Source organism: Periplaneta americana, chromosome 13 (assembly GCF_040183065.1).
Source record: "Periplaneta americana isolate PAMFEO1 chromosome 13, P.americana_PAMFEO1_priV1, whole genome shotgun sequence".
Classification (NCBI taxonomy): Eukaryota; Metazoa; Arthropoda; class Insecta; order Blattodea; family Blattidae; genus Periplaneta; species Periplaneta americana.
Genome location: NC_091129.1, coordinates 134819182 through 134872300, shown reverse-complemented (window position 1 = coordinate 134872300; position 53119 = coordinate 134819182). Strand labels below are relative to the sequence as shown.

The window sequence follows — 53119 nt, the reverse complement described above, 5'->3', positions numbered from 1 at the left end:
ATTGATTACAGCGTCAACATTCCTGAATGCGACTTTCAAACTGTTTCATCACTATGCATGATGGATATGCGCCAGTCTATATCTGTTTTCCGCAAACCGAACCAGTAGAAAACTAGATAATAATTCTGAATAAACGATCACGATGCAGTAGAGGTTTCCGTTAATATTGATTTACAAATTCCCCCACATACCGCACCAAAAATCTATTACCTTGCATATGTGGCAATACGCACTTCTCTGACATAGGTTAATATTTAAAACCACTCAGATACACAAAATGTTTGTATGTGGGTACACAGTAATAGAGGCGAGTACTTCACGTAATGCTAGAAAACCTCAACATACGAGCAATTTACGTTGGTTGGCCAAATAATTTAACTGCTTTAAATAGTACTAGTGGCTTGTGCAGCAAATGCTGCTGCAAACTAAGTTCGTTAGACGTTCAAATAAAAATTTTTCAGATTTATTTTCAATGAAGAATACTTGTCTTTTTGATAGTTATTTGCTTCCATATAATGAAACATACTCCCTCTGAATGGATTTTTTTTTAGGCCAAATACTTTTTCTTGAACCTATCCAACTTCAGTTTTTGAGTTTCAACGCGAAAACGCAAGTATCAATGTCAGGACGATAGCAGTAGCTATTTTAGGTCATTGTGAATTGTAGGCAAAAGTTAAAAAAATGTCAGGTTTGCTAAGCTTTCGAACAATAGCATTTTCGTATAGCTGCTGCATGTAGAACTTGAAATGTAGAGCGTAAAATCATTTTATCCTGCTAAGAGATCTTGTTGAAATGATCTGGAGACTACAAAATTTTCTAGGCCTCTTATTTTATCAGTAAGTAATGCCTTTTGATCTTTCCTTAGGAACTGTAATTTTTGCGCTCTCTCGAGCCAATACTGAAGACAATGACACATATAAATATCTACACTACACCGCCATTAAGTATATGAAAAAGATCCAACCCCACTGGGTTAATAAGTATAAAAATATTTGATTTTTAATAACAATATTATTATCTTACTTGCGTTTGGTAGTTATATATAGCAGCCACTCAGTAAATTATAGAAATGAAGATCTAAATTAAGATATTCTCTACATTTACTTACATAACCTCAAAACCTTTTACTTTCATGTCATCAATATAGCATCAATATTATGTACAATTAATGAAAAATAGATGATATTAACTATAATAATATTTAATTTCTAATGGTAATAATGTCATCAAACCACCTCAAGTTTCGTAGATTTGAATATCCAATACACAGCTGTACTCAGAAAATTATACACTGCAGAATCAGTTTTAATAACAAATTGAATTGAGCTCTAAATATGTCGGCAATCCTGCATGTCATGGCCTTCGTGTAATAGCCTATTGTTTATTGTAGTGTGTGTTTTGTTCTGAAATTGAATCAAGTCGGCCGTGATTGAATAAAATTAGTTCTCAAAACTGACAACAGATGGATTTTGGAAAATAGGAAAATTATGTAGGAAAATTGACATTTCTCTGAAAACTACTACTTTTCCGAAAAACTTTGTATGCCAGGCATGAAAATGAGGGGTCACTCATTAAAATCCGTTCAGCCGTTTTCCTGTAATTTCCGTTACCAGTTCAAATTATATATATATATATATATATATATATATATATATATATATATATACTCTGTGCCTCACTTCAGCCGCTTTGACTGATAGAGCGTTGACTTACGAACACCGAATGCAGGAGTTCAAATCTCAACTATGACGGGGTTGTATTTGCGGTGGACAGAGCCAAGGTTCTGACATTTCTTTCTCGAGATTCTGCTGTTTTAACTCCTCATTACAACAAAGCGACTCCACAATTCCCCTTTCGTTATAACTAGGTACCACAGTGCTGCATTGGAGTTAAATCGCTCGCTTGAACTCTGTCGAGTGTCGCACCCTCGAGTGAGATACGATCGGTCGTGATACGCTTGTAATAAATAGAAGCACAGTACAAGGTCATCTCACCGGCATGTCTTATCTTGTATGGAAGGCGACAGATAAGATACACATATGTTTTTCTCACACGGTAAAAATAAGGCTTTATTTTCTGCGTTTATGACAAACGTTTAATGGAACAGTCAATGGAACGTACCAAAACAGGAACATGAAGTTATAAATAAAATACACTATCTACCAAAAAGTAATTGGGCACCCAGGATTTTACGTGCTAGATGCCATGTTTCGGTGGCTACTATGCAGTGGTATGCAGACAATAATGCTCACCGGGTGCACTGGCCTGCACAGAGTCCTGGTCTCAATCCCATTGAACACCATTGAGACGAATTGGACCGGCGATTGAGGTTTCGAGAAATTCGGCCAACTTCCATTGTCCAACTGAATGCCATATTGCAAGAGGAATGGCGACGCATTCCAGTGGATATCCTACACAAACTAGTGGAGAACATGCCTGACAGGGTGGCTGCTGTTATAGCAACAAGGTGGTACCACGAGGTTCTAAAGGGGCAAAAACAGTGCCCAATTACTTTTTGGTAGATAGTGTAGTAAGAAAAACTTCGATATACAGTTATTATTGCTAATTAATAAGTATTCAATATTTGATTTACCACATATATAATATGATAGGTCCATACATAGTGTTCCACCTATATACTGTGACAATGTAGAAACGTTTTACAAAATATTATTGATATAGCAGTAGATTAATAACAATATTAGTACAGAGATAACGTCACAGAAAATATAATAAAACGAATAATCATGCTGCACAACTGTTACAGACGCAAAGATTGATACACTAATTATTAGAGATTATTATTATTATTATTATTATTATTATTATTATTATTATTATTATTATTATTATTACTATTACTAGAAAACTTGATACAGTTCTTGCATTATCGTGATTGTGTTCTCCGTTTATAATAATTACATTTACATCCAATAACATCTATCAGATGTGGCAAAAACAAAATCAGTCCTGTGTGGAAAAAAAAAATTATCTACAACATTTATATTACATTTTAAAGCAAGTTTTGTAGTTGTACTATGAAGAGGTTAGTTAAACACTGCAAAGTTTTGAAATGATAAACATCTGTGATGTTACTACACAGTTCATCACTGTAATAAGAACGGATGTCTAACGCTCGGCTTATACCGTTCGAGGATTTATCGCTCGTAACAATTTTACCCATCTTGCATGTGCGCTACCTATTGGATTATGCTATGAACTACTTGGCGCTCGAGCGAAAACGTCCGATGCAGACATCTGCTAGGTACAGTATTTTGTCCCAGGGTGTATGGAAATAAGATTAGTTATATATGCGTGACGTCATGTTTCGCGCGCGACAAAGGTACTATTAGGGAATATTTGCATCTTGTTTGTATGCAGTTTACGTATTCATTATTCAAAACTAGAATCCGCAGGCTGTTCATAATGCATGCTAGTGATAAAGAAAGACACTACGATGATCTTTCCTAGAATTTAAATTATTTATTTGATTGATTTATTTGTACTGGCAGAAGTTAAGACCTTAAGGCCTTCTCTTCCACTCAACTAGTACAGGGACATCATTTTATTTTTACTAACATTTTTAATATTAACCTGGCTATACCTCTGGATCAACGCCGTTTCCTACCCCCTTCCACGACTGGAGTTCGATGATACTGGCGTAATATACAAACAAATCATTCACTAGGTATAGGAGGGAAGAAAAGTAATTCATCCATTTACGTAAACTTGGAAATATCGCGATTTTGAGTTTGATAATTTTCATTAGGTTTTTGTTTAATCAAAATACAGTACAGTATTAACAATGAATGTTTTTACTCACGAACTGAGCTGTCCATGTGAACGTATTCATTATGCGGTGTATATTATACTGTCTACAACACATTAGCGTACAATATAGAGAATGAAGTTAAATTGAAAAATAATCATAATATGGATATTTAAACACGTTTTTGAAAATGGTGGCCATTCATTTCGATACAGGCTTCAGTTCTAATGTGCATATTATCGCATTATAGACTATTGTACCTAATTCCAATTACCAGTTTCGTCCTTCGTACTAGTAACTCATGTTGAAATAATTCCGTACCTACTCTATAAAAGAATACCTTACGTACTGTAAATTAAATCTTCACTTCTGCCCGATCCGAAAAGATAAAATTACTCACACATATTATCTACTGTTCGTCCCAGTGGTTATGTCGTAGGGTCGTAGAAAGGGAGGAAATCACGTGACAGTTAATTACTTAACGAGGCCCTTTTATTTAAGTTATTTTAAACATTTGTACAATATTACGTAGACGTCCAATTCCTAACAGAAATTAATGTTCTCAGAAAAGAGCTAAGACAGCCCAGCCACTAGCTGGCGAATAAAAGCTGGTGGGGGGGAAACCGGGATACGACGTAGGCAAATGGACGACAGTACCTGTGCGAAAATGATTCAGTATTGAAAGCTCTTTCGTCACTGGAAAACGCGAACATATTTTTGGAACATACTCTTTACTATGACCGTAAGGTTACTATGACTGTATATGCGGTCTTGGATCTGTGTGGAGGACGGTTGAACTTCATTATTAGAAGGGGTGGGAGTGAAGTACATTAAAAAAAGTCAGGTACAATAAAAATTGAAGTAAAAATAAAATGATGTCCCTGTATAAAAATACATAGCAAATATCATAAATAACAGCAATACAGAAAACGTTTACCTTCTTTATTTTTCTTCTGAAAACCATGGCCTTCGCCTTGTTTACATTTATCTTCATTCCATACTGCTCACACCTGTCATTGTGCTATTTCTGCAGGGATCACGTGCACTCGAATTGTCATTGCCAAATATTTCCTTTGTGCCAAATCCAAAATATGATCAGAAAAACATGTTATCTTACATAAATATTGTCGTACCATCGGATATGTGCCCCTTCAGCGCTGTCGTCGTTCTTGGAAAAGTTAACGCCTGTACTCACTCCATTCCACCCGCTTTCCTACCACCACGTTAAACAGCAGGCCACGAACCTTGCCGAATAGGGATGTTGCCAAACTTCCGTCAAACGGTGTCATAAATAACTGGTCCTCCATGCTACAGTATTATTTCTTTCAATCAAAATACATCTTGTATTTATACATTTTTTAAACCTAAATCCCACGTCTCGAATCACTTTCCGTAGTTTTTCTCTCCAACCTTGGAAATTATTGCTTCTCTTGCAAGCTTCAGTAATTTCTTCAATGTTGAAACTTCTTTCTGAACGATATAAAATTCTTGTATCTTTCTTCTTAAAATACATCGGTTCATATCATCTACAATAATTAAAAGTTCCCTTGGTCTGTTCTTCTCTGGTGATTCTAGCTTTTCATCTCCTGCACAGACTCCCTCTCTCCTGATTTTCTTTATTAGGAGTTCTGACCTGTCTATATAAATTAGATAAAATGTTGTATTATTAATATTAGTTAAGTAAGTAATTTTAATACATAATCAATTGAAATAAAATAAGCCTCACCTGTGATATCAGTTGCTCTTTTCGTTGCCTGATTTATAGGAAACAGATATTGACCTGTTTGTTTCTCTTCATCGCAAAATGCTATTGCGTACTTGCTTAATAATATTTCTTTCACCACTCCGTGCTACAGTATTCATGTTGAGTTGACAACACTGGACTGCAAGTGCAAATATTGTAAACTGTTCCGCAAGAAGGCCAAAATTGTGAGTAGTGGGGGACAGAAAGGGAGAGAAAAAAGAGAGAGATAGGAATGCAGGGAGAGAAATGAATTACTGAGGCTGAGAAAGAATTAGGGTCAGTTCGCATATCTTACGGGGGCACAGATCCGATGGTCCGACTATAGAACAGATAATTCCGCCTGCAAGCTCTTTCACTTGCCAGTAAATTTGTATAATTGAAATTTTGGCTATGATTTCTAAAATATTTTATATCTATACTTCGTTGCATAATGTCTGACAGGAGAAGTAAACATTGCCGGCAGAGGAGGAGAGAAGTATAATTGCTATTCAACCAATTGCAGAGGTCTCATTCCACACTTGCCTTGAAGTTGAGCGGTCTGAAGCGTTCTACCTCCGCCCAACTTCAAGTCAAACGTGGAATGAGACCTCTGCCATTGGTTGAATAGCAATTATACTTCTCTCCTCCTCTGCCGGCAATGTTTACTTCTCCTGTCAGACATTATGGAACGAAGTATAGTTCCAGGATGATTCTGTCTCGCGAAATCAAGATCTAACTTTGTTGAAATTAATACTGAAGAATTAGACGTTATGTATAGAAATATTAGTTTATTTTTATAAGTAAACATAACATTGTAGAAACTACATACAAATTAGACAAGGAGTAGAGATTTATAAAATCATATTTTCTTACAAAGTTCCAGTCGTAAACACAAAAGCTTCTTTCGGTGCAATTTCAAAATCAGTGGTAGAATGAGTATGCCTGCAAGAGAAACATAAAGATATCTTAAGTCGAACAAGGATGTAACGCAAATGATTTGAATAGTTTCAACACAAAATAATGATTTACAAGAAAAAATATTTGTTACCTACGAAGATGATTTGTACAGCTAGAATATTATGTTATTTCTTAACATGTGATTAGTGAAAAAATTGTACACTTTTGCATAATGGTATAAACTTTATTTAACTACAAAGACCCTTCGGAGATGAGATTATATCCGAATATTCTCAGGATGTTACTTTTGAGCTGATATAGGAATAATGAATTGCCAATCAGGAATTTCTTCCCATAAGAAGGTACTGTGTTTATAATTAGTTATTTAACGATGGTATAAGAACAATGCCGATATCTATCGCAGTGGAATTGATGATATGCAAATAGTTTTTGGCGAGATATTCACCTTCGTAAACTAAATCAGTCAGTATTCTAATGAAAGTCAAGAATTTTGTTTAGTTCTTCGTTTTGAAAAGGCCAGTTCGGGAGGTGGTACTCAGAAATGAGGATATAAAAAGAAATTTGTTTTGGAGGATCAGTAGGGATGGTCAGAAAATACCGCTATGAAATAGTTTTCCCCACCATGAAATTATTTGGTGCTTATGACTTTTCTCCGTCATGGAATGATTTGGTGTTGATGACTTTGCACCCCCATGCAATGGTTTGGTGCTAATTACTTTGTTCCGCCATGAAACGGTTAGGTGTTCATGACTTTACCCCGCTATGAAATGGTTTGGTTCTCATGGTTTTGCCTAATCTTCAAATGGTTCGGTGCTCACGACTTTGCTCCTCCATGAAATTGGTTTGGTTCTCATGGCTTTGCCTCGTCTTGAAATGGTTCGGTGCTCACGACTTTGCTCCTCCATGAAATTGGTTTGGTTCTCATGGTTTTGCCTCGTCTTCAAATGGTTCGGTACTCACGACTTTGCCCTTCCATGAAATGGTAGGTACTCATGACTTTGCCCCTCCACGGAAAGGTTAGGTGCTCATGACTTTGCCCTGCTATGAAATAGTTTGGTTCTCATGGCTTTGTCTCTTCTTCAAATGGTTTGGTGCTCATGACATTGCCCCTCCATGAAATGTTTGGTGCTCATGACTTTGCTCCATCTTGAATGGTTTGGTGCTCATGATTTTGTCCCGTTATGAAATGGTTTGGTGCTCATGACTTTCCCCAGTCACGAAATGGTTTGATATTCATGACTTTGCCCCGTCTTGAACGGTTTGGTGCTCATGACTTTCCCCAGTCACGAAATGGTTTGATGTTCATGACTTTGCCCCGTCTTGAACGGTTTGGTGCTCATGACTTTCCCCAGTCACGAAATGGTTTGAAGTTCATGACTTTGCCCCGTCTTGAATGGTTTGGTGCTCATGACTTTCCCCAGTCACGAAATGGTTTGATGTTCATGACTTTGCCCCGTCTTGAATGGTTTGGTGCTCATGACTTTCCCCAGTCACGAAATGGTTTGATGTTCATGACTTTGCCCCGTCTTGAATGGTTTGGTGCTCATGACTTTCCCCAGTCACGAAATGGTTTGATGTTCATGACTTTGCCCCGTCTTGAATGGTTTGATGCTCATGACTTTCCCCAGTCACGAAATGGTTTGATGTTCATGACTTTGCCCCGTCTTGAATGGTTTGGTGCTCATGACTTTCCCCAGTCACGAAATGGTTTGATGTTCATGACTTTGCCCCGTCTTGAATGGTTTGGTGCTCATGACTTTCCCCAGTCACGAAATGGTTTGATGTTCATGACTTTGCCCCGTCTTGAATGGTTTGGTGCTCATGACTTTCCCCAGTCACGAAATGGTTTGATGTTCATGACTTTGCCCCGTCTTGAATGGTTTGGTGCTCATGACTTTCCCCAGTCACGAAATGGTTTGATGTTCATTACTTTGCCCCGTCTTGAATGGTTTGGTGCTCATGAATGTCCCGTAATAACAATAGTAACTGCTACGGATAAATGCTGTGATAATGCTTCGAGATCTCAGGCTTGAATTACATAAATAGCCTGTAATTGAGGAGAACATTTCTAGTTTATATCAACTGTACTTACCCTGGCATGTGTTGTGATTGTATGTTAACAGCATAAATTGTAACCGTATCTCCCAGCCAATCGAAAGCATTTTTGAGGTTCACAGTTTCAGTTTGATCACCCAAATTCACTAAAACTATGTAAGAGTCTTCACCTTCAAGGAATCTGAAAAGAAAAATGTACTGACATATTTTTTGTCACTTCAAGTTATCTTTAATTAGTTTGGCTGAAATAAGAGTTATGCAAAATATAAATTTTAGTGAAGAGTATAATTAGATGGATATGGAATGAAACTATTTTCCAGACAGAATAGTTCAATATAGCTTGCAAGAATACTAAAACAAATAGGGCTATTAAATCAGTGTAGGCTATTCTTCGGATAAATGTCCTCAACGAAACAAGTGATAAATGGAATCAACATTAATGTAAATTCCGGATAAGAACTTCCTCTCTAAATCGCTATTTTATCCAGAAGTCTAGTGGGACACATCGTATTTCTGTATTTTAACCTATTATATTATACAGAATTCAGTATAAATAACTCTCTAAATATCCTAGGGCATACATAAATCGTTTCTGTAATCACAAATGATAGCCTACGCATTATAGCCTATTTTGGAATTCTACAAAGTACAAGGAAGCAACTATTCAAAATATACAGTATGAATCCTATGTCATTAATTTCAAAGAGTTATTCTTTCAGATATAGCAAACAAAATGTTTAATACAATTTTGCTCATTTTTGCTTCCTTTTCGAGAAAAAATGGTTTATATGAAATATTTCGTAACGTGATTTGTGAAATCTATAAATTTAATTGCCAATATTTTCAGTCAATTTAACAGAGCGGTGTATTATGATAATAAGTGATTGAAAGATTTTTAGTTTTGTCCTTTAAATATACATAAATTTGAACCGATCAAATAAAAATTTTCGTTTTTCAAAGGAATTTTACAATGTTGCATTTGTTCGGACCAATTTTCTGCACATGTATTGGACAAAACTAAAATTCTTTCAATCATTTATTATCATAATACACTGCTGTCTTAAAATGACTTTAACATATTGGGAATTAAATCAATGGCTTTCCCAAAACACGCAATGAAATATTTAATATAAAACAATAATTTTTTCTCGAAAAGGCAGCAAAAACGAACACAATTGTATCAAACTTTTTTGTTTGAAATATCTCAAAGAATAACACCCTGAAATTAATGATATTACTTACGGTTCATTCTGTAAAGTATTGTGACCATGTCGAATTACTACTGACTATAAACATTGAGTTAAAATATAAATATTCCATGCCAAATCCAATTTTTTTCACAAAGACAAGCTATGTTGGATGGCATTCTAAATCAGACATTAGGCCTATACAAAGCATATTTCTTATAGCACAGTATGTGATAATTCAAGTCGTGTTTCATGTTACTATTCGTTACAGATCTTATAGACACGTTAATAAATTTCTTTAATTAATTATTGTCTGCTGCTATCGCTTAATGGAAAGATTTTACGCTTCCCGTTCAAGCGGTCCGTAGTTCGATTCCCAACTTCGGTGGAGATTTTTCCTCATTCCACGGCACTGGGTGTTTGTCTCTTGTCTTGTTCTTGTCCTGTGATGTCTCCGCGGTGGACCTACTGCTGTCCACACGATAAGGGAGGGCCGAATTGTGAGAGTTTAATTTGGTCCAAGGACACTCTTCTCTACACCGTACTGTATTTTAATTCGGTATGAAGGAGGAGGTTAAATAGTAAGACAAAAAAGAAGAATTTTATTGATATATTATGAACTATATATTTTAATGAATACTTTCTACAAGAATTCATAGAAATTCTTAGAAGATGCAGCGACGATAGAAAATACTTGTAGATAAGCTAAGTTTAATTTTTATTATAAGTATGTAACATCAAATCATAATCAATAAATTGGAAAGCAGATATACTGAGGCTCCACACCGTAGCGTCGTGGTCCGACCAAGACATCGTGACTTGACTCGCGTTGCGGAATGAGCGCTGGTTCGAATCCTCATGGGGAAGGAATTTTCTCATGAAATTTGGGCCAGCGTATGGGTCCGGTGGCCATCCAGCATTATAATGAATTTGAGGAGCTGTGATAGGTATCGGTATCGATTTCGAGACCAGCTATAACTGCTGTGAAGGATCATCGTGCTAAACCACACGATACCCCCGTACTGATTGGACGATCGTTCACCTCTGTTGAGGAATGTGGACGTGAGGCCAGCAGTCGGCTAGTCGGTGTTAGCCCTTTATAGGCTGTCGCGCTATGGAATACTTAACACGCACTGGGAATGTTTTAAAATATCCATAAAGTTTTTAAATTAACAAACTAATTTGAATTACAGATAATTGAGACATTGGACAAGCTAACAGATGCCAACAAACATGTCAAATTTGTAAAACTATTACTATCTATGAAACCGGAACAGTTAAAGGTACCTGAGAGATAATACAGGTGATGTAGCCAATGCAATATTTTAGGAATGTAATATGATACATTTTTAAATATACCTGGCGAAAGCAAGCACCTTCTCAGACAAGGCATTGACTTGGGTGCCTCCCTGTCGAATAGTTGCAGTCGTGCGTAGTTCCGTCAGCTGTTTGTAAACTTTATAATGACTCTTCTCTGCAGCTTTCTGAGCTGCCAAATTCAACTCCTTGTAATTTTCATTAACTGGCAGCCATGTTGTGGAATTGGTTGAGAATCCTGTGTAAGAAATATATATATATACATATATATATAATGTATTTACAAGTAGAACAAAATTGGTATTACGATTTTGTACCTTGCTAGATTCAATATGAAGAGTCCACTGCAAGAATGATGGATGTCACTTTCTTGTTGAAAATGAACCAAGACTGTCAGTGTATAGCTTAAGACATATAGAATGTACATAGAGAGTTATAGGGCATTAACACTGATAGTCAATGTCCAGTAATGATCGGAAAATCACAGTTAAGCTTTGAGCGCTAAGCATTTCAAACTTTCAATTGCTTCTCCTGCAAAATGTATTCCAAATGACATCCATCATTCTTGCAGTAGACTCTTCATATGTAACCACAGTCTAGTATATACAGTCACGAAGCTTGAGTTGTTGACGGTACTAGGAACAATAGACTGTGCCGGTACTATTTCGCATTGTCTGTAATGAGGCGATAGCAGCGATCCTAGTGGTTAGCAACTATCTATGGATGCATATTTACTACGTATTGAGCTTCGTGACTGTATATACTAGACTGTGATGTAACTTTTATATTCAAAACAGAGACTCCTCCACTCTAGCTGATATTATTGAGTAATTTCTAACCAAAATCAAAGTTCCTGAAAGTGATAGCTTAAAATTTTTATTTCCCTCATTATTCTCTAACATTATAATCATTCAAAATTCTTACCTTATTCGTCTCAAAATTTAGTCATACTTCTCAATTTTAAGGGAAAAGAATGATGAAATTTATAATTTCTTTGTTATTTGTTCAACATTTTCAATTTACGAAATCTTAAGCACTTTCAACATTTTCTCACAAATAACTTGGAAGTGCACTTATACCCCTTTGCTTCTGACCCCATCATATGAGATTTTCCACAAATATAGGGCGAAGTCTCGATCTCACTAGTGCGAAATATAATCCTAACACCCACACCTGTGGAGTAAGGGTCAGCGCGTCTGGCCCCGAAACCAGGTGGCCCGGGTTCGAATCCCGGTCGGGGCAAGTTACCTGATTGAGGTTTTTTCCGGGGTTTTCCCTCAATCCAATACGAGCAAATGCTGGGTAACTTTCGGTGCTGGACCCCGGACTCATTTCACCGGCATTATCACCTTCATTTCATTCAGACGCTAAATAACCTTAGATGTTGATACAGCATCGTAAAATAACCCAATAAAAATAATCCTAACAATTTTTAACTAACGCTAGATAACTCCACAGTTGATAGAGCGTCGTTAAATAATGTACTGTAACAGCAAGAATTAAAAGGTTTACTGACGTAAAGATCAGCGGATTTTGCGCCATGTTTTCTAACCTAGTTCATGAGTCATTCATTGCGTGTTATGGCTACGATTTTATAAATACTCGTAGATTTTTTCCCCAGGGAAACTTATATGAAATCAAATGGGATCCCGCATACGCGTTGTGTGTATGTAGGCGAAGCGAAGAGTCGTCACTAGAGAAGTCTCGGAGCAACCAAGCGTCTCTCTTCGCTTCGCACTAATGACCGGTGGGTAGGAGGAAGTGACAAATGTTTATATTCGTCACCCTTCGGACACATTCGAGTATTTATCGGGTGGACTTCCACCACATCGTCGCTCGGTAGAAAATGTACCCTGGGGTACATGTTCACATTTTAGTTATTGTGGTGTGGTTATTGTGCGTGCCCACTGCCTGCCGTTCTTTTAAGTTTTTATAGCATTAACGCGTTAACAGAAAACTTTCCTTTTCATTTATTTCATGAAGTTAAACTTTCCATTTAGGCTTCTCCTCTTCCTACATACTGGCAATAAGAATAAGCACATACATATTTCATTTAATTTAGGATGCTCCCTGTTATTATTATTATTTTTATTATTATTATTATTATTATTATTATTATTATTATTATTACTATTATTAATTATTCACTGTGGGCTAAAGCAAGGAGATGTACTATCACCTTTACTTTTTAACTTTGCTCTAGAGTACGCCATTAGGAAAGTCCAGGATAACACAGAGGATTTTTGGAATTGAACGGGTTACATCAGCTGCTTGTCTATGCGGATGACGTGAATATGTTAGGAGAAAATCCACAAACGATTAGGGAAAGCGAGGGAATTTTACTTGAAGCAAGTAAAGAAATAGGTTTGGAAGTAAATCCCGAAATAACAAAGTATATGATTATGTCTCGTGACCAGAATATTGTACGAAATGGAAATATAAAAATAGGAAATTTATCCTTCGAAGAGGTGGAAAAATTCAAATACCTGGGAGTTACAGTAACAAATATAAATGATACTCGGGAGGAAATTAAACACAGAATAAATATGGGAAATGCCTGTTATTATTCGGTTGAGAAGCTTTTATCATCCAGTCTGCTGTCAAAAAATCTGAAAGTTAGAATTTATAAAACAGTTATATTACCGGTTGTTCTTTATGGTTGTGAAACTTGGACTCTCACTTTAAGAGAGGAACATAGGTTAAGGATATTTGAGAATAAGGTGCTTAGGAAAATATTTGGGGCTAAGAGAGATGAAGTTACAGGAGAATGGAGAAAGTTACACAACACAGAACTGCACGCATTGTATTCTTCACCTTACATAATTAAGAACATTAAATCCAGACGTTTGAGATGGGCAGGGCATGTAGCACGTATGGGCGAATCCAGTAATGCATAAAGAGTGTTAGTTGGGAGGCCGGAGGGAAAAAGATCTTTGGGGAGGCTGAGACGTAGATGGGAAGATAATATTTGAATGGATTTGAGGGAGGTGGGATATGATGATAGAGACTGGATTAATCTTGCTCAGGATAGGGACCAATGGCGGGCTTATGTGAGGGCGGCAATGAACCTCCGGGTTCCTTAAAAGCCAGTAAGTAAGTATTAATTTTTATTATTATTAATTGTGTTCATTATTAATAATTGTCATTATTGAGTGTAATTAGTTACCACTGCCACCGGGTATATACCCATTTGCTGTGAGAATACATACATACATACATACATACATACATACAGTTCCTCGTCTGATGAAATAGATCTGTCCCTCATTTTGGAAATTATTGCACTCACTACTGATTAAAGCAATTTACAATGACTATTACACTCTTATTACGTCATACTACTTTTGACCAATAAAACGGTACGAAAGGACGTATTTCAACCAATCATGGCTGCTTATCGCACAATTTTATCGCGTCCCTAGCATTTGTTTAATTTTATCGCGTCCCTAGCATTTGTTTCTTTGTTTGCCAACATTTGAAACTGCGCTGGTCTGGACGTCAAAAATATATATAAAATTACAAACCACTCCAGTCGATGCACAGCAGTTTCAAATATGACTCGCATTGGCATTCAAGAACAAGAATTAATAAAAATCACTGATCATACCTATGCATCTTCCGAAATCCGATTTACAAATAAATGAAGAGCACCATTCGGAAATCCTGAATAAGTTGAATACACCATGAAGGCCTAAATCAACGAGTTCCACTTCTATTATGCACACGTCCAATATAACATCAATTGAACCACCAACCACATTCAAATTTGAAAACTGTACATTCAATAATTATTCCTTTTAAAATTATTCATTCGGAAATTCTGAATAAGTTGAATACACCATGTAGGCCTAAATCAACGAGTTCCACTTCTATTACGCACACGTCCATCTATTGAACCACCAACCACATTCAAATTTGAAAATTGTACATTCAATAATTATTCCTTTTAAAATTATTCATGTTTATTTTTTATGTCATCGTCGTTAATTAAAACTTTTCTAACACTTGTGTATATTAGTTAGGTTATGTTATAGCTTCTGCTCTGAGAGGATAAAAAGAACTTCTGCTATATGATATTATGGATAGTCACGTATCAGAGATTGTTTAATATTAAGATTTATTGAATAGTAATCATTACAGCGTCTGTATAAAGACACTACTGCCATCTAGCATGCATCTAGCGTAATATTTGTAATGTTGAGATGGTACAATAATACATTTGAAGACAGTTGTATTTTCGTAAGTCAATTAATATTTTATTGTATTGGAGTACTTCGTTACTTCTAATCTTTATATACTTTCTTCTAATCGCGTAATAGTCAATTAAATCCCACTCGGGTTTTGATTTTCTCTAGATAAATCAAAACGTCTAGTGAGATTACTGTTGATAAACTCTGTATTGTGGTGACTAACATCCCAGATCACAAATGTAACCAGATAGATCATCGCTATGTTAAATTCGTTTGCACTTTGAAGAGAACAACCTCCAGGATCGCCACCCGTCTGCCGTAATCGAACACGAGATGGCAGTACAGTCGCTAATGCAATTCAAATGGGAATTATGACGTGACTCTTTATGTAACAACTAGATGGCAGCATAGTAAACCTGACAAAAGTTGACTTCAAAGCCTATAAGGCCGACCTATCTGAGGGGTTCACAACCAGAGTGGACCAAGTCCATCTGGAATAGTTCTGAGATATCGAGTCGTAAAGTTCCTGGCACACGCTTAGCAACCTTCACCTTCCATAGGAAATGCTGCCCTCTGTGGAGTAACAAGTGAGTTATGTACTTTGTTTGTTATGGCAATGAATAAATCTAAGTTTTCTTCATCCTAGATTGTATTAATCCACAAACTGATCACTGGTGGACTTGGTCCACTCCGGTTGTGAGCCCCTCATATGATCTAGGTTAATATGCAGTACAGAAAATCAATTGTATTTTTTATTCATTTTAGTAGATTATTTTACGACGCTTTATCAACAGCTTATGTTATTTAGCGTCTGAATGAGATGAAGGTGATAATGCCGGTGAAATGAGTCCAGGGTCCAACACCGAAAGTTACCCAGCATTTGCTCATATTGGGTTGAGGGAAAACCCCAGAAAAAACCTCAACCAGGTAACTTGCCCCGACCGGGAATCGAGCCCGGGCCACCTGGTTTTGCTGCCAGACGCGCTAACCGTTACTATACAGGTGTGGTAAAATCAATTGTATGGATGAACCTGCATCAAGGGGCTTCTCTTCACATCGCTGCCCTGTAGTGGACGGCCAGTCCTGAAATGACGTTTCTCTTCGCTGCACCTAAGTGGGGGAGCACTTTATATATGTTCATCCATATAGATGCTTTTAAATGTAGTTTCAGCCTAACACTATGGAAAGTTTCCTTGCTGGACGAGATTCAGTATTGACTGCAATGCTACACAGCATTAAATTTGTATGCCCTAACTACTGCACGGTTAATTCTTTAGTTTCTACCCAGTTTGAACTTGCGTATGAAATCTGACCTGCGCTCGTGGTGTCGTCCCATTGGAATGGGGTCCTCTCTAGGTCACGAGTTCGCTCCAGGTAGTGCTCGGGTCCAGCATTAATGCCCTGTGGATCCCTGCACTGGTCCCAGGTGATGTACGTATTCTCCATACCGATCTCCTCACCGTAGTACGTGACCCCGATGCCTGGCAGAAGCTGTGCCAAGAAGTTCATTCCATCGACGAGCTCCGGGCCGTAACGCGTGGCTACTCGGTGTTGGTCATGGTTTCCGAGCTGCAAAATAAACATCACACACCATTATACAGGGACATCATTTTATTTTTACTAACATTTTTAATATTAACCTGGCTATACCTTTAGAGAACCGGAAACACCGTTCGCGACCCCTTCCACGACTGGAGTTCGATGATACTGGCGTAAAACACAAACACATCACTTTACTAGGTATAGGAGGGAAGAAAAGTACTTCATCCATTTACGTAAACCAGGAAATATCGCAATTTTGAGTTCGACAATTTTCATTAGGTTTTTGTTTAAACAAAATGCGGTACTGTATTCACAATAAGTGTTTTTACTCACGAACTGAGTTATCCATGCGAACGTATTCATTATGCAGTGTATATTATACTGTCTACAGCACATTAGCGTACAATTTAGAGAATTAAGTTAAAATGAAAAATAATCATAATATGGATATTTAAACACATATTTGAAAATGATGGCCATTCATTTCGATACAGGCTTCAGTTCTTTTGTGCATATTATCGCACTATAGACTATTGCATCTAATTCCAATTGCCAGTTTCGTTCTTCGTACTAGTAACTCATGTTGAAATAATTCTGTACCTACTCTATAAAAGAGTACCTTACGTACTGTAAATTCAGTCTTCACTTCTGCCCGATCCGCACAGATAAAATTACTCAGACATGCTATCTACTGTCCGTCCAAGTGGTTATGCCGCAGGATCGTAGAAAGGGGGAAAATCACGTGACAGTTAATTACTTAACGAGGCCCTTTTATTTAAGTTATTTGAAACAGTTGTATAATATCACATAAACGTCCAATTCCTAACAGAAATTAATGTTTTCAGAAAAGAGCTAAGACAGCCCAGCTTTTACAGAGGGGCGTGCTGAAGCAGGTGGGGGAAATCGGGATGCGACGTAGGCAAACGGACAGTAGCTGTGCGAAAATATGATTCAATATTGAAACCTCTTTCGTCACTGGAAAACGCGAACATATTTCTGGAACGTACTATACTCACTAACTCAGTGCTCTTTACTATATGCGGTCTTGATTCTGTCTGGAGGACAGTTGGAACTTTATTAGTAGAAGAGGTGGGAGTGAAGTACATTAAAAAACTGAGGTACAATAAAAATTGAAGTAAAAATAAAATTATGTCCCTGTACTTACATTTAAAATCACTGCTAAATTACCTCCAAACGTCGGAAATTGTTGTGTAGTGGACAAAATTCCTTATTTACAGACTTTTCTCATTATTGAGATCCTTTGCTATTCTTAAAGATCCACTAAAAGTTAATGCTTCTTAGTAAGCTATATTTTAGTGACCAGCTTCCGAAAATAAAAGGTGAAAGTAAGTTCTTTTAGCCATCAAGAAATAGGCATTGGAGCATAAATGATATAAGAAATTACAGCGTATCATAGTCATGATGTGTGTATATAGGTTATATATGCTATTGATTCGGAAAATAATTGAGGTATTTATTTTGTTATTATAGCGTACCTTACTTTTTTTTTTATAAAGATGGGACATGACAGTTGAGGGGTTAGGTACAGTTCACAGCAATAAAATTTTGGATATATTCAACACTTTTTCCTCCGTTATTATATCTTATACAATAATGAAAATTAGTATGTGTAAAATACTGTCCTTCTGCTATATGAAAAAAAAAATATTTTTACGATTAAAAAAAATTATTTATATATATATTTTTTTCAAAATTCAAAATGTGCGGTTCACTGTGCAATGATGAAGCTTTTCCCTCATACATAACTCATAAACTTGTTAACTTTTTTATGTTCTCTCTTTCTTTTATTTTATTGCTGAAACTCATGTTTACAATATCATACTCTTTCAACTACATTCCTTAATAAATACTACTTTTTTATTTTGTGTTAGAAGAAAATGCTGATATTTGACCATTTTGTAAAATGAATTTATTCTTTATCAGACAATCTATCAACGGTAGAGAAGTGATCTTGCATCATGTTGTAGATATGACAAGCATAAATACACACAAAAATGTCATTACAGAATGTTGGATAATTTATGAATTATGTGGGAAACGCTTCATCACTGCACAGTAAATTGAATTTTGAAAAAAAATGTAAATAATTTTTAAAATCATAAAAATATTTTTTCTTATAGCAGAAGAGAGTGTTTTACTCATACTAATTTTCATTATTGTATAAGATACAGTAATGGAGGAAAAAATATTGGATATTTCCAAAATTTCACTGCTGTAAGTGTACCTAACCCCTTAAGCGCCCAACTTGGAACTACAGCGCTATCTTGTCAATATGGGCGACCAAACGATCAGATGATGTGAGCATCGTGAAACCCTCAAATTGAATTTGCTTGAAAAAATTCATACTGATATAATTTTCATATCGTATATTATACATTGTAATTTTCTTACAAATCATCGGTTCCGTTTTAGATATAGCCAAAGAAATGGACATTTACTTCCTTTATATGAGGACTGTGCTCTCTGGTTTGAGGTTCTTGCTGATATGTACAGTAGTGCAAAAAAACCGGACCGACCCTTGTAGCCGATTTCAGAGCCTTGTTTGCTCAGAGCACGATAGACTGGTAACTAATACTTTCGTGGTTCGAATCTTGCCTGGGAAGGAAACTTTTTTTTTGTTCCCTATTCAAATTTATTCCCAATACTTTTCGATTGCAGCGATATTTTATACTTAATTAACTTATTATTTCCAGAACATGAATTTTACTAACAATCGAACAGTATTGGGAATAAATTTGAATAAGGAACAAAAAAAGTTTCCTTCCCAGGCAGGATTCGAACCACGAAAGTCTTACTTACCAGTCTATCGTGCTCTGGAGTGAACAAGGTTCTGAAATCAGCTACAAGGGTTGGTCCGGTTTTTTTTGCCACTACTGTACATCTCACTTGACGACATACGTCAGAGAAAGAACAATTGTTTGTACACACATGAAGTCTGATTGATTATTGTAATACTGCACGTAGCTAATCGGCGATGTTGCAATGGAAGGGGACAGGAACTGGCCACTCTATCCCATTATCTCCCTGTTTAGTTACCTCATGAGGGATGCATTATTGGTGTGACACTAATAAGGTTCAAACCGGTCTTCGGACACTTAACTAAACATGAGAACTGGTTGTCTTTGTTCTTTTGTTTGTCCGGTGTTCTCTTTGGTGGCAATGAGCACGCCGAACACAAGATCAGTTATTTTCGCTATTTGTTAGTCTCACAAGATTGGGTAGGCCTACATATCGCGACTAAGAAGCCCAACCCTTGACGGTGCTTTATGATAAGTAAGATTCGGATAAAGTTCGGAGGGTAAATAGTACGGTAGGTCTTTGGCTATATCTAAAACGGAACCGATGATTTGTAAGAAAATTACAATGTATAATATACGATATGAAAATTATATCAGTATGAATTTCAGCAAGACTCTCACTTTGAGAGAGGAACATAGGTTAAGGGTGTTTGAGAATAAGGTGCTTAGGAAAATATTTGGGGCTAAGAGGGATGAAGTTACAGGAGAATGGAGAAAGTTACACAACACAGAATTGCACACATTGTATTCTTCACCTGACATAATTAGGAACATTAAATCCAGACGTTTGAGATGGACAGGGTATGTAGCACGTATGGGCGAATCCAGAAATGCATATATGAGTAGAGTGTTAGTTGGGAGGCCGGAGGGAAAAAGACCTTTGGGAAGGCCGAGACGTAGATGGGAGGATAATATTAAAATGGATTTAAGGGAGGTGGGATATGATGATAGAGAATGGATTAATCTTGCTCAGGATAGGGACCGATGGCGGGCTTATGTGAGGGCGGCAATGAACCTCCGGGTTCCTTAAAAGCCAGTAAGTAAGTAAGTAAGTAAGTAAGTAAGTAAGTAAGTAAGTAAGTAAGATTCGGATAAAGTAGCTATATCAGGATACGCAACCTTGGTCCTTGCGTTTTGTTTACATACGTTAACTAGTTGTCGCATGTACCCCAGTCGACAGTCGTGACGACATATATTCAGTTGTTCTCGGCTGTACTGTCCATTCACTGATGTTTTAGCTAGGGGGTGGGGAGTGCTATTCCCAGCAAGTAGAGTTTTAGCTAGTGGAAGGAGGTAGTGTTTACTTAGTCTGAAGCAAGTCAAGGTCCTATCCTATACAGTCATACAGCATATCCTGATACAGCTACTCTATCCGAACCTTAATTATAACCTTCATTATACAAACAGAATTCATAATTTTGGTTGCCCTCGGTAGCGTAGTTGGTATAGCGCTGGCCTTCTATGCTCGAGGTTGTGGGTTCGATCCCGGCCGAGATCGATGACATTTAAATGTGTTTAAATACGACAGGCTCATTTCAGTATATTTACTGACATGTAAAAGAACTCCTGCGGGACAAAATTTCGGCACACCGGCGACGCTGATATAACCTCTGCAGTTGCGAGCGTCTTTAGATAAACTATAATTAAAATTTTCATACTTTTGATTTTATTTCCGATGGGTCCTGGTATATTTTCTCTTACCACTATTTGCATTTTAGGATAAGTTTAACGACAAAAGATCTAACAGTTGAACTTACCACCCAGTTCGGTGTGCGGTTGTCGATCATGTTACTCAAGTAATCGTTAATTACGTTGCTGAAGTCATAAGCACTGGACCCGCCGTTCAGATCGGTTATAAATTTGAAGTTGAATGGGAAGTGTGCTCCTGGATTGTCCGGCGTACCATAATAAGCCATAAGTTCTTCTGTGTTTCCGTAAACTTCCAGCATAAATATTCTGTAAAATAAAACGATAATGTGTGAAAAATTTATAAAGTTGAACAGAATTACAAAAACTATTGACCAAGTTTACTTACATTTGTTTAACACGCTTATGAAGGACAGTGTATTGTAAATGTAATGTGAACCATAACAGCTGATTTTATTTTATTTTTCAGTTTATCTAGTTACGAAGTTTGGAATTAAATCAATAGATTTCCAAAAACACGCTATGAAATGCTTCATATAAAACATTTTATATCATCAAGTAAAATTTTATAAAATTTTAATGTTACAATAATACAAAATTATTGAACAGTAAAATAAAATAAAGTGAAAGATTCGAAAGAAAAGGTGCAAATATAGAGATTCAAACACAGAATCTCATGCAAATTAGTCTGCAATCTACACTTATAATCTACGTTTATTGGATCTACTTTTCAGATAAAATAGCTGGGTGGGAGTTTTAAATAACATTAACGTAGGCCTACCTAGGTTATGACTTCCAGATTTAGTATTAAAGAATACCTATGCTCTCAAAAATACGAATAATGCTTGAAATCAGATCACACGAGATTTTCAATATAATTACGAAATTATACGAGTCAAGTGCATTGAGATACAAAGTAGCAACACCGCCCATGAATATTTGAACTCTGCTCTTGAAGATGGAACACTTGCTGTCCAGAGTCAAATGGAAAATTAGATATGCACGATATTGTAGATTTAAACATAAAAACACATTTAGAAAGAACATGTGAGAGGGGAAACCGGTAGCTCAAGATGATAACAAAAAAGATTATAGATAATGCTTCGGCATCATTATACTCACTCTGTCGTCCCCAACTCGGCACTCTTCTCATCCAGAACCTTGCGCCACTTATACACCATATCGTAACTTTCTGGGAGGTTCTGGGGTGGCCCCGTCTCTGTATCAGGAACATCTATCGGGCCCTCAAACAGACATAGAATGACATCTACTCGAAATCCGTCGACACCCCTGTCCATCCAGAACCGAAGAACATCCTGCGAACAATACAGGTGAAACAACTTACAAAGAAAAATCACGGTGGAAATTTTAATATTTACTTACTTACTGCCTTTTAAGGAACCCGGAGGTTCATTGCCGCCCTCACATAAGCCCGCCATTGGTCCCTATCCTGAGTAAGATTAACCCATTCTCTATCATCATATCCCACCTCCCTCAAATCCATTTTAATATTATCTTCCCATCTACGTCTCGGCCTCCCTAAAGGTATTTTTCCCTCCGGCCTCCCAACTAACACTCTCTATGAATATCTGGATTCGCCCATACGTGCTATATGTCCTGCCCATCTCAAACGTCTGGATTTAATGTTCCTAATTATGTCAGGTGAAGAATACAATGCGTGCAGTTCTGTGTTGTGTAACTTTCTCCATTCTCCTATAACTTCATCCCTCTTAGCCCCAAACATTTTCCTAAGCACCTTATTCTCAACCATCCTTAATCTCTGTTCCTCTCTCATAGTGAGAGTCCAAGTTTCACAACCATACAGAACAACCGGTAATATAACTGTTTTATAAATTCTAACTTTCAGATTTTTCGACAGCAGACTGGATGATAAAAGTTTCTCAACCGAATAATAACAGGCATTTCCCATATTTATTCTGTGTTTAATTTCCTCCCGAGTATAATTTATATTTGTTACTGTTGCTCCAAGATATTTGAACTTCTCCACCTCTTCAAAAGATACATTTCCAATTTTTATATTTCCATTTCGTACAATATTCTCGTCACGAGGCATGATAATATACTTTGTCTTTTCGGGATTTACTTCCATACCCATCGCTTTACTTGCTTCCAGTAAAATTCCCGTGCTTTCCCTAATCGTTTGTGGATTTTCTCCTAACATATTCACGTCATCCGCATAGACAAGCAGCTGGTGTAACCCTTTCAATTGGAAATTTTAATAGATACGTAATTTAATATTTTTACTGCGTACGTTTTGTCGGGCTGTACTACGTGAACTCACGTTTGAGAATAAAACATAGAAGAAAAATGTCATTAAATTACATTTTCTCATGACATATGTTGGTTAGTAACTAAACTAAGGCCGTGTCTCAAAGCTCAAGTCCATGCTACACACTAGTGACTAGCAACTACGTGTCTTGCAAACTACACACTAGGGAGCTTCGGACATGTATGCTTGAAACATGGCCTTCTTCACAGACTATTTTTCTAAAAACCATGACATCACGGTGCAGCACTGAATTAAGAAGGCAGTGTCCTAATGCAGTTTCATTACGAGTTATGTGGAAAAGATAAGGCCTAATATATTACAATAATGTTTGTGCGAGATCGTGCGTATTTGCTTGTTTTCCGCACAGAACCAATACGCGGTAAGTGTGAAATACCACATTCAGTATTCCCAACGTAACACACATAACAATTTCCCTCTTCTTACCGCTTAAGCGCGACATTCATTTTACTGCTTTAGGCTTTCAACATATTATTGTTAGAGACGTTTAACATAGTAATGATTATAAATTGGAAACTTACCACTGCAATTTCACCTAAATTGCAATGTTAATTATTGTTTTTAAATATTTGCAAACATTAAGTAAAGTCTACTACTCCAGGAAACTTATTGCATTCCTGATACATGTAACATTAAGGAAGCCGTGAAAAAATCAACAAGATTCCAGATGCCGATGTTATTACTGCAATATGTTATATAAATAATATTGTTAAAATATTAAAATGAAAAATAAATCATTACATAACCTTACCGTTTGTTTTAAGTTCGCATTTATAGACTGGGGAAAAAAAAAAGACAGACGTATATCACGGCCTGCTGGAGTATAGTAAACACAGAAAACATTTTATAGCAACAATGTTAAAGAAAGATATTTTGGTTTTCCGAAGTTGCCGTCATTAAACAGAAACCAACATGGAGATTTCAATTGCAACTAATTAGAAATTCGTTTTTCAGGTATGTAATAAACGATCTTCGCACAAAATTATGTACGATACACAAGCGGTATGTTTGTTTTCATGTTCTCGGAAATTAAAAAAGCTCAACTACGTTTCGCTTTTTCAATCTCTTCCTCGAATATGAAAACGTGAACATACCGCTCTTGTAACGTATATTACTATTAAAGCATTGTAAAGAAGATTCTATAATGTCAATGTTCAAAGTTAACGTCATATTCTACATCATATTTACAGTAGTGGCAAAAAATCCGGACCGACCCTTGTAGCTGATTTCAGAGCCTTGTTCACTCCAGAGCACGATAGACTGGTAACTAAGACTTTTGTGGTTCGAATCCTGCCTGGAAAGGAAACGCTTTTTTTTTGTTCCTTGTTCAAATTTATTCCCAATACTTTTCGATTGCAGCGATATTTTACTACTTAATTAAGTTATTATTTCCAGAAAATAAATTTTACCAGTAATCTAAAAGTATTGGGAATAAATTTGAATAAGGAACAGGGAATAAATTTGAATAAGGAACAAAAAAAGTTTGCTTCCCAGGCAGGATTCGAACAACGAAAGTCTTACAAGCAAACGTTCTGATGGGGGCAGATGAAAAAGTTACTTTTTTTCTTCCACCATGTTAATAATGTCAAAAGAAATGCTTATACAGATTTTGGCCCCTCGACAGCAATTACCAGGACCGTAAAAAAATAAGTTCGCCAGAGGCCGTTAACAGAAAGAAAAACACAATTTCATTGGACAAATTTATTAGAACAGACACAGCAATTATTGAGCTATTTTTCAACGTAATTTCCACCGGAACTGAGACATTTCCCATTTCATGGAATCGATAGAGAGAGGTGCAGACGCAGTCAAACGCTGGTTCCGATCTGAGGCGGCTGACTTCTACGACACAAAAACTGGTCCCATAGTATGACAAATGTCTCAATTTCAATGGGGGTTATGTTCACAAATAGCGCAACAATTGCTGTATCTGTTTCAATAAATATTTCCATGCAATTGTGCTTTTTTGTATAAACGGCCCAGGGAAAATAACTTTCTGGACGGCCTCGTAATTGCGGTCGAGTGGCCAAAATTTGTATAAGCACTTCTTTTGACATTATTAACATGGTGGAAGAAAAAAAAATAACTTTTTTATCTGCCCCTATCAGAACATTTGCTTGTTAGTTACCAGTCTATTGTGCTCTGGAGTGAACAAGGCTCTGAAATCAGCTACAATGGTCGGTCCGGTTTTTTGCCACTACTGTACATTATTTCACTTCCAAAGCATATTCAGATGTCATAACCCCATTTGCTGATGAGGTATCCATGTTTGTTTAGTGTACAAGTCATCATTTTCGTTTACTAGCCACTACGGACTTGATTGCTATGCACTACGTAGCTTTGGATCATGACTTCTGACGTCACATCCGGCTTTTTAGACAACTATCTAGTTCACTTCAGCTGAAACTGTAGCTTTGAGACACTGCCTCAGTACGGTATGTCCGAGAATGGCGTGCAATGAAAGGAAAGTAAATATGAAGTTAAATATTTTATTGTCAGAAATTGAACTTACAGATAAATAATTAAGAAGAGGTTTTAAGCTTCTACCTCAATGGTGCCATCCACACCTGTGGAGTAACGGTCAGCGCGTCTGGCCGCGAAGCCAGGTGGCCCGGGTTCGAATCCCGGTCGGGGCAAGTTACCTGGTTGAGGTTTTTTCCGGGGTTTTCCCTCAACCCAATAAGAGCAAATGCTGGGTAACTTTCGGTGCTGGACCCCGGTCTCATTTCACCGGCATTATCATCTTTATTTCATTCAGACGCTAAATAACCTAGATGTTGATACAGCGTCGTAAAATAACCCAATAAAATAAATAAAATCAATGGTACCGCTGTTGAAGATAACTACATTCAGTTGTTAAATGAGGTTGTAATTAATGACAACGATTCAACAAAAAATTGATTGTGTTTCATGGGTTATAGGTTAGAATTAAAATCAGTTACATGCGTCCAAGGTAGGCTAACTTTAGATTAGTGCAGGGGTTCTCAGCCTTTTGAAGATTGTGAGTACTGCCCAGTAGTACTAAATGACCGATCACTATGGAATCTAATATTTTTAACAGTCCTACGTATATCAATACATAAATAAAATAATTAACATAAACACATTTTTTTAAATTCTCATCAGGGTAATGAAATCCTTGAACTCGGAATTTCAGTGATGTCCAAAGAGAAGTAGCTTGTAGCTATATGTAACAGTCTTGCAGATTTGAATCAGTTAATCATGATCTTGCTTTGTCCTTTTCTTTTTCTTCCGCAAATTTAAGTTGTCCCAAACATAGGCAGACATTTGAGAGAAACACTCCGCAATATTTGGGTTCTTTTTGTAAATTCTGCTTCACAAGAGCTATGAATTTCTGTTTTTAAAACAAATATTTCAGCCCATCCCTCTCCACCGCTGAACATGACTACTTATTTCCCTCGAAATTATTCAAATCAACTTTATAGGGAGTTATACCTGAAAGCTTGATTTGCATAATACACGTCACTGTACGTTAACAGAAAACCACAATAAGTCACACAGAGTTAGTGTGCACTCAATGTTGGTTGCTTGACGGTTGTTAGCCACTTTGAAGTCTGTGGATATAGAGGGAAAAATTGGATCGGTGTCTGATAGAGTTCCCGGGTAGCTCAGTTGGGAGAGCGTTGGTACGTTTAACCAAAGGTCCCGGATTCGATACCTGGCCCCGGAACAATTTTTCCCTCGAAATTATTCACTTATGCTCATGTGAACAAACCCGTATGTACAGTCAAGTAACAGCTAACCTGTTTCATCGGGCAACAAGTTTCGCTCCCTGGTTAGTTGTCTATGATATGCACTCATGTCTGCTTACCGTCATATCCTCTACAACTGCAGGGTTGCTGTAGTTTAGATCGGGTTGCTTGGGGTCAAACCGGTGTAAGTAGTACTGCTGTCGTTCATCACGCCACGTCCAGGCTGGGCCTCCAAACGCTGCTTGCTGCGAAATAAAGATATAATTAACTCTAAAATTATAGTCACACCAAGGTAGTGTAGGGAAGAGTGGTGATAATTAAATCTATTATTACTGCTTCTTTGCGAATCCCTTTTATTTCCTGATATGTATAATATAATATTTACTGTACATAACTAACACATATTTTGAGAGCCGGTTTTCAAAGCGTGATGCACAGTTTACATATTCTGTACTAAAACATTTTTACTAGAAAACTGGTGATTACAGGGGACAAAAAAGATAAAGTAATTTTGGAACTGGAAAGATTAAGCTTAAAAATACAAAAGCGTTACTATTGTAGTAGTAGCAAAAATTGCAAGATAGACAATGGATTTCTATCCTGATACACTAGTTTTTGTGGGCTGTCATGCCCTGACCTTCTCTTATGGCATTCATGTAAAGGGACTCGTCAGTGATTCCTATACGATAAAAACATTTCAGTACAAAAGTTTAGTTAAATATTTATAGGCTTTTAGTGTTCAGAGTATAATAAAATTTCCATGATTATATAATAAATCATTCTAAATTCAGTGGCATAAAAGACAACTAATTAGTTTCTATCCAGGTGAAAAAAAGGGTCACAACTGACGATCTGTTTCCTACTTAGCTAAATGTAGGCCTACCCTCAGTTTTTAAGTGCATATTATAGCTCGAACGGAACCTGGTGAAGCTTGACCTTGATGGCGAAATCAGTTCTACGGGCGGTTAGGAGTGGAGGGGGGTAACGCTTGTTCAGTCTCGCTTGCATCTCGTCACTGTAACATCGGCCGGTAGCCGACCCCACACCACATTATTGCTCTCTTCCTCCAAGCTTCACCAGGTTCCGCACGAGCTATACTTGCTACCATCCCCATTCATATTTCTTGTGTTTTTTTAAGTTATCAAGTAATGTAAATTGTAAATTCTAAAGTAATATTTAATTAATATTTCACCCCTAGAGAATCAGAAATAAAATTTAATTCAATTAACAATTTTTGACATTTTTTTCAACGCATATTGTATATATTATTTTCTTATGATATGTGTCTCATATTCATAAACCTTAGGTCTACTTTGTAGAACACAGACAGAAGATAACACTGCAAAAATTTCATGTAAATAGATTCAGTAGTTTCAGAGAAAAATACACTTAAGTTTGAAAAATATTAATTTACAAGAAACTGTAGGCCTATTTGATGGGAAAAAGGCTGTATGAATAACACGCACTGCCATATTTACAGATTCTGTTTAAAGGACTTATCCAGGGTGCTAATTAACGGGGAGGAGGGAGAAGTTATCCCTTTCCCATAAATTCATATTAACAACCCTGCCAGGGATAACTTCTTTCCCTCTCACAAAATATAATTTGTTTTAATACGATATACTTTATAAAGTATAAAGTAAGCAAAGAAAATAATATTGATGTATTATCATCACCGGCAAGCTGACAACAATCAATATGTTAGGAATTACACATCTTATCTTAATCCTGCTCATGGATATAATTATTATTATGATCAAGATGCAAGACAAGCAACTCAGTGTGACCAAGCGTTGAGCCGTAAAAGTGTGATCCATTCGTGATACAGAGGTTACTTTACTATTCTAACTGCCAATGTTTACATTTCATCACAGTAAGCTTAATGTCAACAGCAATAATAATAATAATAATAATAATAATAATAATAATAATAATAATTTTATATATGGTAATCTCTATCTAGGATTCTATCCACCCCTCATCAGAATGCTAAATTCGCACCCTGGACTTATCTGCAAAGATACCCCCCATAGCATATATATTCAGTCATATTATTATGCCCAAGGGCACGTCTTTTACTGCAAACCCAGCATTCTCCAGTCTTTCCTATTGTTTGCCTTCCTCTTTGTCACCTCATATGATCCATATTTCTTAATGTCGTCTATCATCTAATATATTCCTCTGCTCCGAACTCTTCTCCCGTTCACCATTCCTTCCAGTGCATCCTTCAGATATATATATATATATATATATATATATATATACATAGTTTTAAAGATCACGTTTTATACTTGTTTTAAACAAAAAAGGAGTTTTTTAATCACAAATCACTACCCACTTCCCTTAATATCCATTCTCTATATTACTAGACGCATTGTGGTCAAAACGTAGTTGAAACAAATATTGAATGATGTTCTTTCCGTGAGATACAGACAAAATCTGTTTTGGCGTTTTCTTTCCAGTGTTATATTCTGTAGTCCGTAATATGGACCAACCACCTGTGGTGCACTCTGGATAATCTCTGATGAACTAAGTGTTCTATGCTTCTCGGCACTAGCATCATCTGTGAGTCATGCTCATTGAGTTGGGGCGAATAGCGGACAGTTAAGGCTCCTACCACCGTACAAAATTAATTGTACTCCCGTCCAGCTCCGACCCTATATTCTTTTACAATAAGTATGAGAAAGACAGTAATCGAATCTGAATCAGCGGTAGTTGGGTTTATTTTTCGCGGAAAAATGTGCGCTCTACTTCTTTGTCGTAATATAAATATGTGCTTAACGTAACAGAGTTCGGCACATGAATCAGATAGGAATTAAATAATGTTGATATACCTAATCGTTCATATGCCATCTGGACTGTAAATAAACTATGCACAGTAGTGGCAAAAAAAAAACCCGGACCGACTTTTGTAGCTGATACAAAAGAATCCTGTGCTATGTATTGTGTCGAACTGTGGTAATTTCAATATGGATAGTGAAGCCAGAGGCATGTACTGTTATTTAATGTAAAAACACGCAGTTATCTTTGCCGAATAGAGGTAGAAATGTAATATTGATGCCAGATGAAAATAAAACACTCTTAAGTTTTTCGTCTGTAAGTTTGAGGCACTGAAGGAAACAAAATAAGGTAAGAATCGAACAAATGCAATAAATTTCATTGTTACAATTAATTATACAAGATGGATGTATTTTGTCATCATCATCATCATCCTTCATGCATTAGGAAATTGATTCCTGTAGCAGCTACTGAAATTGGTCCATCCATCTTTTGGCTGGTCTTCCAATATTTCTTCTTCCCCGAGGTTTATATTTCCAAAACTTATATGGTATCCTGTCCTCCTACATCCTTGAAATGTAAGACATCCATGTATTTCTATATTCTTCTATTTTGTTGTTTAATTCATATATCTCAAGTTCTTCTCTTATTTCTTCGTTTCTTTTATGTTCTATTTTCCTGTAACCTGCTACGTTTCTCAAAAATTTCATCTCATTTGTTTGTAATCTAGAGGCATCTCTCTTTTTCATAACCCATGTTTCCCTTCCATATAGTAAACTGGGCACTGACATCACCTTATAAAATTTTAACAATGTATCTTTTCTAGCTTTTGATTTCAGAGTTCTTCTTATTGTTACATTTATGTAATTAAATTTTTCTATTTTTTCTTTTTGATCATAGTCTCCTTTATAAGATAAGGTAACACGGATGTATTTTGTGACTAGCAAAATTTTAATCTGTGACTCTGAAATCAGCTACAAGAATCGGTCCGGTTTTTTTTTTGTCACTACTGTACTTACCCAGTTATTAGGAGGAATCCTGTTGCCAGAATCATCAAGTCTTCCATCATGCCACATGTAATAATCTGTATAAGGGTCTATCTTCTGCAGAGATTTCACAAACCATTCGTGTTCGTCACTGGAGTGATTGGGGACGAAGTCCAAAATCAACTTGATGCCTGGAAAAATTATGAAATGACAATATTTGCAGAAACAATAAATAGCAATTCGTTGAGATTGAGCTGTAGAGTTTGTCGTAAGAATTCATTTAAGAGTATTACAAATCAGAAGTCGACAATAAATATTATACTACAATGCGTTTCATACTACCTACGTTCGCTGACGCGGCAGATGTACGCGCCAGTACAAGGCCAGTAACTGGAATACAATGCTGTCCTATATTGGTAACATAAAATGGGTGTAGACCACATCTGTGGTGTAGGGGTCAGCATGCTGGTCTCTTACGCAGAGGGCCCGGGTTCGATTCCCGTTCGGGTTGAATTTCCTGGTTGAGGTTTTTCAGGGGTTTCCCTCAACCGTAAGGCAAATGTCAGGAAATTCGGGTCACAACCTCTCTGAATATCACAAGCCTCATTCATCACCGAAATCATATTCATAACAAATCAGTAATACATATACAGTCGTCATCTAGTTCACAACAATAGCATCAGTCTCAACAATAGTACACAGGCCTTCGGATTTCACCCAAAAAGATTAACTCGCGATATGACCAAAGATGTTAAAGCGAGTATAAATAACAGTGAGAAAAAAAGGGTGTCGTTTTTGCAGTACAATGTGGTACAATACAAATCTGTACATTCATTTGTTTTCAGTATTGTACTCACCAGAATCGGATACTTAAAATGCTATCCTCTGACTTTCATTCATTTTTATACCCCTTTTAGAAATTTTCCATTTCACACTTAAGTTCCTTTCGCGTAATTGAACGAATTTCCCAGGAAATATTTCCCTTAGTTACTCTAGGATATGGACATTATTTGTTGTGTACACTTGATATTAAAAAATATAGTGCGAGGTCGGGGGATTAAATTTTTATTCAGTCTCCGAGAACGTCCCTAATGCCATCTAAATGTTCATGTCTACGTGAACATTTGTAGAATTCTACTGAATGAATGTACAGAAGCGTTCTTTATGCGAAAAAAGATTGAAAAAGTCTGAATTATGTACCCCTTTGATTTGATTACCTGGTTGGATTTTTCCGAGGTTTTCCCCAACCAAAAGGCAAATGCCGGGTAATCTTTTGGCGAACCCTCGGACCTCACCTCATCATTATAGAAAATTACTACATTGTAAAACTGTAAAAATTGTAAAATATTGTAAAAATTGGTAAAAATGTAACTGTAATATTGTAAAATTTTGTCTTGTTCCACATCTTAAAGCTTCATTGCTCATGTAAGATCTATGGAAGATAATAAATGAATGAATGATATGAACTGATTGATAGTGTTACTATAAAAATAAATCTTCTAAGGGACACTTCTAAATAACGAACATTTTCAATTCCCTGGTAGAAATTTATGGCGTAAAATGATGATGTTGCTTCATGCTAACGGACATTCTCAATAACGGAAACCGATACTGAAAATTATATCCCCATCACCATCGCCAATTAAAACTTCCGAATAACAGACAGCTTGAAAAAAAAATACTTTCAAATTTCTGGAATTCAAATCAATAATAGCCAAATTTCGTATTATCACGCATTGTTGCGTGTTGGTAACCTGATGTATGCAACTGTATCTTTTCTTAAAATCGAATATTGTTTATGTTGATTTTTGTAAAGTTTGTGTCAATAATTATTATAATATGTCATAGAAACGCAAACAATTAACATTAACCAATTAACATAACCCTTGAATGCTATCATCATTGAGTAGTACTATATTGCTTTTGTAAAAATGACATAATAGGCGAAAAGAGTGTTTTTGTGCTTATATTCGTTTCGGAATATAATTTATATTTCTTTCTCTGTAGTATACTTCTTTAGGTCTCTTTTTTGTTCTTAATTGTTATTTTAATGAAAATAAACATACAAAAATATAATATCATATTGAATTAACTACAATAACATCTTTAGGGTAAAGAACTAAACTTTTTTATTTTCTCTTTCCATTGGTACTATTTTCTTGCACCCCGGATTCATAAAACGTAAATTACAAGCGTTTTTTGTAGGAGCCCTGTATCATTCTTTCACCTACAATAGCACAAAAGATTTTAGATTCATGAAGTGGAACATGATGGAGATTTGGTTTCTCTGAACTCCAGTAGGCTTATTTGTAATGAAGGTAAAATAGCTTTGTCCGAAAAATAAAATTAATACCTTATAGGTTAATTTCCTCATCGTGAACCTGATTTACGATCAAACTGCTACAAAAATTAATTCATTTTGAATCTTGCGTACACCACTTTTAACACTTGAATATAATTAATTGATGAACTAGTGGACTTACTCGTGTTAAATATGTAATATTTGTCCGGCTTACAGCTGTTTCAGTACTTCACGCACCATCATCAGAGCCTACTAGATCGCGGTGTCATCTCGAACTTCTCTGCCTGTTAGGAGGGTGTGTTTTATTGTTGGAAGGTGTTGAAGTGTGGAGTCGAATAGTGTGTGTGTACTGAAATTGATCTGTGTGTTGAGGATTTGATTGGGGTGTGTTTTAGTGTGTTTGTATATTTTTATATTGTTCTAGTGTGTTGAGTTTTTGGTTCTTGGGTATGTAGGATTTCCATGTCCGTATTTATGTTATTGTATGTATGGTTAGTATTGGTTATGTGATCAGCATATGTAGATGTATTGTGTCCTCTGGTTATAGCTTTAATGTGTTCTTCGTAGCGTGTTTGGAATGATCTGCCTGTCTGTCCTATGTAGAACTTGTCGCAACTATTACATTTGAGTTTGTATACACCTGTGTGGTCGTATTTATTTGTTTGTGTTTTTTGTGTGTTGAGATGTCTTTGTACACAAATCATCTACATACGCCGAGCACATAACCAATACTAACCATACATACAATAACATAAATACGGACATGGAAATCTTACATACCCAAGAACCAAAAACTCAACACACTAGAACAATACGAAATATACAAACACACTAAAACACACCCCGATCAAATCCTCAACACAGATCAATTTCAGTACACACACACTATTCGACTCCACACTTCAACACCTTCCAACAATAAAACACACCCTCCAACAGGCAGAGAAGTTCGAGATGACGCCGCGATCTAGTAGGCTCTGATGATGGTGCGTGAAGCACTGAAACAGCTGTAAGCCGGACAAATATTACATATTTAATACGAGCAAGTCCACTAGTTCATCAATTAAAAATTAATTGTTACGACAAGGTCAGTAGGATATTACTACGTTACACTTTTACAGTGTTTTAACTTTCCTGTGGCTCTAAATATAGACATTTTTGAAATGCCTACCGTTGCAGAAACATTAAGTGTGGTAACATAGATGCATATGTGCATGAGTCATTGCTTGAACTGGACTGGAAACGAAGAGGTTTTCAGTTTTACTTGAATTTTCCCGAGTCTTATGATGGACTTGAGCTTCTGATTTAAATAAATAAATTGAAAAATCTAAACTTGGTGATAGAGGCTAAGCCAGATTGCTTTCCCACGGAGCAAGTACAGATTTATTGCTATCACAGCGTAGCTGATTGGATTATATATATCGACGGTGTTCAGGTAAAAGGGTTTATCCAACAAAAAATGTTCTACAACCAGCTATAATTAAATTTTAACACATTATTATTAGCTACTTTATATGAAGGAACGTCCATCACGATTAGGCCGTGAATCGAATTCAACTAGCTGAGCACTAGATGTCGCTATTAGGCTTAACATTGTTAAAAACAAATCGCTGACAAATTAACAAGAGAAGATAAATATTATTCCATCATATGACTATTACCATTAATTTATTTAAATATAATACAAAACCTCTAATGGCAGAATCTCATTACATTAATATTCTCATTTACATTCATGTATAATACCTACTTAAATATTTCAAAGCGTGTTTGCCTTTATAAAGGTGATATAAAAGTTATAACCAAACTAATAATGCGTTTGCGTATACAAAAACACTCCCAAAAATAATATACACTTATGAAAAAAAATTATTTGATTAACAATATTTTCACCGTTACAATTACACATATATAAAAACTAAATATAAACATTTACATAGAGATAATAAATTTTACAGGAGAAAAAGTTCGTCCAAAGGGCTGGACTCGGGAAGAGTACCCAAAACGCTCATTGCATTTCCGCGTTGAATAGCAATACTTAAGCGTTGACGCAAATAAGTAGTGCAACGGCGATCACCAGTATTGGAGATCAAAATTTGGCCGATTTGAGATACCAAAACTTTAGCGTCATGACTCCAAGGACCGAAGGTCTCCACAGCAAATGGGACAAAGATATAATTGTCTAAAAGATGAGCATATTTATTGACTTTCTTCTTCACGGCTAATTCAGCAGCAGATGCAGCGTGTCTGGAGGTATTCGGTAAGTGAGATAGAGATAGAGTGGAGTCCCAAATTAAAGATTTTCCTCTAGACCCTGGAATTAAGGTGAGACCATCGGGCCGTTTACCATCCGCGCGACTAATACCTGGTGGTTCCAAAAGAGACGGGATGCCACAAGAAGTCAGAGATCTTTTAATGATATCATTGAGTGATGTATGTCTGGGAATGCGACCCTTGCTCCTCGCACAGCTGAGTACATGATGGCCGTAAATATCAGCAATTCCTCCGCAAATACATTGGTGTGGCTGGCAGAGTTTACAAGCAAGGCGTAAAGCCATTGCGATTTTAAAGGATGTACTATCTATTAGGGTGCCGATGTGAGGAGAAGGTAATGCGTGTAACATTACTCGTATATTAGTAACAATGTGAACGTTTTCACCGTACATTATGGCATTTTCAGACATGGGTTGACAGGTTTTTTGAACCATATCATTGTGATTTTCAGCCTATCATATATTTGTAAAATATAAATATTTAATAAGTCTATACATTCCAATATTATGTTATAATCACAAAATTATCACATTTTGGTTCAAGTCCATATTTTATTTTCTGAAACACGAGCATTTGATTTACAGCATCTACACACACACATACCTTCATATATTTGACATCGTTTATTTCAGTTAAATATGCATAATTATAAAAATTTGTGATTTTATATCTAAGATTAAGTGTTTTCACTGTTTTTAACTTTTTAACTTCGGCATTTCTTGTTCATTTTAATCTGCTTTCCCTTACTATGTATTGCGATATGTTGTTTTTTCATTAGATATCGTCAACCCATGTCTGAAGATGGTGAAAACGTTCACATTGTTACTAATATCATGTAAATTTATAACTATAAAATTTTACATTAAAAATGAGTCATATGATGGAATAATATTTATCTTCTCTTGTTAATTTGACATTTGACTTATTGAAATTCAGAAAAAATGAACTCAAAATCACCGACAACTGGAGTAAAATACCTCTATAAAAGTAAAATTTACACATATGGAAACTTAAATGTGTAACAAGTTAAGGCTGATTCACAATAAACCGGGAGCTGAAACGACAACGAGAAGAGAACGGAAATAATGTTAAAATAAGTGTATTTAAATGTAAGCGTTCACAATAGTTAATTGTGAATGTGAGCATTGAAATACATTTGTTTTAACATTATTTCCGTTCACGTTCTCGTTGTCGTTTCAGCTCCCGGTTTATTGTGAACCAGCCTTTAGTAAGATGTTCCAGAATGGACTTATTTAACGTGTTAGATTTATGGGAAAATAACATTTGTTCATAGAGTTATGGATTACTGCGTAAACAATCGAGATTATTCTCACTGTTTTATGAAATAGGACCCCGAAAGCCGAAAAACGTTGGTCGTCAAATAAAAAAAAATATTGAGATTGGGTAGACTATTAAAACGTTGCAAATTTGGTAATGGTAGTGATAATGGAGATGGTGTTGATATTAATGATTATGATGAAAGTTATACGTTTTGTTGGGACTTACCTAGTTCTTTTGCTTTAGCCAGGAGTTCGTCAAAATCTTCGAGTGTTCCAAATATGGGATCAACGTTTTTGAAATCTGAGATGTCGTAGCCAAAGTCCGCCATCGGTGACGGGTACATAGGTGAGAGCCATACGCCATCCACACCGATGTCCTTCAGGTGATCAAATTTCTCCGTAATGCCTAGAAAAGGAAGAAAATGACGTGTATGTTAATAATGAAACCTTTCCTCCGTATTTTAATAATCTATCGTGGGATTCAATGAGCTATGTTAGGGTGTAACCGAAGTTCAATACGACTTGATTCTAGGTGGCCATGATGATGAAAACAAGGACAATACTGCACGTGACTGGAATCTACAGCCCTAGCGGTTGGAGAAAGATAAGGAAGGAAATAACTACACTTCAGGATTAAATGTGACTTTTACGCTTCATCATTCATAACGTGTCCATAATTATTACAATTAATGCTTTCACCTATACACCTGTACAGTATGTCGTATATCCACTCGAGGTCTGGTACATGTAAAATAATAAAATTACGGATGAATTATACATATTGCAGGCAAACTGGGAATTCCAATGAAAAAGTTTTTTTTTTTTTTTCAAAAATATTTGTTTATTGTTAGTGTAAGGCACAGACAAGGCAGACTAAATTTAAATATTCTAATGTTTTATTTCCAAAAGGAAAATATTTCACAAGTTTTATGGGCATTAAGTGGTCTTGAATAGGTAATAGGTACTTTTTGGCTCCCAGAAGTTTGCAGCACTTACTCACAGAGGGGCCAGCTGCTAATGTTGTTGTTGTTTTCTAATGCCAGGTGTTTGACAATAAAGTAATTTGACCTCTTGCACTCCAATATTTTTCAAAGATATTGTCATGGTCAGCCACTGAAGCACAGGTTTTGAGGTGTTCCGAATCCATTTCTTGATTTGAATTGGACAATGGGCAGTTAGGGGACTGATATATTCCAATTCTATGCAGGTGTTTGGCCAAACAATCATGGCCTGTTGCCAATCTAAATGTAGCTACAGACGATTTGCGTGGTAAATCGGGAATTAACTGTGGATTTTGATGCAGAGAGTTCCATTTTTTCCCTTGAGATTGTGTTATCAAATTTTGTTTGTTGAAGTCTATGTATGTAGATTTCATAAATCTTTTCACAGAGTAATACGTAGATTTAGTAACAGGTCTGTAAGTAGCAGTGCTGCCCTTCTTTGCTAAAGCATCCGCATTCTCGTTTCCCAGGATTCCACAATGGGATGGTATCCATTGGAATACAATTCTTTTATTGAGTGATATTAATTGAGAGAGCATTTTAGTTATTTCTGCTGTTTGAGATGAAGGTGTGTGTTTAGAGACGATTGATAGAATAGCTGCTTTGGAGTCTGACAATATAACTGCATTTTAAAATTTATTGATGTGGTATAGAAGATTCCTGAGACCTTCACTTATTGCAATGATTTCTCCATCAAAACTTGTTGCTCCATATCCAAGAGATCTATAAAGTGAGAAGAGACAGCACGTAACACCTGCACCTGCACCTTGTTCCCTGGAGATCAAGGATCCGTCGGTGTATAAATGAAGCCAGTTTTGTGGAGGGTACCTAATATTAATTGTCTCTAAAGACAATTGTTTCAGTATTTCAGTGTTTACTTCTGATTTCAGTATTTCTTCTGTTAAATTTAGATTATATTCTATATTTAATAGGGTTAAAGGGTTTGGTTTAATTTGTAAGTTTTCTTTTAAATTCGGGATGTTGATTTTCTGTTTTAATTCTTGAACCATGGATATGAAACTTTTTTGAGTTTTTAATCCTCAGAGAGGACTGCATGAATGAATGCCAATTGTTTCCTGGTAATATGATAAGTTTTTCATGTTGAATCAGTGCTTTTTCTTCTATTGTCATTTTAATGCTGTTATATTAGTGAAGAATCTCATAGAATCTGTTTCAGCTGTTAATGTATTGGTATGTTTTTCAATGGGTTGTTCTTGAAGAAATATTTTGAGAGCCTACACTGTTAATTCCAGAGCTTCAGGATCAAGAAACTTTTTACTCTGTTCTATATTTTTTTCTGCCACTTATTTTAAGTAGTTTAGGTTAATAACAATTATTAATTTTACAGTTCAAGTGAATATTTTGACTTAGAAATGTCACAGTTGTTTTGAATCTGGAAAAATGAAAGAGATTAACTCATCTGTAACACCAGTTTCAAAATGTGTGTCACATTCGTGATCAGGGTTGGAATTAAGATTTCTGATGAGAGAGGGACAGAATCCAAAGATAGAGAATACCTCGTTAACATTGAACCTCGGACTCTTTTCGCCATCATTAATTCACATATCATCAATTCATCATCATGCATGCAATATCCTGGGTTAAATTCACGTACGACGTGCTGAACAGTACAATCGACGCATTGCATCACTCCTCTTATCTTAATACACACAAATTGATGACAACAGAGCGACAGAAGCAACCTCAACTTATTTCGATACGACTCAACGCTTGGTTGCACTGAGTTGCTTGTCTTCCATCTTGATCATAATAATAATAATATTATTATATCCATGAGCTGGCTTGAGATAAGATGTGTAATTCCTAAGTTATTGATTGTTGTCAGCTTGCCGGTGATGATAATACATCAATATTATTTTCTTTGCTTACTTTATACTTTATAAAATAGAGTCGTGTTAAAACAATTATATTTTGTGAGGGGGATAGAAGTTACAGGAAGTATTGATAATAGACTTCTTTGCGTTCACTAAACTCGAATTTCACCGCCTGTCAACAAAAGATCTAATATAGGCACGATAATGCAATCTTTTGTGTTTCACTTGTCAACGTGGCAAATCAGAATATTTTATTTTATTATGGTGACACGTCTAAGAAATTTCGACAGTGTGTTAAAAGTGAATTGTATTTTAGAACAGCTTACAAGGGAAGTATCACACCCCACATGCCGAAACTTACCTCGAAGCTTTGGTGACATAACCGATGTGCTACGAGAAGACCACGTGAAAAATATTAGTTGCCTGTTTCCACTGCAAGGCCCCGAAATAAACCCCGGAATTTTGCATGTAAGTAATAGGGAAGTGGATACTAGTCGCTACTAGTTGGAATGGACAGCCCTTCCCGTGTCCAAGCCAGTGGAACGGTGGGTGGCAATCAGCAGCGAACAGACGTACGTGAGTCAAGATCAGTAAAGTCGGAGGCACCGATTTTGGCAGATGACCTCGATGACATTTCCAGTAGGCGAGCCAATATTGTTTGTGTAAGCTGTGAGAATGACATGCGATAACATTCTGAGTCGTTCATATTTTCATAACAGCAGCTCATATCAATTATCCTTATTATGAAACACACCACGGTACAGTCCTACTCAAAGAATACCTTTAATAAATGTAAATGACTTCCGTTCGCAATGATTTTACAATACGTCTCCTACATTTTCTAAATTAAATTAATTCTTAATTAAAAGGAAAAACCATTCCATTGCGCATATATAATATATAATCCTACCCTTACCAGATCAATACACAAGATTTGTCCAGTAATAATCTAGGGATCGTCTACTGGTGGTGCGACAATTCAAGTTAATAAAATTACGATTCTTCTTAATAATCAAAATATAATTTGGTTAATTGGGTAAAATTACATACTGCGGAAGTTAGATTTATATAAGAGTATAATAAATATGATTATAACGGATATTACAAGGGCAATAATTTCTTCACACGCACATTTTGAATAGAACAGAGAAGAAAGCATTTTAAAATATTCGAAATCGTACAAAATATCGGACAAACCAATTTTCCCTGCACAAATTGCACCAATTGAAAAAGTAATTACCATTCACAATAAATACTGTAGTTTATGGATTCTAAAAAGTTGTTTATTAATCTAGAGGTATTGGCTGATGACTATACTAAATTCCAGCACAACATTCATTCAGAATATGTAGAAATTACACTTTGGATTTTACTAAATGTATAGGCCTACTATCAAAAGGTGTTACATACCCCCTTAAATACTGTACATATGTTACCTGTGCGATATCCGATGTTTAATTTTTTTAAATATAATTCATAGTACTGAAACTGCCATATTGAATTCGCACAAATTGTATTATTCGTAATTTTCGTCTCGAAAACCCCTAAGTTATCTAATTTAAATTTTCACCCATTTTTGCCCCACTCCACCACTTTAGGGACAAAGTCTGACTAAATAATACCTTATTCGTATTCTGTGATTGCAAAGACCCCCAGATATCGACTTTCATCGAGATCGGATGACATGAGATTTCTCACTCCCTTCTGCCTTTTCATCAGTACCATAGGATATGTTATTTTAAAAAATCTAAGAATGTTTAAGCAATGTTGTAGAGAGTAACCTTCATTTTAAATTTTACGTCTCTAGTTAAATATAGTTTAGTGAATTTTTAAAATCGTCGACTTCTTTCTCTCTCATCTCTGCTCGGGGGGGGGGGGGAGGACTGAAGTTATTTCAAGGGAGTAGCCTACATGAAATTGAATTTTTTTACTTTCCTTATACATTTTAGAAACAATTCTGAGAGATGAGATTAATAGTCTAATCCAATTTTATGAGTGAATCTTTGTATTAAATTTAAAGGCTGCACGTCTGCTGGTTAAAAAAAATAAATCGGTATAATTACTTTGGTCATTACTGCCTCCCATTTTCCATCCCTTAATGTTCGAATTTCGTAAAACCCAGTCTTATCTATTGACTAAGGATTAACATATTTCCATATACATATATATTTCCATATATATAGCAGATTATATTTCTATTTCGTACAATATTCTGGTCACGAGACATAATCATATACTTTGTCTTTTCGGGATTTACTACCAAACCTATCGCTTTATTTGCTTCAAGTAAAATTTCCGTGTTTTCCCTAATCGTTTGTGGAGTTTTTCCTAACATATTCACGTCATCCGCATAGACAAAAAAGCTGATGTAACCCGTTCAATTCCAAACCCTCTCTGTTATCCTGGACTTTCCTAATGGCATACTCTAGAGCAAAGTTAAAAAGTAAAGGTGATAGTGCATCTCCTTGCTTTAGCCCGCAGTGAATTGAAAAAGCATCAGATAGAAACTGACCTATACGGACTCTACTGTAAGTTTCATTGAGACAAATTTTAATTAATTGAACAAGTTTCTTGGGAATACCAAAGACACATATAGACTACTGTAATATTTGTTTAGTTTTTGGAGGTGACTGTTCAGAGTGCACAAATATTCGGGCGTGCATGTTTACTCTTATGTCCTACCCATTCCACTGCGACAAAGATAACAGCCGATCTTGCAGCGGTGAGGACTCGCTCTCCAGTTTACAATAAGAAAATCCATCTGCCAAAATCCCTGGCGCGACCTAAATAATACAAGCGGACGACTACAGGGTTATAGGTCTCGCAAGGACAGAATACCGACGGAAGGAATGCGAATCAAACAATACGATAAGGAAGAGCGGGCGACAGGAAAGGTCACGAGATAACTTTAATGATATTCAAGATCAGTGTGGCAATGAAGTGTTTATTCGTTGTGCATGGTGCCGAAAAGAATTGTGTTTTAAACATTCAATCGATGCCAGTCACTACTGTCTCTTGTTTATACTTCATTGAGAAGATGGGACGCGAGAGAGTTTACTCCATTTCACACACGCACTCCACTCCGCTCGCCAGTGAGGCAGGGATGTCCAGCTGCGCCGCGTTATCGTCTGGCCACAGAAGGATTCCAGCTTCGATTTCGGGGCCTTGCAGTGGAAACAGGCAGCTAATGTTTTGCACGTGATCTTCTCGTAGCACATCGGTTATGTCACCAAAGTTTCGAGGTAAGTTTCGGCATGTGGGGTGTGATACTTCCCTTGTTAGCAGCACGAAAATTATTAATTTTGAATTAGTTTTATCAACGATGCCTAACGAAAAATGTGCTAGAAGTGTACTGCATAAGCCGTGGGTTGAAGGACATGCAACTTTAACAACTGATGCTGTCTGAATATTCTTATGTGTATAACAGAAAAATCATCAGTAATAGTAAATTGCTTAAAATAAAGTACTATTTTTTATTTTAACAGTACATGTTTTGTTTTTTTTTTTAATGCGTATAGCCTGTAGGCATATTTGCCATTTTTAGTGCATATAAATCTGCCCCCTAGTTCTTATTAATGCTATGAAGGAATGCAACAAGCATGTACAATAACTAGATGTTATGTGTGAATGTTCTCACCTTTGAGGTCACCAACGCCGTCTCCATCGCTGTCTTTGAATGATCGTGGATATATCTGGTAGAACACGGCGGTTTGCCACCAATCTAGATCTGCTTTAGGTAAGGCAGTGGCAGCAACAATGGCTGATAGCGAAATCAGCGTCCACAACGCATTCATTGTGGCTGTTGTCGAAGTGTGACCAAGTGATGAGCTTATATAAGTTGCTGCTATCTTTAGCACTCCATCACAATGTCAATGTTGAGAGGTATCACGTGAACAAAGGAGATTTTGGTGTTCTTTTCACTTCTGTAAACCAATCACGCACTGTGGTAGTGCTTTATGACATTTAATAATGATAATAGTAGTGATAATAATAGAAATAATGATTATAACAATAAAATGAAAGTTAAATCCAGGCAATAGGATTGCAGTTACTTCTTATTGTATGCAATGATCAAGTGGAAGTCGTTACTCTTGCTTCACGTGGTCTGCTATCCTTGAAGTATGATCATGTTGAATAGAAAGGTCATTCAGTCATTCGTTATCTCGTGAAACTAAGTGCATGAGTCCTCCGTAACACTTAGTAAGATCGTTATGGTGGGGGTAAGTGAGCTAGCTAGCTGTAAGCGGAAAATTAGCGAGAGAAGCTTTCTGTCCACTTCGTTCTTCCCTCACACGCAAGTAGGTTTCACGAGATAATACTTGTATACTTGACGCGATAATCGCATAGAGTTATTGAGAACAATTTGTTTCTATACACAGGAAGTGTATAGGCATTGAACGTATTTTAATATTTTTAATCAGTTCAAAGGTTACACAGCTCCATCGATATTGGAGAAAACTAATGTCTACCACTTAGATATAACACGTGGAGCAAGTCCCCTGCAATAGGCAAGCATCATGTTTAGGTAGAGCATGAAAATTAAGGAATATTATGGACAGTAAAAAATCGATCACCCGGGAATGGGTATTTAAGAGTTGTTACTTACGTACGGCTTTTAAGGAACCCGGAGGTTCATTGCCCCCCTCACATAAGCCCGCCATCGGTCCCTATCCTGTGCAAGATCAATCCTGTCTTATCATCATATTCCACCTCCATCAAATCCATTTTAATATTATCCTTCCATCTACGTCTCGGCCTTCCCAAAGTCTTTTTTCCTCCGGCCTCCCACTATATGCATTTCTGGATTCGCCCATACGTGTTACATGCCCTGCCCATCGCAAACGTCCGGATTTAATGTTCTTAATTATGCCACGTGAACAATGCAATGTGTGCAGTTCTGCGTTATGTAACTTTCTTCATTCTCCTGTAACTTCATCCCTCTTAGCCCCAAATATTTTCCTAAGAAGTTTATTCTCAAACACCTTTAATATCTGTTTCTCTCTCAAAGTTAGATTCCAAGTTTCACAACCATACAGAACAACCGGTTTTATAGCCATTTTATAAATTCTAACTTTCAGATTTTTTTGAGAGCAGACATTTAAGATTTGTTAATTAACATAAATGCAAATAAGATGAAGACCATGATCATACAATAAAGAAGGTAAACTTGCGAACTCTAAAAGAGACAGTAAAGCAAGTAGACAGCTTCAAATACTTGGGCTGTACTATAAGCAGTAACATGAGCTGCCGCCAGGAAGTCAAAAGGAGAATAGCAATGGCAAAGGAAACTTTAATAGAAAGAGGAGCATCTTCTGCGGACCTCTGGGGGGGGGGGGGAAGCACTAAGGAAGAAACTAGTAAAGTGCTTTGCGTGGAGTGTAGCATTATACAGTACAAAAATATGGGTGTTAGGACGAAGTGAAGAGAAGCGACTAGAAGCATTTGAAATGTGGATATGGAGAAGAATGGAACGTGTGATGTGGACAGAGAGAATAAGAAATGAAGCTGTGTTGGAAAGAATGGGTGAAGAAAGAATGATGCTGAAACTGATGAGGAAGAGGAAAAAGAATTTGTTGGGTCATTGGCAGAGAAGAAACTGTCTAATAGAGGATGCACTGGAAGGTATGGTGAACGGGAGAAGAGTTCGGGGCAGAAAAAGATATCAGGTGATAGACGACATTAAGATATGGATCATATGAGGAGACAAAGAGGAAGACAGAAAATAGGAAAGATTGGAGAAAGCTGGATTTGCAGTGAAAGACCTGCTCTTGGGAAGAACAATGAATTCCAGTAGAAATAATTTTATTATTATGAAATTGGATGTTTCATTTTGGTTCAATATATAGAATTATGAAGCTTGCATAACAAATTCGTAAGTAATAGTATAATGTTATTAATGACATAATCACTATTAACGAAATAATAAAGTTTATTTCGTTAATAATTATATGTTGAATAATAATTCATTTTGGTAAAAATCCTAAGAATGGAGGAAGTCCTCCTAATGATAATAAAGTGGTAAATATTAAGAATTTTACTGTAGATATTTCACTTCCTATTAAAAATGTTTGATTAATAAATGAAATTTGATGTGATCTAACAATTGTAATGATTGTTAAAGTTAAAATTGAATAGATTAGGAAACAAATAATTCATATGTTTTCTCCAATGTTTATAGCACCCTATATGATTAATTGAAGAGTATGTTAAGATTTTCCGGATTGAAATTTGATTTAATCCACCAATAGATCCAATAATAACTGATGTTAAAATAATAGTTCACATGAATATATTTATGGTCAGTGAATATGAAATTAATATCAGGGGTGCAATTTTTTGAATAGTTATTAAGATGAAACAATTGTTTCATCTTAATCCTTCTATAATACTTGGGAACCATCAGTGAAATGGGGCTGCTCCACCTTTTAACAATAAAGGTGTATTAATAATTAATGACGTTAAATAATTATTAGAAAATGTGTATAATTCTTCAATTATTGATTTTCTAATAATTAGAAATAGTAGAGTTGATGATGCTAGAGCTTGTACAATAAAGTACTTTCTTGAGGCTTCTGTTGTGTATACATTTTTATTAGTTGATATTAGAGGAATAAATGATAATAAATTAATTTCTAATCCTATTCATGCCCCTAATCATGAATTTGATGAAATTGAAATTAATATACCTCTTATTAGAGTTGTTAACAAGAGGATTTTTGTTGAATTGTTGGTCATTAGAGAAGAGAGGATTTCCTCTATAAATGGGGTATGAACCCATTAGCTTACTTAGCTTACTTTTCTAATATAATGCATATTTTATTATACATTTTGGTGTATGGTGCACAAAAATTTTTGATGTTTTAGGTAATAGTTTAATTCTGTTAAATGTAATAAAGGTAATTTATATTACTTTATTTATCCTATCACGATAACCCTTTACTCAGGCACTTTATTTTCGTTATTTTTAAGATAATGTTTTCTTTGTTGGTCCTGTGTTTATAATATATAATGGATGTTCTATTAATTACTGGTAATTCGATTTTTTGTTAATATAAGGTTTTATATATATATATATATATATAAATTAATTATTTAAATAAAATAACCTATTTTACTAAAAAATAGGTTTATTTCTATTATAATAATTAATTTATATATAATACAGATTATCTATGAATATACAGCATTATTGTGGAAAAATAGAGGTATATATATATATATATATATATATATATATATATATATATATATATATGATTTATATTAATATAAATCTAAATTATTAGTATATATATTATTTGTATAAAAATATATTCTTGTTAAATCTATTTATCAATAATTGATTATTTAAAATAGGACCTTATATATATATATATATATATATATATATATATATTTATATGAAAAAAATAATTAATGGTATATAAATATTATTGATAATGATGTTAAACCTTTAATGTATAAACAATAGTAACAGTATAACTACAGATCTCATTTTAATAAATAAAAAAAAAATTCATTCATTCATTAAGTAAAGTGAATCTGATTAATACAAATTAATTTTATTTCCTAAAATATATTTATCTATAAAATACAATAATAATGAATAAATAAATAAATAAATAGATAATAAGTAAATAAATAAATAAAATAATAAATAAATAAATAAACAATTTAAGAAAAGAAATAAAAGAAGAACTGAAGAAATAAATGAAGCAAATAAATAAATAAATATTCCACCGTTATCGCTGTGGAGTAACAGCACGTCTAACCGTGAAACAAGCGGTTCAAATCGTCGTTGGGCAAGTTACCTGGTTCAGGTTCTTTCCGGGGTTTTCCCTCACCCATTAAGAGCAAATGCTGGGTAACTTTCGGCGCTGGATCCTGAACTCATTTCGCCGGCATTATCACCTTCATCTCATTCAGACACTAGATAACCATAGCAGTTGATAAAACGTCGTAAAATAAACCAAATAAAAATAAATAAATAATGGAAGGAAGAAAGAAAGAAAAAAATATTACCTTAAACTCTTCAGCAATATCCTTAATATCTGCGCCATTTTCAAGTCGTTGAATAATATCACTTTGTGAGAAATACTAAGACGTGAACGTGTTTGTAACAGGAAACGTCATCGGTATGCGGGGGATTTGATTCTCGTCACAACAGACCACGTTGTACTGTTTTGCTGCTTTCTATAAACTGAAACACATTCTACTTAATCGACGGAAAAGTCTAACCACATAAAGGCTCTAGATCGCTCAGCTTACAGCTGTTACCATGTGGCTTTTATTCTTCGAATCTTTAAAGAAAGCTCTAATGGGGCGTACACTCCGACCTGATGATGAAAGTGGAGGCTTAGAGTTGAAATAGTTCAAAGACCAGCCAATGTATTTTTTATCTATGACTCCCAGCCACCACACACAATGGGACGCCTATGTGAATTCTTACGGCGATTTCTTCGAAAGAAACTTAGTGTATTGGTGTATTCAGCTCACAGTATCCAACGTCTCTTTGCATACTGCAGGACGTCTGTGTGGAAGGCTATGGAGACTTATAGGGATATCTGTTGCATACATATGTCCTTAAACACTGATCTTTGTATGATACTTTTTTATTCGTTTATTTAATCTGGTGGAGTTAAGGTCATCAGGCCTTCTCTACCACACCACCAGAATACAAAAAGCAAATGTGGAGAGAAGAGGTAAATAATAAATGGAAATAAAATTACAAATAGGAATAATACAAAAACACAAATGAAAAAATGCATATCACAAGAAGCACTACTGCAATACATTGACTACCTAATATTTGTATTCTTTAATAAACAAATTTGTAAATTGGCTGAAACTGGTTTCATTTGATCACGCGTCATGGTTAAGTACAGTAGAACCTCTATTATCCGTGGTAATGAAGGGGATGGACTGAACGGTTGATCGAAAAAATCAGATAATCCGTACCGTGGAAGATTTTGTAATTTCCTCCGTGGTCTTGTATTTAACTCGCTAGGTAGTAGATCAGAAGTTCACTAATAACGTCTGGTTGTCAACGACGGGTTTTTAAGGGGCAAGGAAGCCCTTTGCGATGACTGTCTCAGGAAAGATAGAACTAAAGAAGGTCTCATGTTGTAGATTTACATACTTTTTACACTTTATCCTTGTTTCTTTTTATTAAATCGCGCAGTTTTAACTCCAATCTCGCATTCCGATGCGAGATGATCCACAATTAAATTATTTCCATTTTTTTCGATATTTAGCACAACACTCTTCTATTAAAACCCATGGACCACAAGACATCTTTATATTCTTCATCCTATACAGTTTCAGTTGCTAGAAATTGGAACTCGCTTCCGAGTGATATAAGGGGTTGTTGGACAATAGCTTCATTTAGGTCAAAATTACATAAATTCTTACTTAACAGATGAATTGCTGATTAATATTTGTTACTTATAATGAAACTAACATCTGTCCATTCTTATTATTATTATCTTTAATTTCTCTAAATAGATTTACAAAACCTCTAATGGCAATTACATTAATATTCTCATTATAGAAATAGAAATATATATATATTCTCCCTGTAACATAGTCCTAGTAAGCTTATATTAAATTAATTTTCATCATTTTAATAGCTATCTCAAATATTAAATTAATTATAATTCATTGAATTAAATTAGCTCATAAATTAAGTTACTACTTTACCTTATAGATTTATCTAAATTTAAATAAATGTGTAGTGAAGATTATTGCTGGAGAACCTTTTAAGTGTAGTGAAAATATTTGTAATTTAAATTTATGTATTGTATTGATTAAGGCTGGTTGAGTGGAAGAGAAGGCCTTATGGCCTTAACTCTGCCAGCGAAAATAAAACATTATTATTATTATGGAAGACATTTTATATACAAGTTACATTATAGAACGGCAATTCGAACAGTAGACAATGTTGTGTAACGATAAAGGCTTGTAATAACATTCTCTAACAAAACATATGTAGAACCTACTAATATGATGTACAAAACAGTACTTCATATAAGTTATTTATTTCTGAAGAAAAAAGAGCGAGAAATAGTCGGATAATCCGCCAATCGGTTGATAGGGTGACGGATAATCGGAGTTCTTCTGTAGTACTAATGTAATGACAAACGAAAAATTAAACATAATTAAAAACTGTAGAGTGAATTAGGCCTTCATTATTCTCAGAATATCTTGAACGATAACAACCGTTAGCTTGGACATGGGTGGTTCCTACGGAGCATTCGTTACACTAGTATCTACAGTCTAGCAACAAGACATCAGTTTTATTAAATGAAGTACGTGATCAGTGGGAAATGTTTGTCGTTGCGTCATTCAACCAATAGGAGTAGCGTGACGAAGATAGTTATTTTTCCCGCCACTTTTAGCGTTGTCTTCGCTGCGTCATGGAAGACAAACTATGTAACATAGCACCTCATGATATTGATTAATGGTTCAATGGTGGACTATCGATAGGGGAAAGTGTAGTACTCTGCGAAAACCTGTCATCAACCACCGATTTTGTTCACACAAATTACACTTGGACCTGCCAGGGTTCAAACGCAGGTTGCTAGCGTGAAATAAATAAATTACTGTTTACTTAATAATACTCGTACATCCAATATAAAACTAAATCAAAGCATAATTTAGAAACTAAAGTATATCTGCTGCAAGATTGCTTACATAATCAAGGGGACAAGGTAATCTAGGTGTTTTCATAATGCGCAATGTTGATTGTAAGTGGTTATTTATTCAAAAGTATAAAAGATGTTCTTTTCAAATTTTTATATGTTACTATACATGCGTTTAGGATTATATTGGTGATTAGTTTGTTATATTAACTGCTATAATTGATTTTAAAAAATTGTATTCAAATGAAAGAGGAAAAAAAAAAAAAAACATTGTTAAATTCATGCACCTTTCTCTTGAAAATTGATTAATTTACATGGCTAAAATTTTTCATACATATTTACAATATACTTATCTACATTCACTAGCAAAATTATAAATGTAGCTAGATTTTGTCAATTAAAAAAAAATATATACTGTTATAAAAATTCTACCGAGAAAAACCTGATATTTTCAAAACAAAGACACACCTAAATCTTTTAATACACATTATATCAATGTAAACGTGCTACCATTAAGTCATTATATGATGTGCAATGAGCGTGCAAAATTTCAGCTATGTAACACTGACAGTTTCTGAGATATAGGTGCATATAAGCATAAAAATGTTGTTTTAAGAAAACCGCGTTTAAAAATTAACATCAATTTCTGACTTACAAATCTACACTAATTATAATATTACCACTACTATATAGACCTACATCATTACTGTTATTTACAACACTATTACTACTGGTATTTACATCCTGCACAATGTTTTCACTTTCATGTAGGTAGGAGAGTTTTCTCTTGGAGGAACTGGACACTAAAAGAAAGAGTTCTTTCTCTTCATATGGACTAGCACATGGAGTTTGGAGGTTATGTTCTTCATTTCTCTTTTTGGTGTACTGATTACCACGAAATTTACGTTTCTTACAATAGCAATCACTTCTACCCATTTTGAAATCTTATTGTGATTAAAAACAAGAATTATATAACACAATAACACTGAATAACTAAACAAATAAACTGTTATTTATTTCAAAATGTAAACACAAGAAGCCATTACATTCATTTCAAGTAGAGCAAAAGGGCTGGCAATTGCTGTGCTACAAATAAAAACACATTCCCGAAAATTCTATCACCATAGTAAGCAGAGAAATCACATTTCAGTGAAGGAGCGTGATACTACTGATCTAATGGGACACCCGCTTGAATTAAAAACTGCTTTTGTAGGTTAGACACATCGCAACATTATAAAACTATGTATATTCTTGATCAGAAAGATTCAGAAAATTTATTTCCGTTAAAAGCAAAACAACTAAATTTTTTATGATTCTGAGTACCTTGTCCCTTTAAATTATCCTACGAAAATAATAACTAAAAGTACTCCATACATATGCAGAAAATATCTATAGATTTATGCTCCAAATTGAAAACTCTTTTACATAAATTTTATGGCTTAAAGATGTCTGTGCGAATTAATCTGTAAACTTAAATTTATCCCAATGAATATGGACATAGGAAAAATATAAGACTTTTAAACTTTACTTTTCTGTAGGCTAAGTATGTAGCCTCAGAAACTGTATTTGTTTCTCTTTGCAAATAATTTGAAAGTGAGTCAGAATACCATAGGTATATTCTTATCAGGATTATGAAATCAGTTGTTAAAGATATTGTATCTCGCCTGATAAATGTCCACAATACACTTTTATTAGGAAAGGAGAAGAGAAGAATTCCAAAGTATAATAGGCCAATCTTGATTATTTGCCGTACAGATAACATGAGACCTTGAGTGATTTATTATAAACCACAAACAGCGTTAATATTGAAATTAATTAAAGTGGCTATTTTGATAAACAGAAAAATAAAATTAGAAGCGATTACAGTAAGTTATACAAACAACTATTTTACTTCAGAGTAGACGAAGTGATGATGAAATGACCTGGATTTAACGAATTTCAAAGACAATGATGATGAAGTGAAAATTACAGGAAGCTGGACAGAACTCGTTTCAGAGAAGAAATAAAAATTACTGGTATAAGTACATAACGATACAAAGGCAATAATGAAGTGATAATGAAATGAAAGTTACTGGAACCTCATTATAACTTGTACACGAACATCATTTTATTTTTACTTCAACTTTTATTGTACCTGAGTTTTTGAATGTACTTCACTCCCACCCCTTCTACTAACGAAGTTCCAACTGTCCTCCACACAGAACCAAGGCCTCAATACTGAGTTAGTGATTATAGTGCGTTTCAGAAATATGTTCGCGTTCTCCAGTGACGAAAACTTCCAATATTGAATCATATTTTCGCACAGGTACTATCGTCCGTTTGCCTACGTTGCATCCCGATTTCCCCCACCTGCTTCTGCTCGCTCCACTGTAAAGACTAGTGGCTGGGCTTTCTTAGCTCTTTTCTGAAAACATTAATTTCTGTTAGGAATTAATTGGACGTATACGTAATATTATGCAACTGTTTAAAATGACTTAAATAAAAGGGCCTCGTTAATTAATTAACTATCACGTGATTCCCCCCTTTCTACGATCCTGCGACATAACCACTTGGACGGACGGTAGATAGCATGTGTGAGTAATTTTATCTGTGCCGGTCGGGCAGACGTAAAGAATGAATTTACAGTACGTAAGATATTCTTTTATAGAGTAGGTACAGAATTATTTCAACATGAGTTACTAAGTATGAAGGACGAAACTGGTAATTGGAATTAGATGCAATAGTCTATAGTGCGATAACAGGCACAAAAGAACTGAAGCCTGTATCGAAATGAACGGCGACCATTTTCAAAAATATGTTTAAATATCCATATTATGATTATTTTTCATTTTAACT

General features: G+C 35.5%; 1 protein-coding gene across 1 annotated transcript; it reads right to left on the bottom strand.

Moving 5' to 3' along the window:
* Positions 1-6253: 6253 nt before the first annotated feature.
* LOC138712454 (maltase 1-like) lies at positions 6254-43470 on the bottom strand. The gene is made up of 10 exons (XM_069844279.1): positions 43282-43470; positions 37035-37214; positions 30986-31143; positions 27308-27433; positions 22290-22483; positions 21278-21476; positions 16473-16728; positions 11012-11207; positions 8503-8646; positions 6254-6434 (listed from the first exon to the last, which is right to left on the bottom strand). The coding sequence occupies exons 1-10, from the start codon at positions 43436-43438 to the stop codon at positions 6362-6364; spliced, it is 1683 nt and encodes a 560-aa protein (XP_069700380.1). The 5' UTR covers positions 43439-43470; the 3' UTR covers positions 6254-6361.
* Positions 43471-53119: the final 9649 nt, after the last annotated feature.

What these genes read in the sequence shown, in the direction of transcription:
- LOC138712454 (XM_069844279.1), bottom strand. Translation starts at nt 43,438, where the DNA reads ATGAATGCGTTGTGGACGCTGATTTCGCTATCAGCCATTGTTGCTGCC. An exon ending in GCCGAGTTGGGGACGACAGA is followed by an intron (nt 21,477 to 22,289) that starts GTGAGTATAATG and finishes TTTATTTTACAG; the next exon opens with AATATTTATGCTGGAAGTTT. An exon ending in CAATCACAACACATGCCAGG is followed by an intron (nt 6,435 to 8,502) that starts GTAAGTACAGTT and finishes TTTCTCTTGCAG; the next exon opens with GCATACTCATTCTACCACTG.